Source organism: Coffea arabica, chromosome 1e, assembly GCF_036785885.1.
Source record: "Coffea arabica cultivar ET-39 chromosome 1e, Coffea Arabica ET-39 HiFi, whole genome shotgun sequence".
Classification (NCBI taxonomy): Eukaryota; Viridiplantae; Streptophyta; class Magnoliopsida; order Gentianales; family Rubiaceae; genus Coffea; species Coffea arabica.
Window position 1 is genome coordinate 53,286,123 of NC_092311.1, and position 67,341 is coordinate 53,353,463.

A 67,341-nucleotide genomic window follows, 5' to 3' on the forward strand; every position below is an offset into this window, starting at 1 on the left:
TCACTATTTAGGGTTGGATTGCAAGACATCTGGAGGCTTAAATAAAAGATAAAAAAAAGAGGTACAAAATTATATAATTTTGAAATAAGACTGAATATTTGTATATGTTATATTGTTTCACACAAGTTTTGCATATACACTACCAGAAAAAACGCCACAAGCAACGGAAACTGCATGTTAACAAACACTAGGAAGTAATGGAAATTTGCTGCTAATCACGAAATCCTCCTCAAAATGAATATATAACTTCTTTTTGATCTCTTGTCTTTAAATTTATGCACACACACACACATTCCCCCACCCTACAACACAAAAAAGAGAAAAAAAAAAAGGTCTTTTCACTTTCGTGGACTATAAACCTAACATGCGATACCGGGCAAATGTAGCCATCGTGGTTGTTTTAGCCGACCATATCTACGTCCTTCCACAGTTCATACCAAGGCCAAAGAGGTCGGCTAAAAGTATAAAATCTAACCGACACAAAAGATGCGACCATGTACAGCAACTCCAGTACTCAGCTGAGATTTTCGCAAGTCATCGGGCAACTAACATCCAGAATTTCAGCATCTTCATTGCCATCTAAAATGCTAACAGCCAAAACCAGAATCACAAAAAGCAGTTAATCAGAGGTGATTTTTTCAACACAGTTGTGGGCAACGCAAGACCATGGACGTTAAAAAGGATATAGAACAGAAAAAGGGGCATTCTACAATAACCTTTGGATGATACATCAACAAATTGGACTGCTGCTAATTCTTGCCAAGCTCTGCCTGCACCTAAACGAAGATGAAGAGAGTAATAAGAGGAAGAAATGTCCCATCCACGAGAGGAAGGGGTTATAACTGGCGGAGTGAACAAGTGTGGGAGAGAGGAAGAGACACAGGCAATTCAATCGTAAATAGAGAAAGTGAACACCGAAAACAAGAATTCGAACTCGGAGGAGGATTCCAAGCTCATTAATTAGCCCTGTCAATGCCAAGAAATTCAGATCAAAACAGGATGAATGAATCAACAGAATGATATCCATGCGATTAAGTGCACAAATCTATATGGGGCGGGAATGGATGTGATTAGCCAGAGAAAATCTACCTAGTCATGGACACAACAAACTTCTTTATTACGGAGAACATGTCCAACGTCCTACGTTTGGGCTAGCCAGTCAGAACGGAATCCTACAAATTTGGTCAAGACACAGATTAATATCTTCATCCTCAGGGCAGAAGTTAATAGCTAAAACTACTACTATTTCGGACTCGAACCCAAGAAGCCAAACCTATCAGCCAGTACGTTCACGTCTTCCTCTCCGCCACCTTCTTTCCCAGTTTCCCCTTCTTCATCAAACCCCTCATTCAACAACTCTTCCCAAAATCCCTCGTCAAGTTCCTTCTCCAGTTCATCCTGCTCTTCATCTCGATCTCTTCTCGCCGCTCTACCAAACCCCTGCATTTCTAATGCTAACGCCTCGAGTTCAGACACTTGGTAACCGTAGTGATCTCCAAATTCTGAAGGTTCAGCTTTGACGTGGTTTCGAACTTCACCGCTTCGGCTGGATTCTCCGCCTCCAGGCCCTTGATCAATTGGACGTGGTCTTTTCTTAGTAAAGGCTTCTTCAAGTTCTTTCCTTTTATCCTTTTGCTGGATCAATTGATGTATGAACTCCGGGTTCTGCATAGCTTTTGCTAGGAAACTCATCATGTGTTGCTGCTTCTTCTCTGTGCCCTGTAACCTCACCTCCATTGACTGAAGGTGTGCTCTTGTGCTTTGCTGCTGCTGTCTAAGTTTAACGAGTTCCATCATCAGTACCTGCTTGTCCCGCCGCAATCGATCCACTTCTGCATCAAGTCCAAATCTTCCTACTTCAACACAAGGGCCAAGAGCTTGCTGTGGAGAAGTAGGCTGCGAAGGTGCCTTTCTTCTCCTGATGTTCCGCAGTAGGTGCTTCTGACCCCTAAGAAATGCTTCATTAGCAAACTCCCATTTATCAGGATCAATCTTTCTAAAGCCCTGCAAGAATCAAAATTTTTCCTCTGCTTTTAGAGATGACTTTGACAAAGGCAATTATTTTTATTTGCACGAAACAACTTTAATTTACTTCTTTAAGACGAGGAGAACAAATTGAATGCTGGTTTTGTGTGTGAGAACCTTATCCTATGGTTATGTTGAGGCCAGTTAGAGGTTTCAGAATTAAGAAAAGCAAAATACTTTACCAAGATGGATAATTTATGTAAGGCAAAAGTAAAAGAAGTTTCCCTCATTAAAAAAAATAAAAAAAAATGAAAAGGAGAAAATAAGATTAAAAAAGAATTTAGAAGAAGTTGAACGTAAATCACACAATATTCCAGCAGAAGAGGGAAAAAAAAATAGGGGAAACTCAATTAAGCAAAGGACAAAAGAAATTATACGGTAGTACGTAGCAAGTGGTTGAATGAATTTGAAGAATAATGAAGGGAAATTCCAAAAGACAGGGAGAGAGCAAGTATTTGGAGCAAAGGAACAACAACTGTTTTAGAGAAAAATCTGTAATATTTTGTCACTGAGCGGATGTCCAAAAATGACGTCCCAGATGAATCTTCATTATAACCTACTTTCCCTCAACCCCCTCCCCCCCCCCCCCCCCTCTCAAAAACACCAACAAAAACAAAAAAAACCCCACCAAAATCACCCTCACCTTTCAAATCCCTAAGTTTCTTTGCTTTCTTTTTCCGAGAAAGGGGTAAAGGAGACGTTGCAATTTGTTTTGGCATGCTAAATGAATATCCCCTGGGTGTAAAAAATGTCATCACAAGACTCTGTTCTATAGTTCAGTAAACACTACCATCAGCTAGCATCTGTGTAATATGTATATGTCCAGAACTGACCCTGTAAATAAATAAATGCAGAATGCTCCTGCAGAAAAACATCATGGTTTTTTTTTTTAACAAAAAAAAAAAAGAAAAAGAAAGCTGTAAGTAGTAATTTTCTTCCCCCATCTTAAGAACGCTGGAAATGACTAATAAGATGGGGAGCGAGGATGGTTAAAACTTAAAAGGAGGACAGAGAGCACTCACGTAAGTGTTTAGTTGGCGGACAAAGCTAGAGAAATTGTTGTGCTTAAAGAATCTAGGGAGGAGGGCGGTGGAGAAGGCATGAGGATCCCACACAACGAAACTGTGACCTCCTCTGCTCCAAGAAACAATGTGATCAGTGGTGGAATCATCCACCATGTCAAAGGTCTTGGTCAGGAAGGGCGGAGGGCCCGCGTCGTGTAGCCCTTCCATTGGCTGCGGCGCTAGCGTCCCGGGCGGAGATGAGCTTGATCCAGCATGGTACTGATCCGGATACTCTTCCTTAACAGGGTACGGAGGATCCATACTGCTCACTCAACCAGAAATGAAGCCCTTAAAAAATTCTTGAATATGGATGATATCTCTGGGAATTTATTCCCAGTGGAATTTGTCCAGTGAATGATGGAGGGCGATTAGAGAGTAATTGGAGAGGGTAGAAAAATGGTGAAACAGAGCAGCGAAGGGACTGCAGCGGAACAAGAATGCTGTAAGTGGGATGCGTTGACATGAAAAAAAAAAAAAGAAAAAGGAGCAGCAAATGAGAAAGATAGATAGAGATGATGGTGTACGAAAAGCAATGAAACGAGAGGAATATGGAAATTGTTTTCCAGGTGGTCTATGGCGGCAGAAGAGCAAGGTCGGTTCGGAAATTACAGTACCAGCAAGTGTTGTGCCGTCGTCGATACTGGGGGAAGCTATTTGAATAGTGCCGTAGTACTAAGTAGTTGTCGACTTCTCGTAGTAGTCTTTCTCTTTGAACAGTAGCTGCTGGTGGTGGTGTGGCCTGGGCAGTTGGAGAAGATGCCTTCCTTTACATAAATAGAAAGGAAGTTTACGCAGTTGGAAGGATTTTGTGATGGAAGGTTCTAGAGGTGTAGTAGCCCTTCGAACCCACCTTCTACGAACCCACATTCCGTCTATCTATTTATTTATTTTTTTTATTATTATTCGTTTGTCCTTTGTGATTTAGTACTTGAATTGAATTGAGGGACTTCTTGATTAGGCAAAAGGATATTTTACTAAAATACTAGTAACAGCAGCACCGTACGAAGAGAGGAAAGTTCTGGAAGTTGGGTATGGTGGAGGTATGGTGTGGGCCACATACAGCAGAAAAGACGGTGGCGCTTACTGATTGGTTTTCATTGTCGGACACGAATTTTAGAGGATTCCGATTGGGTGGGGATGAGGTGTGGACCCCACCCTCCTCCACCCTTCACATGCTGCCACAACCACCCTAAACAAAAAATCCTGCCCGTGTTTTCCAGCTTACGGTGGTGACTGGTCGCTTGCCTTTTCTGCTTTGGTTCTTAACTTTCTTCATTGGATTAGGGGGTGGGTGTGGCGTCGGGATTGGCGGTGTGCCAGTATCCCACAGGGAACCTGCCATTTCCGATAGAATTACAGCTTTAGGCTTTGATTATTCACATTTATCTATTTGCCTCGTTTTCACGGTAAAAATTTGTTCTGGAGGCTCCTTGCCTAACTCTTAGAGAAGAGGAAAAAAAAAATTTTTTTTCCCGTTTTTCAGTTCTGTTCATTTTTTTTTTCTTTACCTGAGCTGAGCATTTCACTTGCTCACTCAACGATATAACACATCCCACAACGATTAAGATTATCGGAAATTATATAACTTCACAGAAAAAAAAAAGAAGAAGAAGAAAAACTGAGATGAGTATAATCTTTCTCATTTCTGTTGAACAAAATTTTAGCTTTTGGTTAAACGTGAATTGGTCCTTGACGGTCCAAGTTCTTGTATGATTTCCCATTTTTTAATGCATTTCGTACTGTCTATGATTGTTCTCTCGAAACAAATATATAATAATTAGATGATATCAGAAACCTCCCATCCCCTGATATCTCTCTTAATATCACTTAGTAGTACTTTTAAGATTTTTAAAATATTACTTTTTTCTCTTATTATTTTTTTGTATTTATGTGACAAAATTTAGAAAAATCCTAAACTACTCTTTTATTCATTTTGTTAAATAAAAATGCTCGTAAAACACATAGGGTTTTACTCCTGAAAAACCCATCACCTAAAAAATAATTTCTAGTAATACCACTATATCACAACGTTATGGTGCATAAAATATAAATCTGAAAAACAAAAAAGACATTTATAAAGAAGCATACTAGCACCAATTTAATTCTATATACTCAAAACTGATTTTTTGTGAACTTTTTTTTTCACAATCTCTTCTCAACCTTGTGGCTTAAATCTTTAAGTGTACTGATCAATACAAAAATTAACTCAAAATAAATAATAAAATCATATCCCACTTTATTACAATAACACAAAGTAAAAGATAAACAAAATTCAATTTACTAGAGTTTGTTTGGATAGGAGATTATTTGAAATAATTACTATAATATTTTTGTGATGTGATGTGTGTGACGTAAAAAAGTACGCGGATGAAATTCTCAAAAAGCGACGAGCACACAGGAAATTCAACTGAAAGCCAATTGTTTTCCGGTACGCTGCACTGCTACGGTACACTGACAGTGGTCTTAGTATTTATTTGTAAGTCAAGGGTGGCGTGTCAATCTGTGGATATTACTTCTGCAATCTCAAGGGTGGGAGTGGGGTACTTCCGAGTAATTTTAATTTATATTGATATGGTCGTCCTGCAACTCAGGCAAGAAGGCCCCCACGCACCCTTGCTACGCCGTACGTGTAACATGTAATCATTAGAAACTCTAGCCCGGCGATATACAGTATGTTTAGATAATAAATTATTTGAGATATTTTTATAAAAAAATATTATAATATGTTTTTATATGATATATATGAAATAAAAAAATAATTAAAAAATATGTTAATAATATAATTAAATTAGTGTGTATAAATAAAATCTAAATAATATACATTCCAAATCCCTACTCCCTCGTATTTTCTTAAGTACAAAGTGGGGGAATATCGGAGTAAATACAACGTGAAAAGAAAACAAAATAAAAGAAAAAAAGGGAAGATACGTGTCGAATCACTGTCACGCAATTTTAAATTAGTATTAGTATTATCATTATTACTGTGAACCTTAAAGCCCGGAAGTCTCCACGTTGGTACTCAAAATAAATGAATAAATAAAGGTGACATTCTACATTGTTCTAGACCTTTTTTACATGATGTATTTTGTTATCGGTAAATCTAACTTTATTTGTTTAGTACAGTTACCTCTTCTGCCAATAATTACTTCGATTCATGCCTTAAATCATGGTGTAACTTTTTTTTTTGTAGTATTATTGTTATAATTAATGTAAAAGTATAATAATTAGTCTTACTCCTAATTTTCATGTAAATGTATTTTAGAAAAATATTAAGTTAGATTTACTTTTCTAACAAAATCAACTAATTTTTCTTAAATTGTGTAAAAATAACCAAAATTATTAATATTATTCGAGAAGTTTTATGCTGGTTTGGACCGACTATTACGCATGTCTAATAGTTGATTGCCCAATGATTGGTGCATGATCAACTCTACTTATTACTAATTTATATGCCAAGTGAGATCCACTCGTACGTAACCATCAACGTTTGGGCTGGTGGCTACTACCAATACATTAAGGTTTGGTGGGGCAACCAATTTATTACAATTAATTGTGGCCTTGATTAAAAAATCTAGATGAGTGCATAGTGCACTCGTATGTTCTGGTGGTGGTTCAGTTCTCTCGAATTATCCCAAGATCTCTTCAGGCCCTCTCCCTCCCCATAATGTAGCAAGTTATCGTAAAAAGAGATCCAGCCGTACGTGCACATTAAACCAAGTATAACATTTGTAGTATGCATATATACACAACTCTTCCATTGGTCTTAAATCCACATATTTGCGTATTCAGTACTGGATGAAAACAAGGACAGCTGACGCGCTAAGTATGTAATTCTCTGTCGTCGCCACGACCGATTTTACTGCCACGCGGACGCGGTCACGGAATACCTTGCACACATACTCAACCTAACAAAAGAGATGCTTTTGACTGATGCAAGCGACTACTGTTGACGGAGGAGGGCACACGTGTTTAAAGAGTCCTTTTTGGGTTGTGGAATATTTCCGACAGCACGAACACGAGTCCGGTTTCAAGTTGCTTTTAGGAGAAAGAAATGCGACTAAACGTCTCGCTAAGACAAATTGTTGACGTTCGCGATTGAGGTTGGTGGGCTTGTCTCTATCCAATATCGATCTTCAGATTTTATTTATTTATTTTTATTATTTGTTGGCTTTACTTTTCTCCTTTACCATCTATATCGTCCGCACGCGGCAGTCTTCTAATTTAGCTGCGGAGGACATTTGCGTCCTAAATACTTAACTGGAAAAGATAAAAAAGGCGTTCCGGTTGAAGTAGGTTGAAGTTGATGCTGGACAAATAAATACTGGACAGTTTTCTTGAGAGTAGGTTGAAGTTGGGATCGAATCATAGAATTGCATTGCGCTGCTGTGGGGGCATGGGCCTTCAAAGTCACCGGGCCTTTATGAGCGTAATTGTCGAAATCATGGGCCTAGTTTTAGTTGATCCAAAACTGGTCTTCTTAAAGTTATGAAACATCATTTTGATAATGATAAAATTTATAAAAAATAAAAAGGAAATTAAGTAAAGGCGCTTATAAAAAAAATAAAAAGGAAATTAAGGTTGAGCCAATTATGCCAACCAAAACGTGGTTTGAGTTTGCAATCTGGCGTGACTTAATTAATATGGTAGAGATCCACGCAACTCTAATTCCGACCTCCACTTGTTACATATGATTGTTTAATATGTCAATTGCGTCTATCTTTTCAGTTAATTCCATTAAATAAATACTAGTAATTTATAATGTAAAAAAATACAGAAAAAGATGTTAATCTAAGATTAACCGATAAAAGGATTTTAACTATTACATAAAATGGCAGAAAAAGTTTTAAAATTAAAATAGGGTTCCTGGGTTATAACATATACGGAATAAAAGTCCTAGGCTCGAAGCCGGATATGATGATAAAAAGCATTACAACAACATGAGGCCAATGTGGGCCGGGATGATGGGCTACATTAATTTGAAGGTGAGTGGGCCTCGGCAGAGCCCAGTCCTGAGAGACTAATTGCTTAAATGCCACGCAATTAGATAGAGAAACACGATACTATTTTCTTTTTTTTTTTTTGCTGTAAAAATTACAGCGTGGACCAACTATTTTGGCAAGCAGTTCTTTGACCAATACAAAAATGGAGTACCACAAATTTAATGTAGAAAGAATTAGTTTTGAGGCAATTTTCCCCGCCCGTTGTCGGTCTTTCAACATGTACGTATACCATTCCTTCTTTCCGAGTTAAAGACCATTCCGGAATTTATCGTCTGTGCTGCAAAATTTTTTTCTTGCCTTCTTGGTATCCTTCAAGAGCATTGTTCTTCGCTTCGACAGTTCGACTACAAAATAGAAGACAGAAGAAATGCTGGATAAAATGCTCGATTCTTCGAATTTTCTTCTTGATCACGCTACTTTTCTCCTGCAACACCTGGCTGAATTTGGTGTAGCGCAACAATGAACGGACGGAGGTTACTAGTTGCCCTTCTATTGGGGTTTCTGCTACGCGTAAATTATCTTTGTACCAATGGAGAGTCGTCGACTTGCCTGACGGTGTACAGAGAAGGAGGTGCACCGGCTGTGTTCCAGTCCCCCAAATGCCCTCGCTGGACCCTATCAAATTACCGTTCCAATCCGAAGAATTCCCCGTCGTCGGCCGCTAGGTGCCAATCGGCAATGCACCAGGGTCGCCGAAAGTCCCAGGAAGATCGTACTCTTTGTGCCCTCGACATTCGCATTCCTTTTCCCTGTAAGCCCAATTATGTCACTCTCATCTTATTGCCGTTTTGATGCTAATACGCTGTATTAAGCAGTCATCATCTTTCTTCCTTACTCGAGAGAGTAATTGGAGAGAATTTGGGAGACACCGATGCGTTTTCCTTTCGATTTTGCTTGTTCAACCGGGTAAAATAAGTCGTCAGTGCACTGACGACCCATCTATAGGACTTCATTACAACTTCTATTGAATTTACTGAAAGACTGCGTCCTTTCTTGCAAGTTGCGAGCCAGCGATTCCGTGTTATTTCAAGGGTTGCACCCAAATATGCACTATCTAGCTCCGTTTTCCAAATATGCACTTTCTTCTACGGAGGGAGAAAAAATTAATTGTTGACTGGATATCTTATAATGTCCTCTATAAAGAGTTCAAGTTGTTTGGTATTAGTTAAAATTTTATACCTTGGAAAGTCCAGAGTGTGGTTGTAACGAGCTTTTTATGTTGCTGCAGGTCCTACAGGAGTTAAGGAAGTCACAGTTGGTATTATTGCAGTTTTTGATGGTCATAATGGTGATCAAGCTAGTGATACGGCTTCAAAGCTATTGCTGGAGTACTTTACGCTGCATACTTACTTTCTTCTTGATACAACATTTTCATTTTTATTGGGGAGATCCGTGGGAAGGTTACCAAATAAAGGAGTTCAGGGTCAGTTTTTCCAAAAGCCGAGGTGGGAAAACAATGATCGCCATGCAATATATATTGGGAGGTCTCTTTCTCTCTTATCATACTTCACTAACAAACATATCCTAGCAGATGCCTTGTAGTATTTAAACTTTACGGATTCTTTACTATGTGAAGATTCACCCATTTAGGTAACAGAACTTCCCTGCTTGATAATGGGCTCCACTCCCCCCTCTCTTGTTGTCCATTGGTAGAGAATGGAGGAGGTGAGGCGGAATCCCTAATCTTCTGCATTGTGGAGCAGAGAGTGGATCGCTGGGCTTGGACTCTAGCAGCCATCATATGCTCTTTTTTGTTTGGTCGAATTATGTCATCTACTAGTCTCCTTATAGAAGGGAGACTTGCATTTGCAGCATGTTTAGAGAACGGATGCTCAAGTTGGCCTCCCTGCCTACCATGAGAGTTTGAGAAGTGTTGTTGGGTTTATAATCTGGACTCCTTAGATATCAATTATGTGGTTGTAGATGGCTTCTTATTGTCTACTAAAGAAAAAAAAATAAAAAAAGATGGCTTCTCATTTGTATTTTTCTGTGTTTTGGGCTCCACATGTCTATTCACCCATAACGTTGATGATATTATTGCGATTTTAAAATCCAGCTTTCTTAAGATATTATTGTAAGGATAGGTAAAAGGATGAGAAACAATGCTAATTGTGCGTGCAATGTTGTTCTGCAATTCATATTCTTTCGGTTGCGCCTTCAAAAGCATTCCGAGCAACTCACCATTATGGAGTTTTAGTGTGGCTGTATAAGTCGCAAAATATCCAAGATTTCATGTTATTTGTTATAAACTCTGTTCACATGTTGAGGTTATGAATCATAAACCATTTGCAGGCTTAAGCTGGAGTTATCAGCAATATGGGATGAATCCTTTCACTTGGAGATATTAAGGGAAGCATTGTTGAGAGCAATCCATGACATTGATGTGGCATTCACGAAGGTATACTTCGTTATTCTGTGTTTTTTTGAGTGTTCTGATATGAGCCTTTTCTTTGCTTCATCTCACCACAAACCTTCGTGATTTTTGAAGGATGCTTTCAGAGAGAATTTTGTTTCTGGTTCCACGGCTGCAGTCATACTTCAAGCTGACACTCAAGTTTTGGTTGCAAATATTGGAGATTCAAAGGCATTTTTGTGTTCTGAGTTACATCAGTCTCCTTATGAAGCAAAAGGTTAGAAGGTGTTTTCTTCTTTCTTCTTTTCCATTGGTTATTAGGAAGGTTGTAGCTTTACCAGGTTTTATGTTTATGCATCTCATACCCTCTGCAGTATTGGATAAATGGATTAGCAGTAATTGTTTGGTTGTTCATAATTATTTGGATTGTGATTCAGAATATATTTTATTTCATTAGGTCAATGAATGGCATTTCGTGGTTGCTTATGTTGATAGTCTTCCCCATTGCAGCCACTTTGTTAAGGTTGTACAGGCAGAATAGAGATGATAAGACTTCTTCATTTTTAAAAGATTACCGCAGTCTCAAGTTGGCAGCTTCCAGTGGCTTGACTTTTTTGATTGCAAAGGAACTTACAGAAGATCACCATCCGGATAGAGATGATGAACGATCTCGTGTGGAAGCTGCCGGAGGGTATGTTTCTGAGTGGGGAGGAGTAGCTCGAGTCAATGGTCGATTGGCTGTTTCAAGAGCAATTGGAGATGTGTACTTCAAAAGGTCATTTTCGAAGACAAAATTATTTTCCTTTTTGTCTTTCCACTTTTTTGATATTACATTGATCCTTACCACTTTAATGGACGATAGTTTGCAGCTTCTATTGCTGATTTTCTGTTTCCTATTTGGCAGTTATGGTGTTGTATCCCTACCTGAGGTGAATGATTGGCAACCTTTGACCGTCAATGACAGTTATTTAGTGGCTGCAACTGATGGCGTATTTGAGAAGCTAAATCCACAGGACATATGTGATATATTTTGGGAATTGCATACTGGTACCAGTGTGAGCTCAGAACTTATTGACTTTTCATCATACTCATTAGCTGATAGAGTTGTGGATGCTGCATTTGATAGAGGCAGTCTCGATAACATGGCAGCTATTGTAGTTCCTGTCAAATCCTTTGGTACTTCTCAAAGTTTGCTTAAGAATGTGTTTGATGAAGCTGGGGAGCATGATTCCTCGGCCTCAGGATATATCAGGCCCCTTAATGAGCGACCAGGTAAATTTCGCTCTACTATAGCTAGTTGCCCAGATCTTTTGTTGCTTATGAATATAAAAGAGTATTTGTTGCCTTTCTTGAGTTCATTTGAAAACCGAGACATGTTATTCCATTGGCCCAGTTGGTTTCAATCCTATTCTATCCACCAAAGACCTCATGAAAAATGATACATATTAGAATTTGTTTCACCATCTGTATATTACTGTTCTCCTTTCCGTCATTTTAACACAAATAAAATGTTAATCATTCTGGCTCCTGTGCTTTATGGGAGTTTTTATGGTGCGTAGTCCTAAATTTTATTGTCTTCACCATCATTCAAGCTTCCATTAATGGAATTTGAAGCAATGGGCTGACGTTTTCGGGAAACATTGAATAAACTAAAAAATACGAGATGGACCATAACATGCACTTATGTGACTGTAGAAGTAAAACCTTTTCTCTGTGCTTGATAAGGAGCTTGAGCTAGCTGCACCTTATGTCCTCAGAAAGTCTGATGCTCTCTCAATCCGTGGCAAACTGTGGTTATGTTAACCAGAAGCAGAATCTTAAGTGATTTGACAATGTTCTATAATCTAAATAGCTGTTGATTGCTGCAGCTGAGGCATCTATGTTCCCTCTTGCATTTCTGCAGAATGAACATTTATTTATCAATTAACTTGTAGATTGTTTTGCTTTCCAGAATCCTTTCAAGATACGATGTTATGTTTGAACTTGCATATTTATGTTCTGATGGGTGGTTATTTTGTCACTTGTTTAATAATTTAGAAATCTTGTTCTTAATGTATCTAGTCATAAATTCTGTGTACTTTTATATTCTACTGCTGTTCTTTTAGGTGATGATCACATGTCAGAACCTGTGGAGGTGGAGCATACTTATTCTGTAGGTGACAAGTTTGAGCGGTTATTGGTAAGCCTGAAACCAAGAATTGTAAATTTGTATATCTTCTTTCTGAACAAGCAATGATTTCTGATCTAATTGAAACCTTTTTCTCCTTTGCCATTCCCTCTTTCTCCTTGTTTGCACTGGCAAAAGAAATAATACTGGTCCTTTTGTGGTACCAAGTTTCAATTATTTGTTACTCTGCTAGTTTAATGAGTTTTTCCAGATGTGAAATTGGCAATAACAAATTGAGGAGATTGAAAGCAAAAATAATTCTATGCCTTGGTATTTTGTGCTCTGGAGCCAAATAGTAAATTTCTTTTACATATTTGAATGTTTAGGAACTTTCTGACTTGTAATCATTGATCTTCGACAACGTCCATTTGGTGCAAAGCAATTGTTTCATGGACTTTCTGATTGAAATAGTGACTTTGTTATCTGATGTGTTGCTTTGTGATATACATATGGTTGTGCACTATAATATGCTGACTGGACTTTCCAGAAACCTCATTTGCTTGATAGTTGAGATATACTGGTTTGCTATAATCTTCATACCACCGTGTGAATGAGATGTCTGTATTCACTTTATGGCAGGTTGAAAGGAAAAAAAGCAGCTTTGGGTGTTTTTACTTATCTGAAAACCTCAACGAAATTGACGACCACACATTTTGGGTGGAAAAGGATGACCATGAACATAGTTTTAAGCTAACTCAAGCATTGCCTAGTGCTGTCACTCATACTTGTGGTAATGACATTACTTAACTCAGCAAGTTTCCTTCCTTTGAAGCTTTTACTTGATTTGGATTTTAAAAACAGAATGGAAAATGATATTTGGTGTTTGGTTATTAAAGTTGGGTTTCTTACCAATTACAATTTTTTATACATTGCTGTCCACTCATTTATATTTTATTCATTCAGGTGGCCTGAAAAATGTCCATGATAAACAGAGTATGTGCATGTTCTATGGATTTTCGGCTGATGAAGATAATGGTCAATGCACAAATCCAGAAAGTTTTACTAGTTTCCTTGGTCTGCTTGGATCAATTCCTCTCCATGGTACTGGTCCGGATGAGCATACAATACCCGATTCAAGGTAGCTTTGTTTCTTCCTCATTTGGTGCTGACTATGATATGACATCTCTTCAGTTACAGTAAAGGCTATCTTGGCTGAAAGTTGGTCTTGTTGAACGCCAGTGTTCCCTTCTAGCAGTGCTCATGGTGTTTTATGAAGTTCAAATTTTTTTGTCATCAGACCATGATTAGTAAAAGTGTTTATGCTTTTAATTTTTCCGTGGAATAGTGGCTTCAGAGACTATATGAGAATAACACCTAAAGGATGTTTTAATTCTTCATTATGACTTTGTTATCTGATACTCTGCTGATTCCACACAATTCTTTGACATAGGTTAGACACTGAACTTGACATTGTCATTCTTTCTGATATTCGGTGAAGTGTTTCTCTAAGCTGGTCAATTTGTTGTGTCATGTTTATGTGCGAATTTGGTATTGTTACATGGTATGTTTCATTTTGGATTAGCTGGACAAATTCATTTCTTTCCATATGGTTTAGCAATATGATAGAACTACAAGGTTATGCTTCAACTGTACTTTTTGAGTTTCATGAGAAGCTATTTTCAGCACACTTTTTATGTGTATGATTTATGCAGTTGCTTCGTTCTTTAGTTTTGAATCAACTTCATCTTTGGTTTTGCTTCTGAAAGTATTCATTTGCACAATAACGGAACCATCCTTTCAACTGGATCTCATGTATGTCACTGATTGTTTTGGTCGGTGTCAGGTACATACTAAAGAAGAGGTATGGCCGTGGATCGTACGGCGAAGTTTGGCTCGCTTTTCAGTGGAATTGTTCTAAATTGAGCAAAAGCTCAGAACAGAGTTCTAAAGATGGAAAGTTCTATTATCAATATATGCATTTCAGGGATTATGATGGAAGTTCAGAGACAAGCTCATTTGCTGATGATCGATACAATGGGACTGCTGATGATAAAATGTTCATCTTGAAGCGCATAATGGTACATCACCTAAATATTTTTTCCTTTTGGGTTGCCTTCTTTTGAGGGTATATAGAAATCCAACTTTGCGGTTGCCGTCTTTTGAGGGTAAATAGAAATCTAACATTGTGGTTATACTGAGTTAAAGCACTGATCTATGACCAATGTTTTGCCTGATTTAAAACTCTTTTTCATCTGTGACAAATGAAAGTGTAACTCTTCCCGGATCATATGAGATAATTGTCCTGAATGAGACCATTCCCTCTGCCAAAATACAAATGAAAATGAGAAAAGCCACAAAAAAGAGAAAGGATCTGAAATTCTTTTTTTGTGATTACCATGTAGGGACTTTGACTCTTGTTGCAGTACATGTAGCCAGATAATTTTGTAGCAATTGTGGGCCTTTTTTGTATATAACCTTATAATCCTTGATCAAGCTGTTGAAGCTAGCCAAGGTTTTGCTTCAAGGAATCTGAGCTGGAAAAAGTTTGAGAAGAGAATGGTCCACAATATCCATCAAATTATCCAATTCCTTCTCGTTTCTCGTGCTTTTATTTTTTTACAAATGATTTAAGTTTTAAAACAGGTACTTCTGTATGCTGCTTGTGTGTCTCTGTTGTGTGAGTGACTCAGTGGCTTAGTCATGGATGCTTGCCATGCACATGTCCTCATGAGGGTTGAAAACCTACACAATATAAAAACTGACAATAAGATTCTGAACTAGGATCCCTTGCTTGCCTTGATGCTATGTTGAATTATCACATCAAAAAAGCTTAAGTTGTTATATAAGTGATGAATTTATACCCTTGTGGATTCAGATTGAAGGCTAGAATTAGCTACAGCATTTGTTAAAAACTGTGTTTCTTCTTGATGTTGTTTAATTAACAAAGTTTCTGTTGTTTTTAAACCATTAAACTGTTAGGTGCTTGCACCATAACTTGGTTGAGTTTCTGCTAGTACAGGTAGAGAGAGGGCCTGCTGTCTATCTAAGTGGTCTGCGAGAGAAATATTTCGGTGAAGTTTTTTTGAATGCCTCCACCGTTTTAAGAGCTTCACCACCAGCTGCAGCATCAGATGCTTTCTCTGGGGATGCTTTATCAGATACTAGCTGTAATTTAAAAGCCAATCAGTCCATGAAACATGAAACTGAAGTTACATGGAGCTCACAAAGTATATCCTCTGGAAAAAGGAAGTCGCTAAAAGTTAATTATGAAGATGGCTTGAACCACATTGCCAGATTTGTTGAGTCTTTTGAGTCTCAATCCAATCAAATGTGGCTTGTTTTTCGCCATGAAGGTGTTTCCTTATCGAAGCTTCTATATACGGCTGAAGAAGTGATAAATAGTGATGATCAAGGAAGCGATGACCATCTTAAGCGTGTTCAGATATTGCACCCATCAAAATGGTGGCACTGGTTGAAGACAACAGAAGCAGGGCAAGAGGAAATGCAAAATCTTATATTGCAATTGGTATGTGTATATTTTTTGCCTTCAATCAGTTTGACATTACACTTACAGGCTTATGTTGCATAATATAAGCCTTGCAATTCAATTCTTTTGCTGTTAGAGGTGCTTTGTGGCCCCGATGTCATACTTCCATTGGTCACTTTATTTGCTTATGTAGCAGTAGATTTTCATTTGGGCAAATTACACTTTATCCCCCAGTGTTTTTGTACATAACCCCCCTATGGTTTTAAAAGCTAGACATAACCCTCTCATGGTTTAGATTAAAGTGTCAAAATAACGGAATTTGCAATCCCTAACGGAGTCATCTAAAATGTCAAAAATATCCCTATGTAAAGTTGAAAATTATTTATTAACCACGGGGGGTTATGTGTATATTTTGAAAATCATAGAGGGTTATATGGTAAAGCATTAAACCATAAGGGGGTTATATGGTAAAACATGAAACCATATGCAGTTAGTGCGTCATGTATATTATGTTTATATATTTTGGTCACTTCAGCCATTTTAATTTTTAAACAAGGGTAATTTTGACATTTTTAAAGTTTCTGTTACGAATGATCATTTCCGTCACTTTGACTATTTAATCCAAATCATGAGGGGATTATGTATAGCTTTTGAAACCATAAGAGGGTTATATACAAAAACAGTAAACCATAGGGGGGTAAAATATAATTTGCCTTTTACATTTTAGTTATATGTGCGCCTAGCGCATAGGCACATATCTTTATTGATTACTATCTTGAGAGGTGCACTTTTTGATCCTTTTATACTTCTCAGAGGGAGGCATATAGAGAATGAAATCTTAGGTAATAAAGAAGCCTGAGGTCTCTGATCTCTTGACTTTCCTTTTTCTATGGCTTGAAAGTTACTTATGACCGTTTCCACTTCTTCTCTGGCATCTATCTTATATTGCGCGGGGAAGGCTCTTTTCCTTATTGTTTTATTTGATTGTGCCCTGGCATGGCTTACTATTGTATTTGCTTTCCTTTAACCAGTTGAAGGCACTGAAGTCTTGCCATGACCGCAACATCACTCACAGGGATATAAAGCCTGGTAAGGGCCAACCTTTTAGTTTATGGAAGCTGGAAATTTATATTCTGAACATATTTTATAGTTGTTTAAAAGAATTACCTAAAGATGTAAAAGCTTCATCGAATTACAAAAAATGCCTTAAAAACAATACATTTTTTTTACCTCTTGGATCATTCTTGTAATTTTTTTTCCACATTTTTCAAGTTGCATCTCCTGTTTGGTATTTTGGTTGTGATTATATGTATTGGCCCACTGCTGGCAAGGGGTATTTTTGTTTTTCTTTTTTGCTACGCAATGCATATTTTAAGAACTAATCACCTGCTCTGATGATTTTCTAAATCTTTGATGGCATTGTGTCTGGGAGAGTGTGTGTGTGTGTGTGTGTGTTTTTTTTTTTTAAAAACTTTTTATTGGTAGTAGCTACATTATCGAACTCACTTCTGTGTAATTTGTAATTTCTTTCTTATTGCTTCTGCAGGTTCATAGGTGATTAGTTATTATTGATTAGTCATTCTTAAAATAAGTGCTTACTAAGAATGAATTTATATGTCTTCTTGCAAGAAAATATGGTCGTTTGCTTTGAAGATCAGTTTTCTGGGAGATGCTCTAATGGACTTCCAGATGGAGATAACAATTATGCTACTAAAATGTAAAGCCTGCTAATATTTTAGTGCTATATCATCTACCGTTCCTTATTTTCTGGATTTTCTTTTTTATCTCACACAAGAGTTTCTTCGCCAATTGTTCTTCTCTATTTTGCTGACTGCTAAATGGAGTTTCGCACTAGATAGCTGCAACTGCAGCCACTGATATCACTAGGACATTTTCAGTTCAATTTTGTTATATGCTTTCTTATATCTTGTCTGTTAAGCATTGCATAGTGTATGTAACCAACACGGAAAAACTTGGTGGTTCAACTACATGAAAGCCTAATATGGAGTTAATCTAGTTGCGTTATGAATTGAAAACCATAATTGCTTTCTTGTAAAAAAGGAATAACTACATGAGGGTAAAGGTTTAGCTGGCTTTATAGGAAGCTCAAGATGTTTGGACATTGATTATATTTTTGTATATCCTGAAAAGAGTTTTGCTTTACCTCTGAGACAAGGTTTTTATCGTATCTTTCTTGGCGTCAGACGGTGCATGTGCAAGATCTTGTTCCAATTGTAATATAAGCTATCACTTTAGATGAGTTTTTTCTATGTTCCTTTTGAGATATGGAATTTCGCAGACAAGGTTTGTTTTAATAGTGGATCAAGAAATGTCCTTTATGCTTATGAAGTATTGATTTTGATGTTTTGACGGTGTTTGATATGAGTCTTGACCTTCAATTGTGTTTTCCAATATGCATTTCTGGTTCTTGATTGTCAAAACATAAAAGCATGTTGTAAATCACTTTTAATGTGGATGCACTGCTGGTATCTTCATAAGTTGAATAACAGTAACATGCTAGCAGCATTTTCTGTATGGTGTCACGTTTATTACTCACCTGTGACAGCATACCTTCTGCATTTGAAAACGAACAGTTTTACATGTCTTAAACAGCAGTCTAGATGCTTTATTTGGTAAATCAAAGTGCAGAACATATAACACTGAATTGCATAGTTCATGTCAAGAGTATTGTTGCAAGAATTCATACCGCAATCTTTCTCTTCTATGTGATTTTTTACTGCCTTTCAACCAGAAAATTAATTTTTCTGATTTTTTAGGCGCCTTATTGACTTTGGTAGTGCATTGGATGATTTCACCATGAGGCATTTGTATGGTTCCACAGGACCTTCTAGGTAATCTCTATGAGAACTTCTCCATCTGTTATTGTTGTGATACGCAAAAAGTAATAGTGGCATTGTACTTCATGAGATTTCAACTTAGGCAGTTGAGACACCTTAAAATGTTTACTTCGTAAACTGCCAAATTTTCTGGAGCTATAATTTTTGATAACCAACTTTGCAGAACTTCTTCAAAGATTTTGATACGGTGCCTTTCCCTTCTAGCTATAGGTCAGGGTGAGCATTTGACTTTAATCTGATGATGTTCCTCAGCAGTTTTTTCTCCTGTTGCTGCTGATTTCCAATCCGAATTAGTGGGGCAAGAGAGTCTTGATTTAGTTGCAACACCCTAATAGCTGTCTCAAATCTTATATTGCATTGTAGCATTAATATGTTCTATAAGCTGTCAAAATAATGTAGACGCTCTTTATTTCTATGTAAGACATGAACTTTTAGTGTGTAATTAATGAGTCTGTGTGGTCTTAACCCCTCCTTAGATCTCATGTTTTTAAACACAAGCACATGCAGACAAACATTCAGAGACACCATTGCTGTTAAAATAATATAATCCTGTAATTGCATCTTCTATTTTAGCTACGTTATAAGCATCATACTTTTTCCTTCTATATCTTAGTTTTCTTTGTCGGTAGATGAAAACTCTTTAATTTTTTCACTTGTTTCTCTCTCAGAGCTGAACAAACGTCTGAGTATGCTCCTCCAGAAGCTTTACTGAACGTTAGCTGGTACCAGGGCCCAATGCACAAAATTGTAACGTAGGACAATTTCCATTGCTATTCTGAATTGCACTTTTGGAACAATTGTAATACTGATAATTCCAAGTTCATTGGTGGTTTGTGATTTATTGAACATTGCATTCATCTAATCCCGAATCATTCAAGTTTTTACTATGTTGCACAGTTCATTGCTCTTTGGATGTAACCAGTACTCATCCATTTTAAATTGCTTCCGCTGATCTAAATTCAAAAAGTTGTCTGCTGATCTAAATTCAAAAAGTTGTCTGCTATATGTGGTCGGAGAAGGTTGAAATGTTGTATATTTGGATTCAGACCTTTGTTTTGCATTTGTGTTCATGCTCAATAGTAAAATTGATGCATCTTTCTCATATTTATTCTGGATGGTTTATTTTTGTGCTACTATTGTTTGTCTAGGTATGATATGTGGAGTGTCGGTGTGATAATCTTGGAGTTGATTCTAGGATCACCAAATGTGTTTCAGATAAATTCTAAAACACGCGCTCTTTTAGATCAGCACCTTGAAGGTTGGAATGAGAATCTGAAGGAACTTGCTTACAAGTGAGTGTGTTACTAAAAGATCTATTTTCGTTGTCATGATTCATGATTAGTCTTCCTCCATTCCTTTGGTTATATTGTGACAACCGCTGATGCATGCTACATTTCTTGGTACCAGACTCAGATCTTTTATGGAAATGTGCATCTTAATCCCTGGGATTCCTACAAGACTTCATCACAATTCGGAGACAAAAGATCATGTGAGTTTTTTATTCATTTATTGGTTTTAGTTCCTGTAAATGTAGATGCTACTGCACATATCTAGAAGGGGCTTACTAGGAAAGAAGGCATTGATCTATGAACATTTTGTTACAAAGATGTCAGTATTGTTTTGTTCTTAAGGTTGTTCTTGCTCTTTAATCACCCTTCACATTTTAACCTGACTTGGGCCATAATGTTGTACAATTGAGTGTTTAGTCTCGCAGTCTAGTTGTTATTTCAAAGGATTTATACGTGTTTAACTAAAATTTTCTCTTGTTATGTTAATTTTGGACTTTGCAATTGGAATGCGTCGTAGATTCATGTTTGTGTATACTAATACAGTTTGTCTTTTGCAAGTCAGGGTTCAGTTCCTCCAGTTCCATGGAAATGCTCGGAAGATTTTTTCGCAAATCAAATAAAGAGGAGGGATCCGCTTAACATAGGGTAGGTTATTAGTGTCAAATTGCTCCCCAGTCCCAACTAGGAGGAGGAGAAGTGGGGAAAAAAAGACCTGCAAAGAGGCATCTGATTTTGTTTCAAGTAGAACTTTTGTGTCATTGTATGCCTGCCTCTCAATTTCCACAGGTTTCCAAACATATGGGCATTGCGCTTAGTGCGAGAGTTGTTACAATGGAATCCGGTAAGTTTTGTACGAGTATGAACAAGTAGGAATTTCCTTCCACATAGCTTTAATTCGTTGTTTTCACCCCAGTGATTAGGAACGTCCTTTTTGTGCAAGTTTGATACAAAGCAAGCATTTATCGGTATCACTAATCGCTCTTTTATTGCTGATTTTTGTTTTTATTGAATTGGAAACTAGGAGGATCGGCTTAGCGTTGATGATGCTTTGCAGCACCCTTACTTTTCACCTAGACCTAGCTCCTAAGCACATTGAGGATGAAGATGCGCGTTTGCGTGTCTTGACCTGAATTTTTAGCTCGGTCTTCATAAAAGGTACTCGCTTAAACTCTGTTCTTCTAATGGGAGAAAGGGGCTATAACTTTTCACTTCCCATTTTTTTGTGTTTCTTCGCCTCTTTTTCCTCTAGGTTTGCTTGTTGTTTATTTGTGCTCTTCCCCTTTCTTTTTTTGTTTTTTTTTCTTCCTTTAAACCCCTTTCATTTTTTTATGATTGCTTTCTGTATACTTGCTTCTGGACTTCAGTGCGAGAGCTTGTGGAACGGCAAGTTCCTTTGTTCGTCCTGACAGGGACCCTGCTGAAGGCTGTACTTTGCTTTCCGGTCCATTGTGCACAATCATGCTGCTTGCCAGGGGATCAGCAGCTAATGCGGTGCGTTATATGGCCCAAGTCAGGCTAGAGGGGCCCGGTCTGATCTGTGGGCTGTTGATTTTGAAATTAATTGCTCAGGTCAAATCGGGCCCCTCTGGCCAGATCTTGGACCATTGACCGTACGGGCTGATTGACCTACCAACTGCAGGGGCTCCAGAGGCCCCGGATTCGTTTACCAAGTTTCAACACGATTGTCGATAGACAGAAACGAGGTTTGGGAGATTGCAACCCTGGTGGGTGAATGGAAGCATGCTGGCAGTAGGCGCAGAAGTTGGGGTTTTTGGGACTAAGGTTTGGGCTATATTAATGGCTGTTGCACAATTTTTTGGCGGGCAAAGATTTGGGACCGATCTTTTTGCTTTTCGGTTTTGGTTTTGGGGTGGGGGTGTGGATTTTGAAATCAATGGTCCAAATCAGCCTCTGGCCCGATCTTGGGGCTGGTTGGCCAGCCAACTGTAGAGCCCACTAGGTTTTAATCGTCTGAGCAACACGATTGCGGATGAACAAGGGCAAGCGGTTTGGAAGATTGCTACCATGGTGGTGGTTAAACTGAAGGAGGCCCAGTGGTAGATGCAGAAGTTGGAGTTTGGGCGACATTCATAGCTATTGCATACTTTTGGGGCAACGATTAGGGCCATGTTAATATGTTCTCTTTCTGGGTGTGTGGGGAGTGGATTGTGAAATGGATGGCCCAAAGCAGACCGGCCTTCTCTTGGGGTATTAACAGTGCGGGCTGCCTGGCCTACTAACTGCAGATGCCCCGGATCCAGTCACTGGGTTTCAAATCTTCTGTGGAACATGATTGTCAATGAAGAAGGACAAGAGGGATGGGAGACTGCTATCCTAGCGTTTGAATGCAAGCAGGCCCAGTAGTGGACACAGAAGTTTGGGTTTTGGGGTGACTGTCTAGACTGCATTAATGGCTATAGCACAACGTTTGAGGCATAGATTTGGGCCATTTAAATATCTTTTCCTTTTCTTTTTCTTTTGTTTTTGGGGAAGGCGTGGGTGTAGGGTTCTCTCTGTTTGTATGTCAATGTGCCTAGTTTTTAAAGGCAGATAGGGGTCATATTAACTTGTAAATGTGGACGGTCTAGTGAGGCATGACGGTTTTGAGGGGATTTTTTCCTCCTCCAATTTTCTGGTGCAAGTCTTTTTCATTTTTAATTTTCCTTGTGTTGTACTTTAACAATAATATAATGAGAAAAAAGAGTAACGGATGTCGTGTTTAATGTCATCTACAAACAGTATCCCTTTAAATTTTCGATAAACTGAGATAGTAATAAACAAATAACTACATCGCCTTATTCGGTAAAAAAAATGTTGCTGCTTCAGCTACCACAAGAAACATAATTCCAAAATATTATCTGCCCTAATCTATCCTTTTTCCCCCCCACTTCTCAAAGAAAAATTGTCTGAGCTCCCGTTTATGCGCACATCTGCTTAGTCGAAGTAATTATGTATAACTTGATATGCCAAATGTACCATAGAATTAGCAAGATCAAAGACCTGTAACCTAACTCGTAAAACAACTCATCGACAAGAACCTAAAAATTGCAACTACAGTTAAAAGCAAATAAAAGGATGAACAAACGATCTGCTCGTATGGTAGTCAGCTTTAAAATGGTTATATCCTGGCAAAACAGCACTGCTAACTATTGAGAATGATAAGCTGACTCCAGGGGAATCACGATAACAGATATGTTGTCATGGCTGCCGTTCTCATATGCATTGTTAACAATACGATTAGCTAATGCTGATGGGGCCAAACAGGAAGATGAGCCACTGGACTCTGTAGTCCCTGGTTTACAGGCATTATTATGTAAAATAGCACAAACATTTGCAGGAGTCAACCCTTCAAATATACCATCAGATCCTATCACCAAAAAGCTGTTATCAGTGGTTAGAGTTTGCCATCCAATCACTTCAGGTTCGGCTATGACTCCAAATCTGACAACAAAACAAGAGCAAATGGCAGCATCAGAACAGAGTCCCCAAGTTCGACTCTTCCGATAAAATAAAAACTTTATACCCAAAGTAGAGAGGTTAAACCGAGACTCAAATAAATATTTTCCATTCCATGCTTCCAAGTACTAGCATCAACTAGGTACCGAAAGATTATATCACCAAGCAATGTAGAAAACCAAGATGAAAGATTCTTAGGAAAGTGAACTGCTTGGTAAACGGATAGAGAACTCACCTCCTCAAGCTCAGATTACCAATAGCTCTGGTCATAGCCAATATGCCATTAACACGAGGCACACCCCAGGTGTGGACAAAACCACCAGCAGTTTCTATTCGAGCTTTTTCATCTTCTCTATCTGGATGATGATCTTTTGTCAATTCCTGAACATAGGAAGTCCTCATTGAAGTGCCTGCTTACATGTCAATGACGCAAGAGTTCCAATTGATAATTTGACGAGATTCTTCAGAATAAAAAAAAAATCATTCTAATTGCATTGGCAAACTGCAATATAAAGACAGATCAAACATCATTTAAACTGGCAGTAGCAAACCTTCGCCACCCTGAGAAGCAAGACTTCTGTTTGAGCACAAAAGAGCTTTTGAGTCACCAACAAAACCAACTAACAATCGACCATTTACTATCAGAGCAACAGTGCCCGTAGACCCTGAAGCATAATTATTCCTCAAAGCTTCCTGGAGAAGAAAATGTATGACGTCTAAGCAAGTAGCAGCTCAAAGGTGTAAAGAACAAGTCAAAGCACAGAAGATATACCCGAGTAAATTCTGAATCAATGTCTCGGAATGTCCTTATTAAAGCTTCGTTTAAAATGTCATATAAGGATGTATCATCAATCAAAGATGATGTTGTACCTGATCTGCAGAAACATCAAGAAAAACGTGACAAAATTCAGGGTTCTTTAGCCCTTTAGAAAATGTCAACAGGAAAGCAAAAAAAAAAAGGTAATTATGAACTTCTCGATCAATACACCCCACCTCTCAACACTACTTTTGTTTTGATTTGCTTCGTCATTGCCCTTGTGGGGGGATGCTTGCTTGTAGATGTTAAACAAAACATTTAGGTAAAAATAACTCAAAAACTTCTTGGAAGCAAATTCACTAGCTTCAGCACCTCCATGACCATCAAAAACTGCTGCTACACCAACATTAACATTCTCCTGCCCATCGTTACCTGCATTGTTTGTGTCAAATCAGTATGGAAATTGTGAACCATCTCCTACCAACATCCATAATCAAGCCATTCTGGAAATATGATCTGAAACATTCTTATCATCTACGATCTATCTTGCTTTAAAAGAAACCGAACACTGATTGATATCTTTAAAAAAAATTGAATTCCAAATTTATGTGCATAATCCTACTGAAAATGCAAGAGGAATTTGAACTTTATAGTACCCAAGAAAGGAATCTTCATTGCAGGATTGCAAGCAATACGGTCTTCTTGATAGTTTCGACGGCCTTGAAGAATTGCTGCGGCAAACCCACAGTTTGCTGTAGGATGATTTTGAGAAACTCCATTTGAAGGAGTCCACTCCCGTAGAGGACATTCTTGTGACCTAAAAAGTGCAGGTGAACCACCTTCATCATAAGCCATCATACAGGCTACTGAAACGTGGTGGGCAGAACAACACCTAACAACAGCACAGAGTGATAGTGCAACAGCCAACACCCTGACCAGTGCAATTTTAGACACTTCCATCCTTCAATTTTGAGAAAGTTCCGGGAACACAAAATAGTCACTTTTTCAGTTGATTTGGTTTGAACAAACAAACCCCCTTAATCCCTTAAGTTGGCTAAGGAAATAAATAAATAAAATTAACCCAAAAAAAAAAAAATCCTCACCGACCGAGGTGCTTACATGTACGTAAATAAATCAAGCTTCGTTAGAGCTCTCGGCTCGCTTCTTAATCAACAACCTAAAGCTTAATACAATTTTAAGCATGATGAATCCAAGCTCGATTGACTCGTCTAAACCCTATCTTGGGTAATGGATTCTAACGGTGTAAACTAACCAAATCAAATTACTCTCTTAGTTGAAAAATAATACTATTGCAATAAATGAACGGCTTCAAAATTAAATGAAATCTCGTCTAAACCCTATCTTTAACGGCGTCAACTAACCAATTGAACTAACCAAATCAAATCACTCTCGAGTTGAAAAATAACACCATTGCAATAAATGAACGGCTTCAAAATTAAATGAAGTACGGAAAATAATCAAAGTACATAAAAAAATATCGCAAATTCCTTCCCGGAAAAGAATTCCACCGCTCAACCTGGAAGAAAAAGAGAAAAAGAAAAAGTGCCGGTGGAAAAATAAGTTGATTTTCCGACCCACATAACTGAAGTTTTGGGAAAAAAAAAAACGACAAATTACTAATAATGTACACACGCATATATGTAGAGAGAGAGAGAGTACCTGAATGTTGAAGGCGCGTAGGAGGGCAGAGGGGGTGGAGGTGATGAACTATGAAGAAGAAGAGGAAAGGCTTGAAGACGAGAGGAGGCGCGAAACTTGAATAGGCGTTAACTGTCGTGTTTTGTACTCTGTAATAGTATTAGGTTTTTTTTTTTTTTTTTTCAGTAATCCAAATTGGGTTTCTGTATAGATTTGATTTGATTTACAACTTCAGTTACAAATGAAAGACTCGTAGTCGTAGCCGTAGCCGTAGCTGACAACTGACGACGCCATCTGCACCGTCATTCAACCAATAGGAGTTCGAGGAGGGTTAATCACAAGAAATCCCCTAAGCTTTGGTGTGTTTTACAGTTTACCCCATAATATTTTATTTTTTTTACTTTATCCCCCATTAGTCCATCACAGTATCTGGACAGTTAAAATATTGCAGTTGATAAAAATACCTCCAATTTTAATTGTTAAATGCATACCACCCTGGAAATTATTCTTGGACCTACACGATTCTAGTTCCTAGTTACAACTACAACCTCCACCCGTTTTGTAATCTTATTCTTCTGGAAATAACCCGGTCGACAAGAATGAATAGAAATGACACCTCTTTTTTTTTTTTTACATTGATAAACTTATACTAGTATGAATGAAACAAAAATTCTTGTACATTGTTACAAAATTTAAGAACAAGGAAGAATTGAGAGGGGGCGGGGGATTGTATTACACGGACAGGCTCACTGGCAGTCACACTCACCGTCTCACTGATGGTGTACAAGTACAATTTTGAAGTTGCCCCTCTTCTTTAAGTTTTTACCTTCTCTTTTTTTGGGGGTTGGTTTTGGCCTTTTGGTGGAGAGGTGGGGAGGGGTTTCCTTGTCTTTCTGCCCTTACCCTTTCTCCTCCTTTTCATGGTTCCTTTTCATGGTTCCCGGCTGTTGACACGGCTATGAAATTCAAGCATTTCTTGATGGTTGGGATCAACTGAGAGCGCAGCTCGACAATCTCGCAGAGCTCCCATTACATTGCCAACGTGTTCATGGAAGGCAGCACGCAGGTGTAGTAGGTGAAGGTCTGCCTTAAACGCGATTGCCCTCGATAGCTCTGCAATTGCTTCCTTCGTCTGGTGGTTGTCCATCAGAACTGTCAAACATCCACAGTTCCACACCAACATCAGTAGAAACATATACACAACTTATGCACTCATCTATTCAAGTTAAACCTCTCTCCCAGCACTGACAGTAACATACATGTAGTTTAGTTAATTATGATCAATGAAATTTTCGTCCAGCCAAGAAATCTTATTCACATCCCAGCAATTCTTAGAAGATGTTGATCAGCATTATCTATATACACACAAATGTCGAGATTTACTCCACTGCCCACTCGAGATCAATATATAAAGAACATAGTACGCCGCCTCAGCTTTTATTATTTCCTTAAATTTCTGCCTTTCTTCTTTATCGTGGGGAGGGGAACAACTGTGATTAGAAGAAATCAAACCTGCTGCTCGGTATCTGTAGGGATAAACTCGAAGAGGATCTAAACGAGTGACCATCTCTAGATCTGCCTTTGCGAGTTCACGTTCGCAGTACTCTGACCTCTTCTCATATGCAGATGCATTGTTTCTGGCCTTCTCAATCAATTTTGTCATCTCCTCATAGGCTGCATTCTTATCGTTTCTCAGAAAATGGACTCGAGCAAGGCCCTGGTGGGCTCGTGTATGTCGAATCTTGAGGGCATTGATGTAGCAATCAGCTGCAGCATCTAGTTTACCACAGTCAACATAGACACTCCCAAGATTGTTCAGGGCCTAGCCATTTTCAATGTTGAAATTACGAAAAGATGTTAGCAGAGTGCTTTATATGTGAATAATGGCTTAGGTTCAAAGAGAAGACAGTGATCTCTAGCAACAATTTGGCAACTGATACAAAACGTCTATCAATTTTTAACTGCCAAATGCAGGCTATATTTCCGTAAAGCATATTTTAACTGAGGCTAATATGCTTTGAGATGTGAACAACGCTAGGGATCTCCAAAGAGCTTTCACATTGATATCATGCCTACAACATTGTTTTCATCTCAGCTTCAAGCGTATCTGATTGAATTCTCGACACAATGCATTATGCTCCCAAAAGTAATATATCACCACCACAAAGTGTGGGCATATAACTTTGACCTAAAAAGAATAGCTAATCAAGCTCTTAAGAAGGATTTTTAACATTGAAATCCCAAATATCACTTGGACTGCTCCCTTAATGACCACTTTGTCATTCTTTTTCCGAAAGGACAAGGATCTTAATCCTAAGTTCTGCTCTAATTAATAACAAGTTTCTGTTCCTGGATTTATTTAAACACCCCACATCATGGTAACTTTCTTTCTTCTTTTTTCTTCCCACATTGCTTTCCAGGAATGCATCCAAAAGGGATGACTACTTAATTTGATATGTCTACCGTGTGTATTCTCCACATCTTTCACCTTAAACTTGTTGAACAATAGAAGAAGCAATTCATCCCTAACAAGCAAATTGTATAGATTCTCTAAGTGAAGAACATCATACCTGACCTTTGCGTAGTCTATCTGAGGGGCATTTCAAGGCTTCGTCAAGAAGAGCTACAACGACGGAGGAACAGGATGGGTCCAGGCAAGAGTCAGCCAATGCATAGGCTTTTAAGAAGAAGGCTTCAAAAGACCTCTTAAGGCTAATAGACTCCTCTGCTTTCCAAAGCCCTTCGGCGCAATGCCCTGTATCATACAAAATCCATCCCTCATAAACTAGACGCTCATGGTCACTTGATGCATGTTGGCGAGCCAATTGTAAACTTCGCATGGCTGCTTCAGGACAATTCAACCTGATTAAGAGTTAAATATGGAAATAATCAGGTCCCTTTTTTGTTGAACTTCCAGTAGCTCTGGTGTAGCACAACACTTGGGTGCTGAAGATGAAAATTTAACTAGCTCAAATGAAAATTATTTGCAACAACTCATGAATTGTTAAAGAGCTTCAGCTTCAGTAACAATACCTCGACCAAAAAAGGCTAGTTAAAATTCTTTTGTCACAACTCAGACCCACTGAGTACATCTCTGATCTCAAGGATATCAAAGAGGAATTAATGGCACTACATCTGCTTCTGAATTTAAACAATTTCTCAATTGATGAACCTCACAATCTTTATGAATTTACCAAAAGACAGAACCAAATAACTCGCTAATTTACAGAAATGAAGAAAAAGTGAAGTTAAGTGGAGGCAGAATGAATATTACACAATTCTATTACCTATTTCAACAATCAAAGCATCTAAATAATGTAAAGAAGTAGAAAAAAGAATCTGTCACTAGTTACATTAAGTTGCATTTATCAGTTTCTGTTTTTCACTGTAAACCACCAAAAGAAAAATCTCAACTAAGAAATCTCCACTAGACAAGCTATAGAAGTCACTTTCAGTTCGTTACACACAAAAAGATCTGAATATATAGCCATTGCACAACACTCTAATATAAGGCAAAACCCTGATTCTGAATGATTACATTTCAGTTAATTTTCATACTGAACCGCTGCAGACAACAGCATTAACTGTGACCATTGATGACTGGTAAAGCCAACTCCTAATGAAAATGCAAATGCTATTACAGTCAAAGAAAATACAAAATGAAGTTACCTAAGCAGAAGCAAGGACTGTCTGAAGTATAGAACTCCTTTTGCGGCATCAGATTCGAGCATTTGGTATATCACAGAAAGTGATCCAATGTCATCAACTGAAGACCATTTATCATATAGCTGAAGCCAGCAGTCTGCTGTCGTCCAATTCTCAACGTGCTCGCGCACAAGAGTCCGGAGTTGGGATGCAGCAACCCGTCCATCAAACATCCTATAATGTGGTGCAAGTGTAAGGATAGCTTGAATATCACATATTGCTGATTGATAGTCCTCAAGGGCTAGGTAGAAGCAAAATCGCAGTTCCAAGCACTCTAATGCCAGTTTGAAGCCAAGAATGCGATTGATTTCACTGAGGGCAGCTTGTGCATCTTGTTTCCTCATTAAGGATGCTGCCCTATACATGTAGGGGTAAACTAGGGTTGGGTCAAGCTCAGTTGCTTTCTCAAGGTCTTCCCATCTCCTTTCACCTTCACAGTATAGTGATCTCTCTTGATACATCCATCCTAGTGACGAATGAGAGGAAATGACTGAACTGAGTTTCTCATGAGCCCATTGTTTATTACCCTTGATGTGGTTTATTCTAGCCAATCCAACTACAGAATAAATATGGCCTGCTTCTAAAGCAGCCTGAAAGAGTTGTTCAGCTTTGTTATATTCTTTTCTAAGGAGTCTAACACATCCCAACTGATGATATGCCACCATTTTCTGGTGAGTAGTTTCTGCAGAGTCAACCAACTGTTCTAAGATACAAACTGTTCTGTCTGACCTTGGATCAAGGTTGAGGGAGACTTCACCTAATAAACAATAGAGAGAGAATGCCGCTGAGCCAACCATAATTGACCTTTGCTCCCTATTTGAATTGCACAACAACTTGACTACCTGACTGTCATTCAGAGACTCAGGAAGTTCATGTAGAAAGACTTGGAAACATGATGCAGCAAGAACAGGGGAATTTTCTTCAAGAGCATACTCCATGAGTTCCACTGCATCTTGCCTGGAAGATACCAGGGAAGCAAGTTTTCTATCACAGGAATCCTTTAATCTTTCACAGCAAAAGTTGTTGGCAAGTACCAGTATCTCCAACAAGAGGTTGGGAGGTACTTCGTTTAGACATCCTGCTACGCTAAATTCGCTAATCGCCCTCATTCCTAAAGGGGAAATGTTGTTTTCAGACATATCAATCTCCTCAAGAGACGATTCTGTAAAACACCCATTAAGCATGGCATGAAATGGAGCTGAAAGGCCAGCAATTTTCTGCCTGTCACACAGTATTCTCTCATTCCCAATCCGGAAAGAAACTTGTCCTGAAACAGCTTTCCCGTTGTCCACATTAGTTCCAGATGAAAATAAGTTAGAGCTTGCAGGTAGCTCAGAGGCAACATCTATCATCCCAAATTCCTTTGCACATTTTCCGCAAGATGACATCAGGTCAGAAATGAGCTCTTCACCTTGTTTCTCGTACTTTAGCCATGCCCCAAACACAAGCCTCTCATAAACAGAGCTAGCTTTTATCCAAGCTGAGTGCAGACTGGTTCGCCTTAATTTGACTTCCCCCAGACCCTTAAATACCTGATACTGCAACAAGTAGAGATTTGACCTCTCTTGTGGAGAACATGCCTCAAGTTCTTCATGAAGTCGAGCTAAAACTTCCACATAATCAGCAGGTTTAAAATATGGCAAAATGGAAGGCTCGGGTACCTTAATGAGAGATTCTCTACGAACATCACAAAATCATGCGAAATTAATTATGCGAGATGAGCTTCAATTCGCGATGCAAGGAAAGAAAGGGTAAAGAGCAGGTACACTTACATGGAAGAATTTGACTCGAACGAAATTTTAGACAGCTTGCCTCTTTCAACTTGAAGCCATGACTGCGGATTAATAGAATTGAGTTCTGTCTCTTTGCAAGACTCGGAAGGAAAGAACGTTCTCATAGGGCATAATAGATGAAAAATGTCCCAGATCTCCACAATAGCCGGATGAGTTTTCTCCAGCAACCACAAACAAAAAGGATGAAAATAGTACTGGAAAAGTAAGGACAAATTTCCAACTTTCACTTTACAACCATCACAAACTTAAGCTCAAAAATTCCACAGCTCCAAAACCACTAAGAAGTATCGTTCCACGCTATCTAAAGACGAAGTCTAAAAAGAAGAACACTCAAAACAGTTAGTTACCTAAGATTCAAGGTTAACAAAGGGGAAAGGGAAAAAGGAAAAAAGCGATCTTTCCGGTCACACGACAAATATTCCTAACTATCCTTACAATCGAAATAATCAAAGATAATATGTCTTTCTATACCTTCTTATATTGAAATGGGAAAAAGAACAGAACTCGATATATATTAGCGTTCTTCTTGCCCAGAAGTTAAGGTAGTAGTAAAAACTCAACCTCAAAAATGCAGACAAAAGACTAAAGACCCACAAAAGTTAAACAAGATCTCTGCCAGAAAAACGACCAAAACCAAATCAAACTCAAACCCAAACCCAAACCCACCTTATAAAGCAAAGAAAAGGACAGACTAACCTTGTTGGGGACCTTATAAAATAATAGTAACAATAATGATGCCAAGAAATGAGAGTCAAAACCAAAACCAAAATGAAGAACAAACCAAACCCACAAAGTAATTTGTTGAAAATTCGGTGATTTAGCTGAGCTGCAAGGAATGTGATGGAATCCAAAGGGGAAATTCTCAGATTTCTTCACTTTTCTTTTCCTGTTGGTGATGGTAAAAGGAAAAGTTTTTGGTACAATAGTCTACAGCCTTTTCTGCAGTGCAATTAGTAGATTTGCAGCACTACAGAGCCTTTCTTCACTTTTTTTTTGTAATCGAGCCGTTGGAGTCTTGGAGACCACATAGATTGCAGCTTACTATTTGTTGGAAGTACAAAAATGCGGTGATAAAACAAGTCAAAAAAATTGCATAATGGGAAAATACCATTGAAATGGTTGCTCAAGAAAGCGACAGGTTCCAAATGGGCTGTCGTTTTGGACAGTGTTGGCTGAGAGTGTGAGGATTAGTGTTAATTGTTTATGATGCCTGTAGGCCGCTGTACAAATGCGCATCCAATAATTTAATGGCTGCTACATTGACATTGAAATCGATGGCGGATTTGAAACTTCCGGTCCGCTTGTGGGATAAGACGGGCAAATTTGATTTGGGTTAGTGAAAATCTTCAATCTTGCATTAATTTTTTTTTTTCAACAATAAAATTTATATAATATAATCTATTAATATCCTATTTTATAAGAAGCTTAAAGAACTTGTATAAGGAATTAATAAATATACTTTCAAATTTTTTTTTTATTATAGGTGAGATTCAAACTCCAGTGGCTTCAATCTCGCACTAACACGTTGTCCACTTTTGTTGTGTGTAAATAAAGATTAAAGATTGGTGGAGCCAGACTGAGGGCCCCCCACCCCCTGATGTTTTAGGTTCTCTCTGCCTATTGTATTGGCCTTGGTTTCAATTTTCAAATACTTCTCCAGGATTCTGGATATCATTTTTTTTTTTTTTTGAGCTAGAAAACCCAAAATGAGCTTCTCTTGGCTCAATTTTCAAATTTATTTGACAAATTTAAAAAGAGTTGAAACTCAAGAGCATAATAGTAGTTGATTTAAGTGGTTATTTCTTATTTCAAGTTGTACGCGGGATGCCGTTCTCTTTCCGCTCTCTTTTTCTTTTTCCTTTTCTTTTTGTGTGTGTGATAATTTCAAAAACTTCTCTTGAAATTTTTGACAATTTCATTCGGCTCCCCTGAGGTTTCAATAATTATATAGACCTCCCTCAGTCCAATCAAATGACTAAAATGTCCTCCACTTAATAGTTAATTCATAAAGGGACATTTAAAGTCAAAAGATACATCTTATTATTCTACTTGTTATTTCCTAATCTCAAAAAACAATCTCCATCAATTTTCTAATTTTCATTTCTTCCTCTCTTCCTCTCTCCCTCTTTTGTATTTTCCTCTTTTTTTCTCACACAACCGCTTCTCTCTCTCACCAAATATCACACTCCATTATTACCAATCACACAACTATCAATTTTTTTATGATCTCCAAAATTTATTTGTATTTTTTGTTTTCCTGTCTCTTTCTTACTAAAAAAAATTTTAGACCCTTTTTTTTCAATAGTTTTACTCTTTACAAATGTTAGCCAATTGAAATTATCAAATTGACAAGGTGTAGACTGTGAATTTTATTGTCAAATTAGGGGAAGACAAAAAATGTGGTAATGATATATGAAAAAAAATGAAATTGAGAGTTGGAACATAAAGAAATGACTATTATGTTTGTTAAGCAAAAAAGTCTATCAATTACTCATTGGTTCTCTCTCTTTTATCTACCTATTGATTGTGGTTTTACTATAAAATGTAGAATTTTGTCTCTATTTCTAAGAGTACTAGAGCAATGATGAACTATATTTTTAGGGATACGGAGGCATTTCTTAGTTTAGTATTGGAAGTAGTAGTAGTGAGTTGCATTAGGCAAGAATTAACAAGTAATAAATTTTGAGATGAGTTTGACTCGCGAGTGTTTGTTTTTTACGGTGAGTATGACACATACAAGAAATTAAAAATTAAAACCTTGTTTTGTTTTGTCTTGTTCTCTAAAGAAGGGTCTTTTAGGATATTTGTAAAAAATTATAGGCTATTGGGTCTATGTTGTTACATAAACCTTAAAAGCAAGAGAGGTATGTGTAATTTTTAAAACTTGAGAGCAGTTCCCTATAATTGCTAGAAACCTGAAGGGAGGTTTCTGAAATTATCCCTTACTTTAATGCACTCTAAGTGCTGATGCATCCCCGGGAGCACCCAACAGCTTTATATACATCAACGTCAAATGTTATACTAGCATTTACGCCGCCCTACAATGGCACATTGGAGAGTCCCCTGATCCACTTACATAACTACTCCCTCCCTTTTTTTATAACTGACGTTTAAGGTTTTACATACCAATTAAGAAAAGTTTTTCATTGTTTAAATCTATACACTATTTTCCTTTTGTACCCTCATTAATTGTCCAATTCACCCATGTTTTCTCTCACTAGAGTACTAAATGGTGTTGTTTTACTAGGCCAAAAGCAATGCAAACTAACTAGGAGTAGTAATTAAGAACCCTGTATTGGAAAAGAGAGATAAAAGAGTAAAATTGTGAAAAAATAATTAATGCTGCATGGGATAGTAAAACGACAGATAAAAGTACTTAAGAGCAAATTTCTTAAACGTCAGTTATAAAAAAAGGGAGGGAGTATAATATTAGCGTATCCAAAGACATCACACGGAAGAAACTCTCTATATCATCATGCCTGAGCTGAGCAAAGTTGGAGTTTTTCTACGTAGCAAACTAGAGAAACTCTGTGGGATGCGTTTAATTGTCCCAGATTAGTATGAAAGAGATGGCATAAACCACCATAGAAGTTTACCATCACATTAGTTTAATGCTTGGGAGGGGTTGACCAAATTACATGCCTATCTTCCTCTTGTCTTATCTTTTTCCTTTTAATGCTTATGTACTTACCATGAGTGGAACTTGAATTCCCATACATTTTATATGCATTATTATTAGTCTTAAAAGTGACAAAGGTGGAGAATGAATAATTTATAAGGCTAAAGCTGAGCAACAAGGAATTGGTGGCCTTGGGCGCAATTAACAATACGGAATCAACAAGGAACTATTCTTCGACATCGATCTACTTGAAAATTCAAAGCATTATGCAATGACGAACTGAACTCACAGAGAAATAAAATTTTAATATTTCCAATTCCATTATATATACAAACAGGATTGTCTGCGAGGTTCTTTAAACGAGTATAAGAAATCATAGAACTTATACTCAAATGGGGTGCAGAAACAGAGGAAGAAGGCCTCAAGGTGCTCAATGACCAGCCTGCAGCCATCGCAAAACTAGTAGAGAATGATTGTAGGGCATTTTGTTTGCCCCGTCTTGTAAATTCGAGATCTTAAACTCGATATTTTGCACTGGATCTTGTACTGACTATTTGAATTTTAGTAACTTCTTTCTTACCAAAAAAAAAAAGAACTTATACTCAAATAAATTCAGAGAGAAAAAAAAATCAGAGAAAGAGAGCGAGGGACGGAGAGGTAGTAATTCTACAACTAGTAGAATCTAACAGATCCTTAAGATGATACTATTAATGAACCTTGTTAGGCTAATACTAATAATAAAGCCAAGGACTTTCGCAAAACATGAAATGTTTGTGTTTGAATAGGAATTATTTGCCAAAAGTTTATTTGCTTACATCACAAACACATTTTTTAATACATATTTTTATCTTATCGATCACATTTTTATTTCACATACATTATTATATCATAAAAAGCGTTACAATAATTATTTCAAATGATCTCTATCCAAACACGCCTTTTTTTCCCTTTTCTTACTCAATATGACAAATCTTAAGAGTTAGTTTGGATTGCTATTTTTAGAAATTTATATATATATATATATATATATATATAAAAAGTATAATCCAGCAATTTGTTAGTATGTAAAGTTAAAAAAAATGATTAAGAAATATGTTCACTAAAAATACAAAAAATTTTCTCCAAAAAGCGCTTCTTTTGTCGTGCCAACCGAACAATGGAGAGAGAGAGAGAGAGAGAGAGAGAGAGAGAGATAACACTAATGTGAAAGTTGCAAGCCAACGTACCCTTATCTTATATATCTAAAATTAAGCACATCGCTGGGAATTAAAAATGCTCGTGTTTTCTTCGTAGCATAGAATCTCTATCGTGTTATTTGCAGTAGGTAAGAAGATAATTGAGAAGAAGCTAAATGCCAAAACCAATTTGCTAAGAGAGAATGATGAAACAAGAGAGTAATTCACTAATAATAGCCGCCGTGGATTTAGCTTCATGCTGCTCCAATTCCTCAATGATTTACATCAGTCTCAAAAAAGTATCACCAACGTGATAAGAATGTAACCTATGTACCGCCAAACGTGTCATCAGACTAAAACTTGCCTAGACCTTGATGTGAATTCCTAGAATAGGCATCGCAGGTTGCAATGTTAAACTGTCGGTCGATATACAAGCTTGAAGATCCTCAAGAACCAGTGTCATGAAAAGAGGACCTTGCTACCGGGCGTGGGCGTCAAAACCCAGTAATGATATCCGCATCAGGATACTCCAATTTCACTGACAAAGTGAACACGTATCACAGAGAAGAGAGGAAACTCGACGACAAATTCCCTTTCCTCACCTTTGACCAGAAAAAGCAACAGCCTTGAAGTAGAATGTTGATGCCAAATGAGCTGATGAAGAAATGTTTATATCCACATGGTTCCTCACGATTTGCCTCGTATCATCTGAATTGACATTGCCTTCACTTTACGCGACTTGAAGATAGACTAACTAGGGTGCCTTGTGTGTCTGTGTTTTCCCTCTCATTTTTTCACATCTGAAAGAGAGCAAAACACCCTACGCTGTTACATGTCTGATATTCAGGAGCAATTTATTTTTAACGGTATTGAACAGACTTTGTCTTTTATTACATGGCTATACAAATGACTCAATTAGAGCAAAGTCGGACAATTTGAGCATAATGATATCAAAGACAAGAGTAGAAGCCATCAATGAATACGATGCTTAGAGAGGCAAAAGAGTATAACTCATAGGAACTTATGGCATCGCATATACAAGAAAAAAGATAAAAGACTTCAGATGGCAGAGGGTCTCTTCAAATATTTTCTCAGCTTCTGTTAGCCACAGTTTTTTTTAAGGGTCACTTACTACAAAATAGGATTAATTCTATGTATATTGAGCTGTTATTAAGAATAAAGAACTAACACATTTAAATGTAGCCAAGAAAGGAAATCAGAGAATAAACAGTCAGAAAAGCAACTAACTTCTTAACAATCGAAGGATGCAGAAGCACATTCACTCCAATTACATGTGCTTTATGCCTTATCTCCGGTAATGAAAACAGATAGAACAGAAGTTATACTCTACCTAGAAATCTGTCAAAAGGTTCATAACACGCTAACCAATTTTCCCTGTTCAGTGTAGATAAATTACAAAACCAGATGGTTATTCATGTTTGGATGAATGGCTGTTTTACCAAGGGAATCAGTTAGTGTTCATAGTTCTTTTCTGCCTTTTGTCCATAACAAGAAGGATGTTCAAGCATTTTCTGTTCAAGATGCAAATAACAATTCCTCCACACAGGATAAAATAGAATCAAATGTTATACTTGATGAAAAAGACAGAAACATTAAAATTTTTTAAATAGCTTCATTTAAATACAATAACCTTGTAGGTCAAAAACAACACAAGGTTAACAGCTAACAGCATTACCTTTGTCTTTAATGCCAGCGGAAAAATTTGCATTCCCGGTTAAATTATTCTCCATTGAGCTGCACCTTATAGGTGTATTAGATGGTCTAATTTGGGGTGGGGAGCATGGGTCAGTCCTACTTGGGTGCTCATTTGGGAACTGATGCCCCATCTGATGGTTTAAGTAGACGTCCAAGCTAGTCGTTGGCGTCGTTCCTACCTTTCTCTTGCTCTTAAACCTTCATCTAACAGAATTATGAGGAATGGAGAAGAGAATAGAGTGCTTGCATTTCTTATCCCTTTCTGGTAAAGTATCAAATAGTTATCTACAGTACCTGTCTTTCCGCTTCTCAAGATATCTTTGAACTGAAGCCTTTCTGCTTGCTGGGACATCTGCTTCATGAAAATTTAAAAGTTAAAAAATAAAATAAAAATAGGGCTGAATATTAATTCAAAGAATAGATGACAAAGCTTTAGTCATTTTTAATGCATTTTAATCTAGTATGTGGAACTAATTAATCCAAATGCTTGCAAGAAAAGTTCAATCACGTGAACTACATTAAGACAAACTTGGACCAGAGACCAAGGTAATTGGCTTCAGCACAATCTCAGCTAAAACAAATTTAAGCAGTTGCAAACCCATGATTTAGCAATAGTATGCATTGAAGATGAGATGTTAGGACAAGATGTCTGAGCACATGTTTAAAAGGAAAGTCCATTTTCTAGGTTGAAGAGAAGCGTTGGAGCTGGAGTCTCTTTCTATTATTTTTGCATATTCCATTGTACACACTTCCTCCTCAATCCCTGCTGAACATCCATGCGTCCAAAACATCAGAAGGTTAATTGTATTTCTTTTGGCTCTAAACATAGGTTTCTTTTCTCTCTCAACAGTCAAAAAACAAAACAAGTAGTACTCCTGGTGAAGGTTAACTAGATAATATCAAGATATCAGGACAGAAAATCAAACAGAATTATTCAAAAAAAACTGAAAACAAACCAAAAAGTGCAAGCATATTTTCCTTCCACCCAGGTGGGTGGACGAGGACATTCAAGTAATATGGCTGCAAGAAAAAGTTATTTCTCATGTGAGATGGAGCTAGATAGAGAAAAACCAAGTAGTAAAAAATTGTCACCCATGATATACTGATGCTATATATACCATGTAGTGATCTCAAGATGGACATGGTATAAAGCTACTAAAAGATAAAATTGCACTGCATGTCAACTATGAACAATGTAAAGCACAAGGATAAGTAAACTGGTTTTTCTTGTTAATTGAGAATGAAAACTATTTGCTTCAGAAGTTTTACTGTCGTGGTTAATCACTCAAAATGTCCCAATGTTCCATTCACAGAGAAGAGAAGCTCGCATAGCTAAAAGCACCTACCAGGATTGTCTTCAGGAAACTTGTATTCTTCTCCATGCAGCCGAGTGCTCTCATTCATTTTAACTGTATAGAAAATCAAGACAATTAAATCAGGAACCAATTTAGCATGATCCATAGTTTATTACATAACTATGACTTGCATTGGTTTCACAGTCATAAGTCAACTCAAGCTGTTTGAAAAGAGGAGCTATTGAAACTTTGTTTAAGCCCAATTTTCAGGTCTGTGTTGATTTGATTTGTACAAGTCATAATCATGTAGCATTAAATCACACTCAACTACCAGAGAATCTATAAAGCCCAAACCAACTAAATAACAAATAAATTATAACCAGGATGCTAGAATGACAATATAACCTGTTTGTGTATTTGGCAGTAGTATAACAGCAGAATCTGGACTTGCTTTTACACTTGTTGCCTGTAGGTGGCGTGTAGAAAGCAGCGCCAGAGAACTGTCAATGAGAGGTTCCTGAGGCAAATGAAGTGGGCTTGCAGCAAGATGCAAAAGTGCTTGTGCCTAAAAACGCATAATTAGGACAAGTTAGAAGCATAAGAATCACATTAACAACAAAAATCATGAACTTTCAGTGAAAAGAAATCTGAAAACCTTGTCAGCTGGGACATCATCATACACGTTCACTCTACCACAATAGAAGATTGTCATCTGTCCTACTGGAGTGTTTGAGGAATCTGTATTCCTGGGGATGTGGAGGTGAAATGTCTTAGGTGATATGCTAACAAGGATTAAAGAGCATTGATCAATTCAACTAAAGTTCATTTAGCCCATTGGGGTTTCACATCACACAAGCTCAAGTAAAAAAATTCCATAAAATAACAGATTGGTGTGAAGCTCTAGTAAAACATCTACCTTGACATAGTATTGAAATTATAGGTAACACAAGCTGTAAAAAGCCCAAAATTAGACAGGCAAGAAACGCCTGAAACTATGACAGACTACATGGTGGGGCCCTTGTGTGGTGTTTTTTTTTGTTTTTTGGGGGGGGGGGGGGGGGGGGGGAGCTGCTAAGCACATTCATTTTTATTGCCCTTCTAATGAAGCAGTCTCAAATTTTCTAGTCCTCAATCTGACAGCAGGAACTACTCCTGGATTTAAGCAGCAAAATAACTTTAAGTTGAAGCAGGACGATGGGATGAGAATTAATGTCTACTCACAAACATCATCAATTTTAAAGGAAAACAGAAAGAAAACTAAATCCAGTTTCATAACAAGGGTTTACATCTTTGCAAGTTTCTGTCTGTTCAAAGACTTGATCTTTCCATTAGGCCTCGGATACAACACCTCATGTTTATTTTAATTTTCTTACCAAAAAAAAAGAAAGAATGAAAATTTGCAATTAACCAGCTTAAGCCATCCTGCCATTGAATAGACCAAGAATGCACAGGAAAACCTTAGCTATACATAATCTGACTGTCAAAGCATCCGTGAAACTCAGATAGTACAGCAATGCAACCTACATATATGAAACCTTCCCAAGCCCCACAGGACGACAAAGACATTCAAGAAGATGGAAAAAGAAAATTAAGCAAAAATGAAAAATCCACTTGTTACTCAAAGAACATAGCCTCAAGCATCAAAATTGGCCGGCTATAAACAAGGAGTCGACCACGGAATTCCTACAAATGTGAAAGGCTAATAACCTTGGGGGAGTCGAGTCACTGTCCCCCACAAGGAGACGGCCAGAAACATCAGGCTTTTCTACATCCTTCCCACCCTCATACGGCACTGCTTCTTCCGCCGACTCAGAAACTTCAGCATCGGCGCTGGTTCCCCTGGTTGCCTACATTTGGTTTCGATAAGTCATTAAACAAATCGAGAAAACAATTAATAAGTGCAACTATGGCAGGCACTTTATTTACTAACACAGTAAAGAAATACAAACAAAAGAGGTAAGAAGGAGCTAAGCTAATGATGCTTAGAAATAATAAAACAAATAATAGTAGTAATAACAATATCATAGTAGCAGAGACAAGGAGAACAATGCAGAGCGGGGAAGAATTATTGAAACGCACACTGTTCAAAGAGGGATTATCATTTTTGTTGTTGTTGTTGTTGTTGAGATTATCAAAACGGGGACGGGGAATGTAGCGCTTCTTGCAGGTGCCGGCGGCGGAGTCTGAATCCGATGTCGGGGGCTCTAGGAGCGTTTTAAGTGATATAACTTGCTGGATCGCCTGTGATTTGTTCCAGGACGGCCGTCTCATCCCTGTATGGACATCATCCTCGTTCACGTGGGTCTCTCTTTTTTCTTTTTTCTTTTTTTCCAAAAATGTATATTAAAGGGGGGAAAAAAAGAGAAAAAAACTCATGGCACCATTACTTTATTATCCCACTTTCCACTCTACAAACATTTTTAAAAAATTAATAATAATAAACGCCTATCGTGAGAAATTTTCCACAACTACCTTTCTCCTTGAGGTAACGGCGGCAATCTTCTCGAGTGAGCTGAGAAATGTCGTCTTCGGTAAGTTGTTGGAGAGGCTTATCGAGAGGTGACTTGGAAAGGGGTTCTTCCGGTGGCATGGCGGAAGAAATTCCCCTGAATTTCTCACCCGGTATTTGTCCGATATAATGGTTCCTTGTTCTGGCGTAAGGAGAGATCGATCGACGGCTATGGTGAAACTCAGAGGCAGTTGCAGCAGCAGCAAGACTAGTGAAGAGAGTGAGAGTGTGGTTGGGTTGAACTTCAGAATTGGTGGCTGAGTGAATGTTAGTGTGTGAGTGTGTGTGCGCCTCGGGAAATTGGCCGCGGCGTCGCCGCTATGTTTTCGGGGCTCTTTTATTCAAGGAATGGTGGGCATGGGGCTGGGGGGCATTCAAGCCTACAACCCCAGGACGCCACGTACTTGCGTTCCTCGATTTTACAATTTTCTCCTCCCACATGTCCACAATTCACTCATTTCTTGCTCTTCATAATAGCTTTCATTTTTTGCCTCCCTCCAATTTTTCTTTCCCACCTCCAGACTCTCAACGTGTAGCCTGTGTTCACCGTTCCCTTTTTTTTTTTTTTTTTTTTTCTATCAGGTACTCTTACTCTAACTTATTTTAAGGAAGTCCAACTGGGTCATGGAGGGCAACTAAACTACCATCAGATAGATGAGTACACTTTGCACTAGTATGGACTCGAAGAAGCCATGGTGACACTATACATTATATGAACTTGGAGAAGCCGTATACTAGTGACAAAGAGATGGAAGGTAAAATTTGTATCCTTAATCTCCCACCCCTCAAAGATTTAAAGTCTCTTGTGATGGCCAACAACCAACGAGCAGTTGATTTACCTTTTTCCATATTTCAAAAAGAAGGGCCTTGTTCAGGTTGCTAATTTTCGCAAAAAAAAAAAAAGAAAAAGATTTAAAAAGTCCAGTATATTTTTGTCAAATGAAATTTTCAATCCTTGCATTGAAATTTTGATTTTACATTCTTACAATATCAAGTCGGTCAAATTTGGTCATAACTGAGGTTTTTTTATCATTGTTTAACATGAATACACAATGTGAACCACATGAGATTATTTTTTTAGTGCAAATATGTCGGATCTTATTTGCAGTTAAACAAATTATCCAACCCACATTTATTTTTACTCCTATAAAATATTTGTAACCAAATAAATTACCCAACTCATATCTATTTTTGCTCTTAAAATGAGATTTGAATTTTTTATACATAAAAAAAAAATATCGTATGGACCACATTGTAGATTTAGGCTAAAAAATGATTGAAAACCTAAGTTACGACCAAATTTGGTTGACTAAATTTTATAAGGGACAAAAAATCAGTGTTTTAAAATATAGTTGGTAAAATGTAAAAAATATTTTGAAATGAAAAAATAATAGCTATTTAAAGAAGGGGGAGAAACAAATTACAAGAGGTCAACACAAATATCTAGTAAACCAAATCACCTTAGGTGAGCAAACCACCAAGTGAGGCGCATGATGCAATTTTGGCTGCAAATCAATAATAATGATTCAAATATTTGCACTTCCAATTAAATTCGAAGGATGTATAATAATACACTCATCTAGTCTCATTTAGTTTAGAGATAAAAAGAGTAGTCTTGATTGCAAGTCAAGGATTAAAACTCTTGCACTTGCATGTATAGTACTACACCTTCTCATTTTGACTTTGGGGTGGGGCTCTTTGGTGTAAGAGTAGTATCAACTACACCCTCTCTAGTTTAGAGGTGTAGGACAGTAGGAGTAGTTCTTATTGCATGTAGAAGGGTTTAACCCTTGTACTTGTGGCTAAATCCAAAGGGTAGGTAGCATGCTATAGAGGTGGTGCGTTCCTCTCCTTCTAAGCCCCCTAATTTATATTACCAGTACAGGATTAGTGCGTAGATATTGACGTTTGACCCAAAAAAGATAACAAGCGTCTGGTCGTGGGACCAGTATACGATGGAATTTGGTGGTACATCCTGTTTCGCCACGCGTTAAGCTATCCGAATTCGATAGCGGTCTGACGAATACAAGAAGAGTGAACCGCGGAGTAGCTGATCAAACTAACTCTCGACCCTTGGGCTTTCCACTCTGTCAATTTTTCATTTTATGACCCGGGGGCCCACTTATCCGGCATAGCACGGGTAGATAGGGCCACGTTGCATCCTTGCAATTGAACCATCCCGTCCCACGGTCCATTCCTCGACCATAGTTCGCATCGTAGGGCCATTTTGTTGCTTAAATGAGTATTGTTCGTGTTCTTTCAAACCCCACCGAGGGCCCCACACCCCCCCAATTAAAAAAAAACCTTAGGACTTTATCTTTTAAATTCACCTCAACGAACGGTCGAAGATTTGGACTTTCGGAATATATCGGCGTCCCGCTGATTAACATTAGTCTGTTCTGGTATGTCATCGGACGGAATTTAGGAGGCCTTCGTTCTTCTACCCGACTCTTGTCCAGTTCGAAAATAAAAAAGCATATTTTGTTTGTGAGGCAAATTTCATCGGGTTTTAGTTTTAGTTTTTTTTTTCGTAAATATTACTACCAAGATTTCTGGCTAGCATCAAATTTGACTCTCAAGCGGATTAAAATTTTTCTTGAATGAGAGAAGAATAATTTAAGTCATAGCATTCTTCATTAAATTTTTACTAGAATTAATGTTTCATGATAATAAGGATCATAAAAATGGTCAAATAATCGTGAAGGATATATGGCGTAATATGGAGTATAACACAAAAATGTTTTGAGCGGAGGATCAAATGCCAAAATTCTACTCGTGAGATATCCAAGATAATTTTCATATGCATTAATAATTTTTTTTCTTGGTGAAAGCGGGAACTGACATGCCTTGAATAGTACTTTACTTTATGGTATTTACCCTTTTTCTCTTGGGACTGGGATGCGTGGGAGGGGAGAACAGGATGCACCATGAAATAAGTAGTGAAAAAGCTCGGATCTGACTGAAATTTCGGGATAAATCCACAAATACAGCCAGGGCCAAAGGCCTAGGAAACCGAAAATTTGATAAGTTTTTCGGTTTGGATCGATATTTTTAGAAATTTTTGTAAAAATATATATTATAGTGATTTGATATATATAAAATAAAAAATACATTCACAGAAAATGTATGACAATCCAAACAAGGGAAAGAGTGGAACTCGCGGACTAAACATAAAGATGCTTGGGCTGAAGATACATCAATCTGTGTCACAAAGGAATGGCTTTGTAGCTACGCTGGGGAACTTTATGAATGGTAGCCCAAATAAGGTCAAAGTACAAAGGGAATTGGGCTATAGCAAACAAGGCGACGGGCAAGCAAGTCACTGCATAAACGGGGAAGGCCGCGAACTTGAGCTTATCTTTGAGCACAAAAAAGTGGCCGGAGCAGAATGAGATGAGAATGGAAGCTATGGATACAAACAGCGAAGTTAAGCCCAACAGAAGCTTACTGGGCAAGCTGGTGGCAAAATCTTGTTCTTGGTACCTGGACGTGAGAATGGCTAGAAACATGACTAAGGAGGTGACCGAAAAGCAAAGTGCAACGAGGGATGAAATGGCGAAGCAGTCAAATGCCGGCTCGTTCTCCAGCGTTGGCGTACCGATGTCTTGCTTGACACCGCCTGGAACGGTGGTTGATGTTGCAAAGGCAACCGTGGCTATGAGTGCTGCCACGACGGAGCATGATTGGGAGGTGTTGGTCAGCCACTGTCCCCCGCTCTTCACGAGCTCCTGGTGAGTTTCAGTGAACACGTCCTTGGGGATCCTTCCTTCCTTGTTAACGCGTGCAAAGAAGTGCTGAGGCATGGACTTCTTGACATACTGCATCCACAACATCAATTGGATCAATTTCTTCGCAAAATAAATGTCTCTGGAATTTCGTATATGTTAAAAGAGAAGTTCGGGTTTCAATATCTCTTACCTCGTACCACTTGATCTCCCATTGCATTTGCAACGCAGCACCTGGGATGAGCCAAGGTCGATATTCTCCTAGCCTTGCTGCAAGATGTAATGCACTATTGCCATCCTTGTCAACTTTTCGGAATATGGAGTCTCTCATTATTTTCATGTCGAGTAAAAGCCGGTAAACATAGGGCTGTCTGTTCTCAACCGCTAACAGAACTACATTCTTCTTATCGGAATTCATGTCGTGAAGTGCCACAGGAAAAAGTTGAAGAATTTTGTACACCATCTCAACCACACCATTCTTTGCAGCAATCAGTATAGGTGTCTCCCTCTTCCCCGTTTCAGTGTCTTGCCCATTCCCTCCTGCCATTAAAGATTTCTGTCTAGTCAGCTCACTAAACAAAGAAATTGCCTTCAGTAGTCCGAGTGCAATGTCTCAACAAGAAAATTATTTGTCTAAGAAACGATCGATGAAAAGTCTGTGCTGAGACTGTGGTTAATTCAATTCCATATCCGTTTTATTGCCAGGCAGAGTTGTGCTGTGGTCATGCCAAAAGAATTACCTTCTGCGGGTGGCGGTGGAATTAGCGAAGCAGAGAAGGCAACGCCACCCCCATCCATTAATGAATAAGGCTTTGTTCCGTCGTCTTTGAGTAATGGTGCATCTGGTGGATTCTGTCCATTATCTTCATATTCATGTCTAGAACTGCGCTTAAGAAGTTCATCTAAGACCTGGACCGACCATACGTGCTTCTGTTTTCTATTCTGCAGCTTAACTATCTCCATTGAACCTGTGCAAAATGCTCAAGCTAATGACTGGAAAGCCTTCAGAGTGCCAAAACACTTGGTAAGTGCATAATGCAAGGTTTTGCCTTATGTACCTAAGCCGAAGATAATTAGCATTGCCTTGGACATGAACTTAATTGCATCAAAGCAAGTAACATAAATGGCCGGAAAAGCAGGACGCCCTTCAGCTCTTTGCCTTTGATGCAATGCTGATAAAGAAGCGATACAACAAATCAGCGACTTGGGAGCAAGATTGGATCCATGAAGATCCTAAATTCACTGTATACGGATCCTTTTCAAGTTTTTATGTATTAGAAGCAACATATCAATTTATAGGGTCCGTTTGTTTCGGGTGAAAATGTTTTCCAGGAAAATATTTTCCTAATTTCCCGTGTTTGGTTGCACAAAAGTTACTGAAAACATTTTCCTATGTAAAATATTTTCACTCATCTTATGGAAAACAACTTCCCTTCCCAACTTCCTGAAGTTGTTTTCCGAAATGCATGCATCTTGCCTGTAGTATGTTCCAAACTTACTGAAATCATCTTGCAGTATGTTCTTTTTTTTTTTTAGTGTAAACAGGAAGACTCGAACCCAAGACCTCTTCCTTACACTCCCTCCCCCGTACCACCCAACCCTCCCCTAGTATATTCAAAATAAAAAAAAATCTCATCCTACTCATCCTATACTAGTAATTAATTATGTATAATAGGGACATTCTTTTCTAGAGAAACTTTCAGCAGTGAGAGTGCAAGATATATGTCACAATAAGCATTGCATGTGATTGATATTTGACATTAAATGGCCAGCAATTTATTTATTTGCTTAAGGAGATATTTTTTATTCATATATACCTTTCTCCAAGATTTTTTAAAGTTAAACAATAAAATAAATTTTCTTATTTTGCATGGGAAGAAGTATGTAGTTATAATGTGTAGAAAGTAAAAATAGAGATAAAAGTGAAAATATTTCAAAAGTTAAACAAACACCAGAAAAATGAAGTAAGAAAATATTTTCAATAAGCTAACCAAACACCTGAAAATGATGAAAGGGAAATGATTTTCATGGAAAATTACTTCCACGGAAAATATTTTCCCAAGGAAAACATTTTACCCCAACCAAACAGACCCATAATGTACTCCATTTGCTCAAGCACTTCATGTGCAGCTTCTTCAGTATCTGCAACAAAATAAGGAAAGTCCACAAAAAAGGTCCCTTTTTTCTTTAATAGATGCGCTTTCACGGATGAATACTAACAGGGGTAAATTAATCGTCAGTAGTTTGTCAAAATGTTGAAGAACTACATGAAGACATGGACAGCTTCTGTTCTTTGAAAAATGCTAGACTTTAGCGTGTCATCTTCACATGCAGCATAGAAGGTCTATATATCATCACGAATTTCTCCTAAATACTTGACCTTTTTGTTCGCTGTGCTTCCCATCGGGGTCCTCAGCATCTGCTTGTTGGCCGCCATCATTCTTTCCCCTACCTAGTACTGTCCATTGTAAATGAAAAATAGTTTAGCTTCAGCATTTCGGGCACATAGATTCGGATGAATATAGATGGACAGGTCTTTGGCAACATGTATGTTCAATGTTGCACTAGAAGCATCTTTTAAATTTAAATCACCATCGAATAAATGGAGTCAACAAAACGAGTTACTAAATTTGAATTGAAGATGAACAGCGAGCGCAATGGTATTTGATCTGCCAATAGATCCTCTACTCACCAAGTAACCGAAAAGCTCTCCCAATTAGCCAGCCAAAGTTGGCACAGCTTTGATAATTTTCTGGATATTTGGCATTCTCGCTGTATTTGAGCTCTCGAAACAGTGGTTGACGATAATGAGTCCGAGGCTCCAGCTTATCGATGATTATGACTTGAAAAATAGTACTCATGTTAGTCATACAAAAGTATAACTCTGTTGCACAGATCTCAAAAGTAATGGAGCAGAGTTTTTCCCAACTTGCACGAGTTTTGTGAATCTCAAATTTCAGATAGTTTTGCCATAAACTCACCTTGGATTTGAGAGGGAGCTAAGAGAGACTTACAATGGTAAATAATTTTGTAATATCCTCTGATACGGCTTCCAGTTTTGAAGGCTGAAGGCTTAGTGGCTAGAAGGTGGAGTGGCGATAAGCCTTGTTCGTTGACGCAGCTAACAAGATCCTCATATAGATGAATTATCTGGAAGGCCAACTCTGTGAACAACACCGATGAAAAACTCGATTAAGCTTCAGGTAGAAGTAGATAATACTACTAACTCAGCCCTCAAGGCATACTAGTACCAATATACTTGAGTGACACAAATAGGGGGTGCAATATCGATGGATCAAGGAAATTGTTCCGCTGAACTACTATATATATATTAAAAGTTGCTCCAGCTTACAAAGGTAAAAGCAGCAGAACGGAAAGTTACCAAAATACTCTCCTGCTATGGCACAGTGAAGAATGGTCTCGCCATCATTCCTTCTGCAGAAGGAATAGCCTTGATCGCTTCCGCAAAGGGAATGCAGACAGAGGAAAGCATCTTTCCTGCCGTGAAGAGCAGCTAAGAAGAATGGAGTCTCGACGGCCCATGAGTTTGGTCTCTCTGCTAGCAATGAAATGGCACATCCGAACATTTCCCAGTGATGCTGCTAAATGGAGAGGTGTGTTCCCTCGCTCATTCTCTGCCATAAGGGCCTCCATTGCTTTTATCTCCGACCTTGCAACTATCAATTGTATCAGTCGTTCGACTGCGCGCTCTTGCCCGTCTGAGATGGCAATATGCAATGCTGTATCCCCTGATCTTGTTATTTTGGCCGTGTGAGTCTCGGGATGGTTCTCGTACATTTCTATGACTCCTTCCCAATCAGCTTTCATGGCAGTGTGGAACAATTTTTTCTTAATATCCTCGAGTCCGATGGGCGACGCATCCGACGTAGATGTCATATTTCTTTCTGTGTATCGTTGATAGTGAATAATGGAGTGGTAAACGACTGCAGACCCGCGCACCTAAACTTAATTCGCTTACGCAAAGTCTGTGAAATATGCTTTTACTGCCCCAAGCGAGGAAGTATATTTGCAAATTCAAATCTGACTTTTTTAAGTTTCTTTAGTTGCCATCTTTAGTAATGTCTTAAGCAAAGAAGATTCACAAAGTCTGGATATCTTTACTTTTAAGCTGAGATGAGAGACAACTGGAATGAGAGTTAAAATAATTAAGGATGTACAACTGGCCAAAGCATCACTATTCCTGTTTCCAGGTGAAGGGGTTTGCTATATCTAGACAGAGTAATCAGCCATTCGATCGATTCAGATGCCTTGTTCCAGACGACAAGAGGTCTTCTTCTGTTATACTTATACAATGGGGTGTCACACACTCTAATAGTATGTTGACGCCTGTAATGTAACACAAATTTGATAATGTAATATTTTTGATGATAAGATGATATAATCCTTCTTGTTAATCTTTTGTGGTTCAACGATAAAATTGTTTATTATGAAAAAAAGATTTTATGTAATATCAATTATGTAAAGAAATGAATTCACAAGATCAAAATAATTTTTAAACTTTATTTTTTTAATGTATGACAAAATAATAGTTGCTCTAGATTAATCACAAGAGTCCGCCCACATGAAGTTACAAGAATTCAATCACCAATTAGCTGAAAGGACAAAGGATACAAAAGCTTAATCAGGAAACATAAGCTTGTAATGCAAAATTAATCAAATTGAAGAAACGAGGAAGTTTTTTAAGCAGCATTGCACCGCGCGAATTGTTCTAGACTGACGGACATCTGCTTGCTTATTGCTCCTTCATATTTTGTCGAAGATAATCAGGAATCTGACATGCAGAAATTAGATATATGTGGTTTCCAGAGCTAGATAGGGCCCCGTGAAATCAATATATAAATTGTTCAACAATTTAAAATTACGCAAATACATCCAGCACAGGAAACTCGTACGTAAATGTAACGATAGTGAAACATAATTAATAAACACAAACAGCATTATTCTCCGGGGATTATGATCCACCCTTGATAGTCTCGATCAGATTCTACATACATATATATATACGGCCGGAATATCTCAGGCGTTGACGTAAATAACGGGGTCAAGCGTTATAGGAGCGCTTTTGGGATTATTAATGACTGCCAGGAGATCAGATTCATTGTTTTTCAAATAAGACTCCATAAAGGCCACGACAATGCCGGCGACTGCCTTTCTCATCAGATACCTGGGCTGGGAGCCTCTCTTGCACGCGCAGTTTCCCAGCTTGGCAGCCCCGTCATCCAACATCCCCGTATGGCCATACTCCTTGGCAAGAAAATAGCAACAAGGGGGCTTACACTCGTTAAAGAACTCGGCATGGTTCACACCCTCGGGGGCGCATGGTGGTAGCAGAAAATTCTTTTTCTGGCTGCCCAAGCCTGTTCCGATAACGCCGACGGGAATTTCTAAATCGAATGATCGGGGGATGTAGGTCAGAATGTCTGGTTTGCTCCTCCATAATGTGTTGACTCCTGCCACAGGATCAATGCCTATCAATGCCTTAAAGTTGAGGGTTGTTTCGGCCTTTCCCAGTGCCAGGCAAAACGCCACATATCCACCCCTGCCGTGGCCTGCAACGCCTAGATTGTCGACGTCCGCGGTAACATTATCAGGAAGTAGGGCTTGAAGTTCTGTGGCCATCCATTTTGTGACCTCGGCTGCGTCTGTGATTTCTTGGGAGACCGTTGCAAAGATGCCGGGGTTAGTCTAGGGAACATATAATATTAATTGGTTAGCAAGCTAGGAATTTATTATAATCATCAAAAAAATGTTGCTTTCAAACTAAAAGTTTTTCCTATTCTATTAATGCTAGCTGCTGCTTTCTCTTACACGAGCAAGCATGCCTAGATGCAAGAAACACGTACGGAAGCAGAAGCCATTCTACAATATTTATATACTACTACTACTACTTGTGTGAGCAAATGCATATATATCGAGAAAGGGCCGGGGAAGAGTATATATAGTGTATATATATATATGTGTAGAGAGAGAGGGGGGGGGGGCGGGGGATTCAAATAAATATACACCTGAGGAGCGACGACGATGAAGCCGTGGGTTGCAACGTGCTGCAAAAGCTGACGGTAGGAAGTATTTGAGCACAGGAAGCCATGAATGAAGAGGATAACAGGGTAGGTGTTTAGTTCGGTAGGTGTAAATACCAACAACGGCCTACTTTTGGAAGAGACCGCTGATGACTCCACCGGGAAACTTTTAACACTCAAATTTCCCTCCTCAAAAACAGATGATACTTTCATTGCTTTGGAGGTAGGCATGGACTCCGGGACTACTACTGCTGCAGCCATTGCTACTGCTCTTACAGGTTACTAACTGCAATACGGATACTGAGTTTGTTCTGCTAGCTAGAATTTATGCATAACGTGTTATGTTATATTTATTGGCAAAGTTAGCAACTGTGAAAGCTGAGAGCATCGATCGGGTAACCTCCATCGGTCTTATATCGAATCGTACGACCAGACGTAGACATTGCAAGAAGGCCCTTGTTCTTGTCGTTTTGTCAATAGGAAATTTCCAGATGAAAAAAAGACGCACTTGCGTATTTCAGGGACGAAGTAGCGCTATTTTGTTTGGATGTATACAACAAAAAAGAAATGGACCGCTAGTCTTTTATTTTCTGGACAATCCTCTTGTTCTAACGACCTAAAATTAGCTTCGTTTTATAATCACTTTTTCTTATATTTTAAATTACTTTTTTGTTTAATCCCACGTACATCTGTGAATTGATATGTAGTGCTACTCAACAAAAAAAAAATTTTAATTATTTTCAACCTGAACAACATTTGACGATCGTGTCTTGGATGTATACGAGAAAGAATAGAAACCCCGGGAAAGTCTACCTACTTATCATTTGTGTATTGGGAGTGATAACTTCATTTATTCGGCCAAGCAGGTAACTAACAAGTCCTTGATCATTTACTAGGAGCGTTTTACGAAATTAGATTCTTCTTTCACAACTGTTGACGTATTAAATCAAGGTTCAAAATTAGAAATTTTCATATTATTATTTAGTAATTTTATTGAAATCAAATTATAATAGTTTTGTTGTTTAAGGGTGTGTTTGAAAAAATTGAAATTTGAAAACTAAAATCTGAAGTATGAATCCATTAAGTTATTGGATCGTTAACTATTAAATCCAATACATTTAAATGTATATCACATTCAGTGATAAATGAATAGTTTATCACTTATTTTTTGAAACAAGTTTTACTAAGAAAATTCAATGCCATTTAATTAATTCAGATATTCAAATTTTGGTTATTAAACGCATCCGAACATGTTAAGATCTGAATCCATTAAATTTAAGTGTTGAATTAAATTATCAAACATGGCTTAAAAATTACTATCTTATTAGAAAATTTGTTATGATTATAAGACTTATTTATCAAGTCATCTAATTTATAAATAAAGAGTCATATTATTGTATTTAGTTGAGAAGAGGGAACGATTGAGAGTTTTGTTCTTATGATGTGAAAAATTATGGTTGGTATTATTTCTCTTCCCCCATACATATTTTTATATGTGTAAATTATCTCCATATATATATATTAATTTTATGAAATATATCTCTTATATATTTTTTATATTTTTTTATTCTACATTTGATATCAGAGTTTTAGATTCAAGAAGTTGATTTTGAAGTGGCTGTAGACATTGAAGAATTGACCTGATTATGAGGGTTAATTGTGAATTTTTTTCGCTGTCAGAGCTAGAGTATAAAAATTGTTGCGGAAAAATTAGTTGATCGAGTTAGATTACAAAGGGGTCATTGAGTGTCTAGTTTGTAAGGATTGGATCATAAAATTGATTCGAGAATTATCAAATTAATTGATTGTGAATATTACGATAGAGATCGGAGAAGAATCCTATCAGTTAGATTGTGATTATGAAAATCACAAAGTGAATTGTTAATAAATTAAAATGAAATTGGATGATGCAAACAGTCTATCCAAAAAGCATGAATAAGTTGAACGATGAGATAAATCTGTTCAAGTGCATGTAATATCGCAGCAACAAAAATCAAGGGAAATTATCGTGATGGTGATGAATTTGATTCAAGGAGAAGCTTGATTTAAGGGAGACAGTGTTGACGCATTAAATCAAGGCTCAAAATTATAAATTTTAGTAGTATTTTAGTCAAATTATGGTTTTAGTAATTCTATTGGAATCAAATTATGATAGTTTTGTTGTTTAAGAATTAGTACCTTATTAAAATTTTTTTTATGGTTGTAAGACTTATTTATTAAGTCATCTAATTTATAAATAATGAGTCATATTATTGTGTTTAGTTAAGAAGAGTGGAGGATTGAGAGTATTTTTCTTATGATGTGATAGATTATTGTATTTAGTTGAGAAGAGCGAAAATTGAGAGTTTTGTTCTTATGATGTGATAGAATATTCTTGGTATTATTCATCTTCTCTCACACATATTTTTATGTATGTAAATTATCTCCACATATATATTGATTTTATGAAATATATCTCTTTGATGATTTTTTTTAATTCTACAACGACAAAGAAAAAAAAAATTCTTTTGTCGTGATGTGCAGGGCCCAATAAAATACTAGCGGTAGTTTCATTGGAAAGAGTTAGTTGTTGGTACTGCAATCAAAGCCCATCAGGAGGCCGAGAGGAAAACTTATAGCACTTTCTTTACTAACTAACTCCGAGAACCTATTCTGAGCGAAGCCCACAAGAATGGGCCGAAGATGAAGGCCAATTCAAGTCAATGCATTTTGGTCGAATTTACCAGGCTAGTATTTTCTTGCGTGTATTTTTACGATTTTTAAGGAAAAAGAGCAAACTTGTTCACACACAGGAATCCTAAATTTAGGGAAGTCCAGAACTTTTTGTCCAGTTACTCGATGACCGAAAAAATAATTTGTCTCGTTTATTTGGAAAGTCAAATCCTTGTGTAAATCTAAACAAGTACCGTGTCCAAATCAACTATTTTCTTGTCAAAAGTCAAAATTTTTTTTTTATTTTTTGGATTCAAGGGAAGACTCTAAATCTAGCCTCACATTTTTGTCGATTCATTAATAGACTCCACACCTAACCAGAAAAATGTACGTTTTGACCGAATGAATCCCACACCTAACCAGAAGGCACCACTTAAAAGCCAAAAACTTCGCCACCATTTCGAGTAAGCAAACAAAATCATACTTTTCGATTGAGGTAATCATTATTGTTGAACAGATAATTGTATCATTTGTAGTTAGTTTAGTGGATTCAAATGAAACAAGAATGAAGTTTTCTTTGATGACATGATGAGTTTTAGTAATAGAAAGTATCAAAACTTGCGAATAATTCTTTTTTTTTTTAAACTATATTTCTCATTATTAATTAATAAGTCTTTATCCCCTCTATTGCATCACTCAATAATCCCTTTATACAAAAAAAAAAAAAATCTATAACAAACCATTATAGTTAGTATAAGTTATCATAGCAAAAGATAAAATTCATAACAATGTAGAAGTATAGTAATTTTACGTAGAGTATACTAATTTTAATAGGATGAGTCATTTTTAAGGGGAGACTAAGCCCATCTTTGGATTGCTATTTTTTGGAATTTTTTTTTACATACATTTTAATCTTTTTTTTTTAAAAAAAATTTACACACATTATATTCTGAAAAATATACTATAATAATATTTATTTTTCAAAAACTCCTAAAAAATTGCAATCCAAACTCCTTCCATTAGCCCATACCAATTAGAGCCGGGGATGAGGAACGCCTGAACAGCGTGGCATTTCGTTGGTAGATAATCGAACTTAGGAACGAAGCAAATCCGAACAGGCAATTAGAGATGTCTCGAATGTGCGAGATTGGAATTGGATCAATGGATATTCCACTTCCCTTACATCCTTCCCATTGTTCCCACGTGCGAAGCCCTCTCCGCACGCTTTGCGATGGACGACTCGTGAAGTTTCTCATGCCTCCGAGCCAACTACTGCTCCCGTTTCGCCACTCGCCACCCCCTTCAAAATAATAATAATAATAATAATAATAAAAAAGAAAATCCAAACTTTCCGCATGCGTATAAATCCTCCTCAAGTAGCTTCCGATCAAAACCGCCGAACGGGTCTTAACAGTCCATCTTCGATTGGAAGGAAGAAAGAGAGATTAGTAAAGGTGCTATGTGGACCCAACAGTACCGGAAAGATGACTTGGAGAGCGGCGCAAGGCCCTTGTACCCTATGATGCTGGAGAGCCCGGAGCTCCGTTGGGCTTTTATTCGGAAAATATACTCTATCATCACTGCTCAGTTGGTTTTGACCATTGCCGTGGCTGCCGTCGTCGTCACCTATCATCCCATCGTCCGATTCTTCACAACCACTGGGGCTGGACTGGCTCTCTATATTGTTCTCATCATCACCCCTTTCATTGGTATGCCTCTTTTCCCCTCTTCTTCTTTTTCCCATCAAATTGTTTGGAATTTTGGAGTTTTTTTTTCCCAAAAAAAAAAACTGTCGGTTGGTTTCTTCTTCTTCCTTTTTTTTTGGTGGGAATATGGGTAGTTGATTCTGATTTTCATATACTTCCTTTCTTGTTGGTGCAGTTTTATGTCCCTTGTATTATTACCATCAGAAGCACCCAGTGAATTACTTACTTCTAGGAGTGTTTACTGCGGCCCTTGCCTTCGCCGTGGGATTGACTTGTGCTTATACTGAAGGTAACGCTTATCGTTTGTTTGGCTTTATTCTCCTTGCCTACAATCTTATCCTGTTTGACAATTGTGGTTCATTTTCTCAAACATGTTGTTGAATTTGTGCAAAAATTGGTTATGAAAATGAAAATTGCGAAATTGGCAATGAAGCTCGAAGTTAACGCAGTTATAAATAGGGAGAAGAATAGTAAATGATGAACAAGATGAATTGCTTAGAATAACTGCATTCGTGTGTAATACTGGTAATCCTTTTTGGGGAAGATGCTTTACTCAATGGACATTCCCTGTTCTTTGTGCGGCTACTCTACACTCATGCCATTTGAATCATCGACTGGAGAAATTTTGTTGCTTCGGAGAATAGTCATGCCAGTAACTAATGCCACGATAATGTATATTCAATATGGTGAATATGGTAAATTATCGACAGCTACTTGATTATACTACAGACTTTTTTTTTTTTTAAATAAAAATGGGGTTTAAGCATCCTGTTTGATCCTTTCCGTGTCCACAATGCAATGTGATTGCGAAGCATGAGCAGTTCTGGGTTGTGAATAAACTTCAGGCATTGTCTTGTCCAATGAGGAATTTTGAGTGTGGATACCCATCCCCGCGAGAGAGTTTTTGTGCATTTGTCTGAGTTATTATATACGATATTAATGTCTAGATGTTTATTGCACTTGAAAAATCCTCCAGGGAAAGTGATACTGGAGTCTGTTATTTTGACTGGTGCGGTGGTTATTAGCCTCACTCTTTACACATTCTGGGCTGCAAAGAGAGGCCATGATTTCAATTTCCTTGGGCCCTTCTTATTTGGTGCTGTTGTTGTGCTTATGCTGTTTGCAATTATTCAGGTTTGTGGATGTTCCTCACCTGCATTTCCTTTTCTTGAGTTGTCTAACCTTTTTGGGAGTACTTTAGGGTGCTGATTTTAATTGTTTCCCTTTTGTAGATTCTGTTTCCTCTTGGCAGGATCTCAACGATGATTTATGGATGTCTCGCATCAATAATATTCTGCGGGTACATTATCTATGACACTGACAATCTGATCAAGCGCTACACCTATGACGAGTATATTTGGGCAGCTGTTGCATTGTACTTGGATATCATTAATCTCTTCCTATCTATACTGACAATTTTCAGAGCTGCTGATAGTTGAGATGATTGCAGAAGCTGAACCATTCTCATGTTGTAGTTCTACATGAAAAGTTCTTTACTTCCCTGTTTTTTTTTTTTATAGTTCTTAGATATTATCGTTATGGTACACAATTGTTAATTTTCTTGTCACGAATGATGGAATTGTATCTATCTATGATTTGAATTTCATTACTTTGTCATTATCTCTCTCTCTCTCTCTGTCTTGCGAGGTTTATATATGCTCAGTCTTTATGTTCGGATATGAACCTGCCCTTTTTTTCTTTTTCCCCCGAGCGTGGAGTTCTTACCCGCCATCTTATATAGTTTTTGGTTTTGAAATCAAAATTACATCCTGGGTGAATCCTGCAAACATGGTGATCTGGCCTTCAAGGCCACCTACTAAATAGATCTGTTCATCGGGCTTTGTTATAAGATGAGTATTTCAATAAATGTAGCCAATTCCTTCTTCTTTGTGGCTTGGGGGTATGGTCTGCTATAGAAGCTGTATAAATGACGCTGGAAATGTCATTCCCCCGCACATAGGGGTAGATAAGATGTTTGGGAAGGATGCGTATGTTGTTTTTTAGTCGTGCATGTCTTTGACTGGTATTCCATTGGGCAAAGGTTGTTTTCTCTTCTGAAATTTTGTACTCGTATTTTCATGTGCAATTGTTCTCTTTTTCTGCACTTAGCATAAAATCAGTTGCCAAACCATCCAGGAGCGGATTTTCTTGAGTACAGGGTCTACATTCTAACTCCATTTTCATTTTCTTGATATAAACCAAAGTAGGACGTGCACTGTTTTCGGTTTCTGAACCGGCTGGATTCTTTAAACACAAACAGTGAAGATGGAGTTACAAGTTACCACATTGTTTGCAGATTAATGTGGTACTTTTCTAGATTTTGGAACAAGTTTACCCTTGGCTAATGAAGCACATTCCACAAGGTTCCTGTTCTACCTTGATGTGAATTGAGCTGGTAATTAATTCTTCGCCCCTGCATCCGCTCCACCAGTCTTACTTCCATTTATAATCTTGTTATCTACTTGTGAAATCTCTTTTTCGTCTCAGCCACAATAGATAGAAGCCTTGAAACACCTTGAGTCCAAATGTCGTACTCCTTCTGATTCCTGCATTCAAACTCCACGATTCCACGCACTTCCGTCTTCAGGCCAAAGTACCTCCTTTGTTCTCCATCCTCGAACAGGTGTCTCCCTGGCCACGCCGGCATGTCTTTACAAACATCTAACACTACGTCTGCAGTCAGATTCAAAAGAAGTGATATTCAAATTTTAGCATTCCCGGTTTGTGTTGCCCTGTAATTTAAAAGGGACCTAGTAATGCAGAAGAAGTTTACTTTTTTTCTTCTTGGTTATGGTGCTGGCTACGTGTTTGCTCTTCATTTTCAGCATCACCTGCCCCGTTCTATGAATGTAAACCGAGACAATCTTCCAGTGCAGATCCCCTGAACCATCACAGAAAGGTCAAGCAACTTTTTATTTATTTATTTACTTAAAGTCCTTGCTCGTACTACATTCATTCAAAACGACTGAGAAACTGGGGTTACCTTGCCGGGTTCGTTTGAGAAGCTCTCTTCCCCGAGCAAGCAATTCTTGGTTACAAACGCCCAAAAAGTTCTCTTCTGGAACAAATCCTTCACCGTAGCCACCGAAATTAGCAAAATCGTTATTGTTGTTGTTCCGGACGCTACCGCCTATACCAATCCCTCTCTCCACAGGAATCACCGTTGCAATATTCCATACTTCCTTTAGAACTCTTGCCTTCAATGTAGCCACCCCTCGCAGAGCTGCAGAACCAACACATTTTACAACCACACCAATAGAGAACAGGTATGATTTGAGAAAAATGGTAAAACTCATTCATTCTGTTTAAAACTTTTCCCCCCCTCAAGTGGTTGGAAATATTAATCCCGTTTGTTATCATACTCAAAAAGTTTCAAACCGCGTTCAACTGCCTGAGTAATGTTAAAGTCTGGTTGTGATGGAATTCACTGCAGTTAAATAGGGGGAAGTGGGGCTTTCTGCTGGTAGCAAACCTGTGGCGGCAGCAGCAGTAAGAGTTGAGATATCTCCATGGGAGCGAACATTAACGGCAGAGCTAATTGCTGAGATCAAGTGTTCGCGGTCAGCTCCCATAGCTTCTGCGGCTTCCACGCACTGAGCAGCTACCAATGTTGCCGCTGAAGCAACAGCCATATCCGTTTTGGCGACCTGTTCGTCCTTTCCGGTGGTGGAAGATGCTGCTGCGGTGGCGGCTGCAATGGCAGCTACAGCTGCAGCCACTCCAGCAACTGATACAGCGGCATGAAGCTGAGCATTCTGGGTTCTGCTTTCTTCTTTCTTCTTCTCTCTCCTCTCCTTCAACCACCTCCCAACTGTCTTGCCACCAGGTGTGCTAGCACCACCACCACCACCACTATAACCATTCCGGGTGCCGCCCGTAAACAACGGTTGCAGACTGTTGTTTACGCGTAGATACTGCAAGCATGCTTCTAAGTTAGCAACCCAAATTCTTTAATTTAATTATCAACCGTGTTTCTCCAAAAAAACAAATGTAAGTAGGAGGAGAATCGGGTACGACTGATCAGTGAATAATGATATGATCCTCTGAAAATTGGAATCTGCTACTACTAGTACTCTCATTTATGATACTTGCCATGCGGGTGTACAGCATTTTTAATTTTTTTTTAAACGACTAATAGATGAAATTTAAGAAACGGGAGAGATGTAAATATAACATCTTTGATTTTTGGAGCTTCGATCTTAGATGCTAGACCAAGATCTGATCCACGTTAAAGCAGCGTATCTTATCTTGTTGTGTCCCAGATCAACTCCTGCAAAAACATTCATGAACCCTGTCCAAGTCCAAATCCTGCTACTTTTGCGTTTGGAGTCCATACAATGTGATGGGCTTCCAACTTAAATCTTTTTTGTGCTGTCAGGGGCCTGGCAGTGTGTCCAAGATTTGGCCTTTTAGTTCAACGTTTTATGTTGTTACCAAAAAAAAAAATTTGTTTATTTATTTATTTATTCCCAAAAACCCTTTCCAACATTCCCCCTTTTCTTTTTGTCAATAATGTGTGTGCCCGGGTAAAAAATAAAAACGTCTTAACATGTGAGGTCACCAATTTTTCCTTTTTCTTTCCCCTTGCCACAGCGAATTGATATACTAGTTGTACTTCCATTAGCTCTAGTGTCTAGGAAGTCAAAAGTTGGGGCATTTGGACGCCTAAAGCATTCTTGCCAAAAAAAAAAAAAAAGCATTCTTGCAAAGAAAGTAAAGTATATCGAGAGTACCAAAAAAAAAAAAGCGCCCTGTGTGATCCCCACCTGTATTCTAGACGCTAGAGATCAAAAGTTTGATCCACAATCCCAACATCATCTACTAACTTTTTAATGCATTAACAGACGCTGTGATTGACTAATGAGTACATTCAAAAATCATTTCACACTAGATTCTCCTAGCCGACTAGCCCCCGCCCCCCCCCCCCCCCAAAACTGTTAGTACCATACACAGTATAGAAAACAAAGAGAAGAAGAAACGGATCCAAGAAACATTTGTTGTTAATTATAGATGAATACCAGTAGTATTTCATATTACCTTAATGACGTCTTCGAATTCCTCAGAAGGTGAAATGGGAGGGCTGTCAGTTTCATCAGTCAGGCAAACGTTCAGAGGTCCGCTACTGTGCGACAACCTTCCTGAAGTTAGAGGCGATACTTCCTGCACCCATGACATGCCCATATCAAGCTATTTGTACCCTTGACTTAATTATGCGTAGCTAACATTAACAAAGTACGTCAATGAGTTGAGCAGCCGGCAAATTAAGGAACTAAATCAACAGTTGCATAATTCTTTTGCTCATAACATAATGAAAATTCGGGTGGGTTGAACATATTTGGACGGAGTACTGACGGTTTGAGCCATAATGCGTTCAAGGACCAGTTGAGAAGTCGCAGATGAAGCAAAGGAGAAAGTGTTGCCGGAAAGCTTAGCAGAATCCTCCGCCTCCTCCTGGATGGGGTTCATGTTTTCAGCAGCAGGGGCGGCATTGCAGGCGGTGGAGTTAGCAGCAGCAAAACCAGCGCCTTTGGGAAGCAATGATGGGGTTTGACGAGCTGCTACAGCCTTGCACACCTTCATGGCTGAGGCGCTCCATGACCTCGACAGGAACTCCATCGGCTGTCTTGGACTTTCCGGCAGCTGAAGTCCTCCTGCACCTGAATTCTGTTCTGCCCACATGTAATCCATTTTTGAACACGCTAGAGAAACAACGACAATTGAGCCCGATTTTGCCTTCCACCAACTTCTCTTCTTCTTGCCTTGGTTAAGAGTTAGACTGATGATAATACTACTAGTATCTGTCACTCGCTCTGGGCTTAATACTTAATAGCTAGCTAGCTAGCACTCCTTTGTCTCCGACTTTCTTTTTATAAAAAAAAAAAGGATGACGGGGAAATTGCAAAATTGGATTGTCTCTGCCTCGCTGGCAGGGTTTCTCTTTTGATCATCCTTTTTCTTTCTTTTTATTTTTTTTCCCCTCCTTTTGTTTAGTTGAAAACAGAAACAACGACAGAACCTATTATTGGTGGTGGCGTCACCGGAGTTACAGACTTAACGGAGGAATACTCTAATAATAAAGTCTTAAACCTAAACTTAAACACTCGCAACTCGCAGCTTTGCTGCGGTCGACAGGCCTTGTTTGACGTGCGGTATCTAGCCGCTTACAAAATCTTTTTTCCGTTTTAGAATCTCTCTATCTCTCTCTGGTAGTACATGTTTTCTGGGAATTGGAGAAAGTTTGGTAAGGTTAGGGAAATTTAGCTGGCTATAAGAACCCTTTTTGGGATAACCCTACTTGGACCTTTTCCTTTACTCCTTTCTTTTTTTCTTGGTGTCTTTTGCCTCCTCGAGTGTGTATTTTTGTTTTTGTTGTACTATATAATTTTTCTACGAGCAATCCTCTACAGTCAATAATTCCACTTTAAAGTCATCATATAAGCTATACCCAGAATATAAAAATCAAATCCGGAGAGTGTTGAACCAAAAGAAATGAGATAATCTTAAGCTATTCTTTTTTTTTCCACTTTTCTCCTTAGTTGAGAGTTGAGACACGTTGTCATGGACCGTGGTGTATGCATCACTTTCTTATAATATCATAGGATGGAGATTGAACCACCATCAAATCAGATGAATGCATTACGTACCCGTATAAATTTAGAAGAAGGCACATATATATTGATACATTGATAGGAGATAAGATTTGAACCATTAATTTCTCACCCCATAATTTATGTGATAGCCAACTTCTCCGGAGGAAGTTGGTTAAAAAGGAGGGGTGCAGCCAAACTGATGAATTGAATCCACGTCTTTTGATAAGCTAATTCGTGTGGATGTTTATTTGCCATATAGCTTTGTCAATGAATAACGCACACACCATAATGCTTAGCACAATCTCATAGTTTGAAAGGATAGGCATTCCGTGCTCTGTCCCTTCTCCCTTCCCTTCTATAACATCTATGGTCACAGAAAGAAAAAAAACCCCGGGAGAGAAGGGAAGGGAAGGAAAGGGAAGAAGGGGGGAGGGGAAAACCAATCTGGCAGGTAAGAGTAAATTGCCCTCTTTCCACTTCCGTTTACTGCATGCCGTATGGACAGGACGTTTTGGAACTGAAACTGATAAATGCAACTTTTCTTTCTTTCTTTCTTTCTAGAATATCGAGTTAGAAATGAAAATGTCGGGCTACCACAATGATGGAGATGCTTACCGCCGATAGTCGATAGATAGGACTGTTATACGGTGAAGTGACAATTTACTTCACATCCATGCCCCAGCTCGCCAAGCCACATTTTTAGTCACGACACGAAGACTTTTCTCAACTGATTTTTTTTTTCTTCTAGAGGTGAATTCTTTGAAAAATGAAATTTAATTCGTTCCTAAGAAGAATAGAATCTGGTCAGTGGTCAGTAGTGACTGTTCATGATCTGATGATATTGACAGTTTTGACACCCCAGAGGATGGCAAAATCAGTAAGCCTCTGTCACAATTATTTCCAGTCTCTAACGTAAACGACACGATCGTATGCCGGTCGTGTCTCAGGTAATGGCAACGTCAAAGCTCGATCAAACGTTAAGAGGTCCACACAAAAGTTATACCTATACTAAGAAGGCTGTGCGGATTTTGTACCCTGAAAATTTTGAACACTTCACTGTCATAAGGCGTGCCTGAAGACGTCATCATCTACCCTCTTTTTACGTCATCTTCCACAGCCTTGGCTCTGGTTGTCTCCCTTTTTCTCCTCTACTGCAAAGTGTATGCTGTAACAATGAAGCTTTACTGCAAAACGGAATAGTTGGGAAGGATCAGCTTTCTCTTTTAACAGCTTTCTGCATCTCGTTATACAAAGCCTATTGGCAGGGACCATCACTTACTGAATTTTGTCCATTAAAGAGGCACCTTTATTCCTTTTGCCTCGACTTCAAAATAATCAGCTCGTCATCTCCTTTTCATTCCCCCCAAATGCTTTTCGTTTTTTTTTATGTTTTTTAACAAGTCCCTCTTTTGTTCTTTGCGCCTACATTTTTGCTGCATGATCCAAAGCACCGATGGAAATTTCCCACGGAAAGAAGACAGGAAGTTTCCCACGGAAATACCAGTCTCCATCTCATAATACCCGTACCAAATCAGACTTTGAAAGCTTAAAGCCATTTTATTTCTTTTCTCCAGAGCAATCCTTCAACAAGCAGTAAAACTCCAAAGAGCCATCATGTTTTAGAAAGCTAACCAAGCGTCATTCTGAACCCTAAATCAAGAAATGGCCTAAATTCCGCAAGTACATCAGTTACTAATAACAAGGATAGACTGTTGTAAAATAAGTTTGCAACTGTCCCCAAAGTGGATAGCTAGTACTATGTAGGTGGAACTCACTGGAAGAAAATACATGCACATGAAAAGACCATAGCACAAAATTACATTTAAGCAGAATATTAAAAAGCAAAGTAAAAATGAGGACTATCATACAGACAGGACCAATCAGAAATAAGTGATCTACAATGTGGTAATACGCTATCCTGCAGCTTTCCAAATAAAACAATCATCTTGAGCTCACAAAAGTGGTTTTTTTTTTTTAATTGCTTAATCTTCCACTATAGGAGTAGTTTATGTACTCAGCAATCAGTCTACCCACTTTCAAGGTTGAGAATTATCTGGTGTACTTCTGAATTTTGTCCCCAGTAATTCAGTGTTATCTAGTTAGAAGCTAGACGTTGGGGCTTTAAGTTGATTTGGTGTAGTGAACTTTAACAGACAAAGGTGCATGACAAGTAGCAAGAAGCAAAACTACTCATCATAGTTGACATCCCTATCAATTGCTCTGGATGATACTCTTAGATGAAGGTCTCAACCAAAAAAAAAAAAAAAAAAGGAAAGAGAACTCACACAGAGTTAAAACAGGCAAAACGAAAATTGGTGGTTAAGCAAATAAGGAGAATATGACTGTCTAGCACACCAGATCTGACTAACCCTTAAAGCATGTGAAATCAAGCCAACAAGTTTTGACCTGCAAGAAATAAAATAACACAAGTTGCATCATGAACCAGAAGTACAAGAGAGGGAGATCAAATGAGGCATGAGAGGAACAGCAGTTGATTGCTCCATTTATGTTATCCTCCGGCAAAAAGCATCATAAAATGTAAGTGAACTAAGAAAGATACTCAAATACCAATTACTTTCCTTCAGCAATATTACCCACCAGAAGGTTTCTGGTAGACATCATAGTACACACAAACTGCAGGCACACGCATCATCACCAGCTAAGTAATCAAAGAAATTGAACAAATCAGTTAAAAACTTCAAATAATTATTCCTTGAGTAGCCTAGTTGAACAACAAATTATGCATGTAAAACACGAAGACTACCAAAAGAGATGATTGTGATACATCAAATTATAAGCTAGTTAACTGATCCTTTGAGGAACTTGTGATGAAATTCTCAATTTAGAATCTTCAATGTTGGAGACATTAAGTATTCCAAGTAAACTGACGCAATTGTCGAAATATCCTATAAAATTTTACTGCGATCAGTTGATTTCAAGCACTTTGAAAAGCCCAAAAAGGGCCTTGAAATCAAATCCAAGACCATAACTTGCAAATTTCACCTGAATCAAAAAAAAATATTAGTAGATTTCAGAGTGCAAGATCCGGTACCGCAAAGATGATCAATTCTACTGAGATAATAAAAACTGAATTAAATAGCTGTAAAGCAAGTAGTAGATCGGTTGATTCAGTTCCTCTTGTAACCATGATTCAAAGATTCGGCCGAGTCGTCACCGAAACGGAGTTCTCCGATACGATATCTGGACGAGATGACTCCGAGATAATAGATCGTTGAGAACTCGGCCCGAAACGTCTTCGAGACAGATAGAAATGGCCGAATCATCCCGAACTAACTCGAATTTTTATTATTTTTGCTAATTTTTTATCGTTTTTGTTTATCGTATTTTTTTTTACATTATTCACAATTTTTAGAATATTAAATGTTTCAAAAATTTGCACCGATATGTCAAGATCGATAAGTAATGGTCCGGACCACGACTGCGATTTTGAACCATACTTGTAACAGCTTCAATAATCATAAAGACTTAGTTTAGTTGAGAGCATTGGAACATAGACAAAAGGGAAAACGGCCTGCCAGTTTCCTATCTCTTTGACTGTAAACCACTACCACCATAATACTGCTTTGTAGTTTCTCGTGAAAATTCCGCAAATGTCATTCCATGTCTCATCCTTAAAGAAAGAGGTGGCACTATGTTATGAATCTCTCGAAATAAATCCTTTGGTTCCAGCTCTGCATCGTGATTATCCTTAGCGGACAAATCAGCTTGTTGGTACCCTGATTTTAAGCGCTCCGCAGGGTAATCCAAGAGGGAGAAAGTTTTGCTCCAAGCTGGCTGCAAAAAGACAACAAAAGTTTCCCTGCTCAACTCTACCAGGTCGACCGGCTTACAAACACAATGAAGGGTGGCCCGAAGCATCCCTTTTGACAATATATCAGCTGCTTCCCCAACCTGAACAATGACACTTTCGGGAGGCGCCTTAACCATAAACACAGAATCCTTTTCTGGATGAAATATCTTCAAATATGTATGCCCACTAGGAGAGAGGAACTCTTGATCATTACTCAGTATGAACATTGGATCTGTTAAAAGCGTAAATATTCCATAATCATAATGCCATTGTTGCCATAAATCAGCCCGGCCACCACATGATGATTTGGCAAGAGCCCTCTGTAAACTTGCTTTTGTTGTCCCATTAGCTGGACATCTGCCATTAGACAGTCCCTTTCTTTTAGCAGCTTGTTTGATTATACAATTATCAACAGTGGAATGATAGTGTATCAGCCGCCCTTTTGCGGTGCAGGATTCCAACAAGCTCTGCTCAAGCTCTCGGCTACCAATAACCCCATCACAAATTCGTGCGAGACAAAGTCCAATCTCCATCAGCCTGATCCCTAGCTCCTTAAAGTCATGTTGGAGATTCTCAAATTCTGCAGACAACTCATCTTTATGCCTCTCTATGTCATCATTCACGACTACCGCCTCACCCTCGGTGCTATCCATATCTGTTCTATTATAGTTTAACTGTGAGGCAAAAGATGATACTATCCTATCTAAGTTCTTCAATGGAACATCACTCCCCAGATTATGCTCCTGTAAGTTCCCAAAATTTTCAGAAAACGTACTCTTTTTTTTTTCAATATTTTTTTTAAAATTTTCCAGAAATATTCTTAATTAGAACAATTAGAGAAAAAGTTTACCTTGAGGATGCGGTTTTGATCCTCGTAGTTGAGTAGAGCGAGTTTGCGGGCTAGAGGAAGAAGACTTCTGCGAAGATTGGATGCAACGGGGACGGACTT

At 38.1% G+C, this 67,341-nt stretch overlaps 9 protein-coding genes and 1 pseudogene across 19 annotated transcripts in view; 2 read left to right on the forward strand and 8 right to left on the reverse strand.

Moving 5' to 3' along the window:
- Positions 1-212: 212 nt before the first annotated feature.
- LOC113733092 (heat stress transcription factor A-7a) lies at positions 213-3,940 on the reverse strand. 5 transcript variants are annotated; one of them, XR_003458968.2, is made up of 4 exons: positions 3,048-3,940; positions 1,274-2,004; positions 1,090-1,172; positions 213-966 (listed from the first exon to the last, which is right to left on the reverse strand). XR_003458968.2 is itself a non-coding variant. In XM_027259240.2 (3 exons), exons 2-3 carry the CDS (start codon positions 3,348-3,350, stop codon positions 1,243-1,245), a joined length of 1,065 nt encoding a protein of 354 aa, XP_027115041.2. In that variant the 5' UTR covers positions 3,351-3,510; positions 3,704-3,940; the 3' UTR covers positions 213-1,242. The 5 variants fall into 5 exon arrangements, 3 of the variants coding, with proteins under 3 accessions (XP_027115041.2, XP_071920265.1, XP_027115053.2); XR_003458965.2 differs by having other exon boundaries at positions 1,090-2,004; XM_027259240.2 differs by having other exon boundaries at positions 213-2,004; positions 3,048-3,510; positions 3,704-3,940.
- A 4,404-nt stretch (positions 3,941-8,344) lies between these two features.
- Positions 8,345-22,911, forward strand: LOC113715953 (probable protein phosphatase 2C 51). Of its 2 annotated transcripts, XM_027240257.2 has the most exons (21): positions 8,345-8,840; positions 9,318-9,573; positions 10,382-10,487; positions 10,578-10,719; positions 10,953-11,217; positions 11,347-11,714; positions 12,548-12,621; positions 13,189-13,339; positions 13,513-13,687; positions 14,393-14,627; positions 15,569-16,075; positions 17,068-17,125; positions 17,666-17,753; positions 18,814-18,888; positions 19,563-19,646; positions 20,043-20,186; positions 20,302-20,383; positions 20,746-20,828; positions 20,970-21,024; positions 21,205-21,338; positions 21,548-22,911. In XM_027240257.2, exons 1-20 carry the CDS (start codon positions 8,549-8,551, stop codon positions 21,268-21,270), a joined length of 3,306 nt encoding a protein of 1,101 aa, XP_027096058.1. In that variant the 5' UTR covers positions 8,345-8,548; the 3' UTR covers positions 21,271-21,338; positions 21,548-22,911. The 2 variants fall into 2 exon arrangements, with proteins under 2 accessions (XP_027096058.1, XP_027096070.1); XM_027240269.2 differs by lacking the exon at positions 17,666-17,753.
- A 348-nt stretch (positions 22,912-23,259) lies between these two features.
- Positions 23,260-26,253, reverse strand: LOC113715983 (probable protein phosphatase 2C 51). 4 transcript variants are annotated; one of them, XM_027240310.2, is made up of 8 exons: positions 26,077-26,253; positions 25,884-25,933; positions 25,053-25,213; positions 24,633-24,828; positions 24,412-24,514; positions 24,191-24,332; positions 23,875-24,049; positions 23,260-23,624 (listed from the first exon to the last, which is right to left on the reverse strand). In XM_027240310.2, coding segments are annotated over exons 2-8 (1,074 nt in total). In that variant the 5' UTR covers positions 25,886-25,933; positions 26,077-26,253; the 3' UTR covers positions 23,260-23,329. The 4 variants fall into 4 exon arrangements, with proteins under 4 accessions (XP_027096111.1, XP_071920280.1, XP_071920282.1 ...); XM_072064179.1 differs by having other exon boundaries at positions 25,053-25,357; positions 26,077-26,215; XM_072064181.1 differs by lacking the exon at positions 25,884-25,933 and having other exon boundaries at positions 26,077-26,210.
- A 402-nt stretch (positions 26,254-26,655) lies between these two features.
- On the reverse strand, positions 26,656-32,035 carry LOC113715973 (ETO1-like protein 1). The gene is made up of 5 exons (XM_027240278.2): positions 31,533-32,035; positions 29,725-31,437; positions 28,626-28,917; positions 27,568-27,877; positions 26,656-27,207 (listed from the first exon to the last, which is right to left on the reverse strand). Exons 1-5 carry the CDS (start codon positions 31,655-31,657, stop codon positions 26,987-26,989), a joined length of 2,661 nt encoding a protein of 886 aa, XP_027096079.1. The 5' UTR covers positions 31,658-32,035; the 3' UTR covers positions 26,656-26,986.
- A 4,516-nt stretch (positions 32,036-36,551) lies between these two features.
- On the reverse strand, positions 36,552-42,291 carry LOC113716013 (protein TIFY 4B). 3 transcript variants are annotated; one of them, XM_027240316.2, is made up of 9 exons: positions 41,831-42,291; positions 41,438-41,631; positions 41,066-41,205; positions 40,014-40,104; positions 39,764-39,923; positions 39,410-39,472; positions 38,358-38,415; positions 38,044-38,261; positions 36,552-37,147 (listed from the first exon to the last, which is right to left on the reverse strand). In XM_027240316.2, the coding sequence occupies exons 1-9, from the start codon at positions 41,946-41,948 to the stop codon at positions 37,134-37,136; spliced, it is 1,056 nt and encodes a 351-aa protein (XP_027096117.1). In that variant the 5' UTR covers positions 41,949-42,291; the 3' UTR covers positions 36,552-37,133. The 3 variants fall into 3 exon arrangements, with proteins under 3 accessions (XP_027096117.1, XP_027096123.1, XP_027096127.1); XM_027240322.2 differs by lacking the exon at positions 38,044-38,261 and having other exon boundaries at positions 41,831-42,289; XM_027240326.2 differs by lacking the exon at positions 36,552-37,147 and having other exon boundaries at positions 38,044-38,267; positions 41,831-42,288.
- A 2,712-nt stretch (positions 42,292-45,003) lies between these two features.
- On the reverse strand, positions 45,004-49,528 carry LOC113716031 (uncharacterized; annotated as a pseudogene).
- Positions 49,529-50,441: 913 nt separating this feature from the next.
- Positions 50,442-52,021, reverse strand: LOC113716041 (chlorophyllase-1-like). Its single transcript, XM_027240344.2, has 2 exons — positions 51,619-52,021; positions 50,442-51,298 (listed from the first exon to the last, which is right to left on the reverse strand). The coding sequence occupies exons 1-2, from the start codon at positions 51,892-51,894 to the stop codon at positions 50,630-50,632; spliced, it is 945 nt and encodes a 314-aa protein (XP_027096145.1). The 5' UTR covers positions 51,895-52,021; the 3' UTR covers positions 50,442-50,629.
- Positions 52,022-55,492: 3,471 nt separating this feature from the next.
- LOC113716100 (protein LIFEGUARD 2-like) lies at positions 55,493-57,608 on the forward strand. The gene is made up of 4 exons (XM_027240400.2): positions 55,493-55,994; positions 56,167-56,280; positions 56,968-57,125; positions 57,224-57,608. Exons 1-4 carry the CDS (start codon positions 55,745-55,747, stop codon positions 57,428-57,430), a joined length of 729 nt encoding a protein of 242 aa, XP_027096201.1. The 5' UTR covers positions 55,493-55,744; the 3' UTR covers positions 57,431-57,608.
- A 545-nt stretch (positions 57,609-58,153) lies between these two features.
- Positions 58,154-62,248, reverse strand: LOC113716084 (VAN3-binding protein). The gene is made up of 6 exons (XM_027240386.2): positions 61,344-62,248; positions 61,029-61,151; positions 59,464-59,905; positions 58,975-59,214; positions 58,765-58,872; positions 58,154-58,664 (listed from the first exon to the last, which is right to left on the reverse strand). The coding sequence occupies exons 1-6, from the start codon at positions 61,677-61,679 to the stop codon at positions 58,450-58,452; spliced, it is 1,464 nt and encodes a 487-aa protein (XP_027096187.1). The 5' UTR covers positions 61,680-62,248; the 3' UTR covers positions 58,154-58,449.
- A 3,778-nt stretch (positions 62,249-66,026) lies between these two features.
- The window catches only part of LOC113716093 (uncharacterized), a 1,580-nt gene continuing 265 nt past the window's right edge, over positions 66,027-67,341 (reverse strand). Inside the window, exons 1-2 of the mRNA XM_027240394.2 lie at positions 67,243-67,341; positions 66,027-67,135 (exon numbers count right to left, since the gene is read on the reverse strand). The exon at positions 67,243-67,341 is cut by the window's right edge and continues 265 nt beyond it. Of these exons, the coding sequence (XP_027096195.1) occupies positions 66,125-67,135; positions 67,243-67,341 (1,110 nt within the window). The 3' untranslated portion in view covers positions 66,027-66,124. The remainder of the gene's footprint in view (positions 67,136-67,242) is intronic.

Bases quoted from the DNA above. Each gene is read 5' to 3' on its own strand.
- LOC113733092 (XM_027259240.2), bottom strand. From the start codon at position 3,350: ATGGATCCTCCGTACCCTGTTAAGGAAGAGTATCCGGATCAGTACCAT. The intron at 2,005-3,047 runs GTGAGTGCTCTC...TGATTCTTGCAG, and splicing joins TCCGCCAACTAAACACTTAC to GGCTTTAGAAAGATTGATCC.
- LOC113715953 (XM_027240257.2), top strand. From the start codon at position 8,549: ATGAACGGACGGAGGTTACTAGTTGCCCTTCTATTGGGGTTTCTGCTA. The intron at 8,841-9,317 runs GTAAGCCCAATT...ATGTTGCTGCAG, and splicing joins CATTCGCATTCCTTTTCCCT to GTCCTACAGGAGTTAAGGAA. The intron at 10,488-10,577 runs GTATACTTCGTT...TGATTTTTGAAG, and splicing joins TTGATGTGGCATTCACGAAG to GATGCTTTCAGAGAGAATTT.
- LOC113715983 (XM_072064179.1), bottom strand. The intron at 24,333-24,411 runs GTATATCTTCTG...TTTCTTCTCCAG, and splicing joins TTGATTCAGAATTTACTCGG to GAAGCTTTGAGGAATAATTA. The intron at 23,625-23,874 runs GTGAGTTCTCTA...TTTTGTTGTCAG, and splicing joins GGTAATCTGAGCTTGAGGAG to ATTTGGAGTCATAGCCGAAC.
- LOC113715973 (XM_027240278.2), bottom strand. From the start codon at position 31,657: ATGAGAACGTTCTTTCCTTCCGAGTCTTGCAAAGAGACAGAACTCAAT. The intron at 31,438-31,532 runs GTAAGTGTACCT...TGATGTTCGTAG, and splicing joins TTCGAGTCAAATTCTTCCAT to AGAATCTCTCATTAAGGTAC. The intron at 27,878-28,625 runs GTATGATGTTCT...GAAAATGGCTAG, and splicing joins ATAGACTACGCAAAGGTCAG to GCCCTGAACAATCTTGGGAG.
- LOC113716013 (XM_027240316.2), bottom strand. From the start codon at position 41,948: ATGCCACCGGAAGAACCCCTTTCCAAGTCACCTCTCGATAAGCCTCTC. The intron at 39,473-39,763 runs GTTATATTGTCA...TTTTCTATACAG, and splicing joins ACTGCCAAATACACAAACAG to TTAAAATGAATGAGAGCACT. The intron at 38,416-39,409 runs GTAGGTGCTTTT...TTCATGAAGCAG, and splicing joins GTTTCCTGAAGACAATCCTG to ATGTCCCAGCAAGCAGAAAG.
- LOC113716041 (XM_027240344.2), bottom strand. From the start codon at position 51,894: ATGGCTGCAGCAGTAGTAGTCCCGGAGTCCATGCCTACCTCCAAAGCA. The intron at 51,299-51,618 runs GTGTATATTTAT...TATGTTCCCTAG, and splicing joins TCATCGTCGTCGCTCCTCAG to ACTAACCCCGGCATCTTTGC.
- LOC113716100 (XM_027240400.2), top strand. From the start codon at position 55,745: ATGTGGACCCAACAGTACCGGAAAGATGACTTGGAGAGCGGCGCAAGG. The intron at 56,281-56,967 runs GTAACGCTTATC...AAAATCCTCCAG, and splicing joins GACTTGTGCTTATACTGAAG to GGAAAGTGATACTGGAGTCT. The intron at 57,126-57,223 runs GTTTGTGGATGT...TCCCTTTTGTAG, and splicing joins TGCTGTTTGCAATTATTCAG to ATTCTGTTTCCTCTTGGCAG.
- LOC113716084 (XM_027240386.2), bottom strand. From the start codon at position 61,679: ATGGATTACATGTGGGCAGAACAGAATTCAGGTGCAGGAGGACTTCAG. The intron at 61,152-61,343 runs GTCAGTACTCCG...TCATGGGTGCAG, and splicing joins AACGCATTATGGCTCAAACC to GAAGTATCGCCTCTAACTTC. The intron at 58,873-58,974 runs GTAACCCCAGTT...GTGATGGTTCAG, and splicing joins TCTCAAACGAACCCGGCAAG to GGGATCTGCACTGGAAGATT.